The 72,089-nt window shown below is 37.5% G+C and overlaps 2 protein-coding genes across 2 annotated transcripts; one reads left to right on the top strand and one right to left on the bottom strand.

Moving 5' to 3' along the window:
- Positions 1-1,643: 1,643 nt before the first annotated feature.
- Positions 1,644-14,038, bottom strand: RBM11 (RNA binding motif protein 11). Its single transcript, XM_008152283.3, has 5 exons — positions 13,861-14,038; positions 9,863-10,025; positions 7,491-7,563; positions 3,998-4,094; positions 1,644-2,075 (listed from the first exon to the last, which is right to left on the bottom strand). Exons 1-5 carry the CDS (start codon positions 13,954-13,956, stop codon positions 1,788-1,790), a joined length of 717 nt encoding a protein of 238 aa, XP_008150505.2. The 5' UTR covers positions 13,957-14,038; the 3' UTR covers positions 1,644-1,787.
- Positions 14,039-29,684: 15,646 nt separating this feature from the next.
- On the top strand, positions 29,685-70,623 carry LIPI (lipase I). The gene is made up of 9 exons (XM_054712338.1): positions 29,685-30,011; positions 32,095-32,203; positions 34,423-34,524; positions 39,114-39,203; positions 40,312-40,479; positions 42,191-42,292; positions 58,714-58,825; positions 61,766-61,942; positions 70,374-70,623. Exons 1-9 carry the CDS (start codon positions 29,700-29,702, stop codon positions 70,459-70,461), a joined length of 1,260 nt encoding a protein of 419 aa, XP_054568313.1. The 5' UTR covers positions 29,685-29,699; the 3' UTR covers positions 70,462-70,623.
- The last annotated feature ends 1,466 nt before the right edge of the window (positions 70,624-72,089 follow it).

Here is a 72,089-nt window from a genome sequence, read left to right as displayed (position 1 = left end):
TCATTTGTGGAATATAATGAACAACATAAACCGAAGAACAAAAACAGATCCAGAGACAGAGAAGCATCTATCAGACCCAGAGGGAAGGTAGGGGAGGGTGGGGGTAAGGGAGCGAGATCAACCAAAGGACTTGTATGCATGCATATAAGCCTAACCCATGGACACAGACACCACGGGGGTGAGGGCATGAGTGTGGGGGAGAAGGGGAGAGGACAATGGGGGAATAAGGACACAATAAAAAAAAAATAAAAGAGGTAAATTTGCTTTCTGGTTGTTTATTATTGGCTGACTTGCTGAAGTTGCTATTGAGTTAATTCCTGCCTGAAAGAAGATGCAAGAATTCCTTGCAGTTCCAATCCTGTAACAGTATTTAAAGATAATTTTCTTACAAATATGCTACTCTTATTTGTTAAGATACATTTCTCCTGTAGATATTCCCTATAATGCCAATCATACTGAAATAATTTAGGGCTAAGGTGTTTTTTGTTTTTATTTCCTATTTACATAGAAATATATTTTCCCTTTGGCATAATTCTAAATTACAAAAAATGTGAACTTAAAAAGAAAAGAAAAGGTTTTTTCTTTTTTTAGTGTGGTTAGGAACATGAAAGTATACAGGTCAAACCTACAATAAGCAGAATTTTGTTTTTCATGTGGATCAGATGGAAATAGACTAATATTCAGATTTAAAACAAGCCGAATATAAGGCATTGTATACTTATAACTAAAAGTTAAGTTCAGTTACTCACTTTGCTAAAAACATCTTTATTATTTTAAATAATAAAAATCTATAAAGTGCTATTCAACATGAAAAAGAACTATCCAAGCATGGCTTTTCCTACTGAATTGGGTGGGGACCTCCCAATGATTCTTTCAATTAGCTTTAATAAATAAATATTTTCATTGTTTAAGTTTATGGTGAGCAAAAAAGTGAACAAAAATGTCCAAATAAACCATTAATTTTACATATTAAAAAACAAGCCAGAAATAGGAAACTTGATTTGAAAATAAATATTAAATAACATACATTAATGGGATAGTCTATTTATTGTTATTAATATTTACTTGTTAAATATACCCTCTCAAATCCAGTTGGTAAAAGAAGTTGATGATAAATTCAGACATAGCCAACTAATTTTCATGAAATATAGTGAGATGAGGCAGATGTTCGGATTTATATACAGCTGTATAAAAAGGGAATGATGCTAAAAATAGCTCCATAATAATAATTTTTCCTTAGGTATCACCATCATATATCCTCATTTTAGGAAATACAGTAAACCTATAGGAGCATAAGGCTGAGAAATACCATATTGACAAATAAAAAAATGATATTAGCAAAGGAAACTAAAGCTTGCTTATTCCATTTTTGTTAGGAACAACAACATGTAACTCTTAAATATTTGTACTAGTTTCACTCAGAAAATCTACCATTCCATATAAGCAACACTCTAGGAAAGCTTGGTGCCTTATCCATAAGTGGCTTTTGATTGACAGTTTATGAAATTTCATTATCACTATTAAAATATATCACTCAAAAGTATATTTCTTGTTGACAATGTGTCAACAATACCATTACCAAAGCAAGAAGTGGTATATTATTTTTAAGTTTTTATAATTTAAAACAAAATTTCAATAGCAAATCAGATGCCATATTATTATATATTTCCAAGAACATAAGAAAGCCATAACATTTGTCACTTGGTAAAATACAGCCTTTTTTTTTTTTCTTTCTTTCCTTTTAAAAGCATCAAGACCAGTGTAGATAAATTCATTTGAAGGTAATATTAATATCTTTTCTTCTTCTTACACTTTTGGAACTTTTTGCTGTATTCACTTTCTCTAATGTTTTCTGTGCTACTATCACTATCGCTAGTTTGTTTTTGCCTCTTTCGCTTATTAATTTGGTAAAGGTCAGGGTCATGTGGTTGTTGGTGAGTCCATTCATAAGAGCTGGGTCCAGCCTCTAGATTTGGAACATGGTTTAGTGAAGGAGGCACAGCTGTGTTCTTAGGAAGGGGTGCTGTCATCTCACAGTAAGGAAGCTGCAGCGCTGGATTACATGCATGCCACTGCTGTGGGAAAAAACAAACGTTCATTTATCAAAACATGACCAAAATGTCAAAAAAGTTTACAGTTTACATGCATTATACAAATAACTACCAGAAAATCAAACTGTGTATTAGTATAAGAAAGGCCATGATTTTGCAAAGTAGGGATGTGGCAGTTTCCTTAAATAATTAACAAAGGTTCAAGTAGTATACAGCTTACTACAATATAGCCTAGTGCTGACCTATAAAAATAAAATGCAAGCTACATATGTAGTTTTAAATCTTCAAGGAGGCACAATAAAATATTTAAAAAAAAAAACAGGTGCAATATATAATGAACTTTATTTATCTCAAAATATTCAAAATATTGTCATTTCAACATGTAACCAATAAAAAATTATGAGATATTCTACTTTCTTTTTTCATACTACATCTTCAAAATCTGGTATACATTTTATACTTACAGTATATCTCAATTCCAATGATAAATATTCATAGAAAATACTTGATCTAAATTTAGGTTACATAAAATGTACATTTGAGAAAGTAGATACACATATCAAAGTTCTTTCAACTAAAAGTTATCCAGTAACTGAATTAATAATATTATAAATTTTATACTGGTTACAGCATAAATTACATGGTGATACAGTTTTTTGGTCTCACATGTGGCTAATAGCCACCATATTGTATAGCAAGGTTGTCAATAGTTATGATATACACTTCTTTCTTTTTTTTGAAGTAATTTTTAACTCAAATTTCTAACTATTCAAAGTACATTAAAGATTAATAGAGATAACATGAGAGTAAGTGTATGTGTATGTTTTTCTCAGATCTACCAAAGATTAAAAATGCTGGGAAAAAGATATTGACAGTTTCATATGAGAACTGGTGTTTACTAGTAGCTCACTATAGCTAAGAAAAGTTTTTTCCAAAAGTTAAATGATCAATTTTCCTTTTTTACAAAAGTGAAAACAGCTGTTTTAAAATCTGAAGCTCACATGTATGCTGGATGTTTGTAAAAACCCCACCGTCAATCAGAATACCTGTGTTATAATCCCACATCTGTCACTAACAAGTACAATCTTGGGCTTGTTGATCAATATTCTTTGACCTCAATTTTATTATGTATAAAATGATGAGTTGGAAAAACAAACAATTTCCTAAGTTCCCCTTTAATAATAAAGATGATACTTAAGGTTTCTAAGCCAAAACCATATTTTTGAGAGTCTTTGGAAATAATGTATTTATTACATTGAGAATCTTGTCTCCAGTTAAAACAAATTATTTTTAAATTAATCCAAGTCCCAAAGCAATATATTTGTGATTAATGTTTACATTATGTAAAAACAATTCACTAAATAAAATAATTCAATTCTAAAAAATATCTTTTAAAACAGCCATTTAAGCCCTAGCCGGTTTGGCTCAGTGGACAGAGCGTCGGCATGCAGACCAAAGGATCCCGAGTTTGATTTTGATCAAGGGCACGTACCTTGGTTGCAGGGTCCTACCCAGCCTGGTTGGACTCATGCGGGAGGCAACCAATCTCTGTGTTTCTCTCACATGGATGTTTCTCTCTGTCTTTCCCTCTCTCCTCTACTTTCCCTAAAAATCAATGTAAAAATATCCTCAGGTGAGGATTAACAAACAAAACAAAACAAAAATGTCATTTAAATGACAACTCTACTCAAATTTTACTCGGACCATAGTGCATCATCACTCCCACCCACTCTTCAACGGACATGCTGGCTGTTTGCTGATGTAGGTACTATGTTCTGGACTCAAGATGACTGTATTAGAGCCCTCTGCCATTGGGGGAAAGTGTTCTGGGAAGCTGCTGACTTTGTCCCACGGTTAGATTTGAGCACTGTAAGCTCCAAATAGTTTTCATATTCTTCACAGTTTGCATCACATTATATATTGAACCAAAGGCATGTCAAACTTACCATCTTCTGAAAGAAAAAATATTCTTGAGGTAAAGCTGCATTATTAGTTGGAAAGAACTGCATGGGAAAGAAAGAACTGCCCATGGCTTCTTCATTTCTTTGGGAAGGCAAAAAAAAAAATAATAATAAAAAGTTAAAATTCCTACCCTCAAATGTTCTTTTTTCTTAAAAATAAAAACCACAGCTCTTAGTAATTAAAAAAGAGAGTTCCTCTAAGAGAATGTGGTTAAGAGTAATTAACTGTAAACATACATACACAAATAATCAGTTAATTAGGTACAGCAGTACCTTAAGTCATATTAATAGCTACATATTGAAATCTCAATATTTAGCCACATTTGGCTTTTTGACAGGAAAGTAGTAAGCAATGTTAATTTTATAAAGAAAAAGAACATTTAGATATGAAGACAGCAGAGCAAGTCATTAATAATTACCAAGGTTAAATTCAATATTTTACAGATATTGAAGTCGAAAAAAGGTAGATATTTTTCTCAATTTACTTTTGAATGTATATTTACTGTTTATATAAATATGCTCTTTCCTAAATGTACTGCTGATATTAACATGAACACATATTTGCTGATTTCTTCTACACATTCATATAGTGATAAAAATTGCTTGAGGAGGAACCAAGATGGCAGCAAAGTTAAACAACTAAACTGCCGCCGCGCACAACAATTTAAAAAATACAACTAAAAGACAAAGCGTCTACCACCCAGAACCACGGGAAAGCCGGCTGCATGGTAGATTTGCAACTAAGAAGGAAAAAGAAAGAACAAACGCGGAAGGGCTGAGGTCCGGAGGCGCGTGAATCGGGCTGGTGGTGGGCGACGGGACGCGTGGCTTTTTTTCCAACCCGAAGGGAGATAAGCTCCCGATCACTCTGAAATCCAGTTTCTGGGGACGCATGGGGGACCCAGACACCTACGGGGAGAAGCTGGACTCTCGGCCATCGTGTCGGAAAGTGAGAGTGACTTTCTTGCAGAGGTGCGCCCAGCAATCAGTGTTTACTGTGCTGGAGCACGGGACGCAGGGACTTGGAAATGGGAAAGGCAGAAAAGGCAGACTAGCAGCCATTGCTGTGTGCCACGCCCTAGCCTAGTGACACCCTGTGACCCTGCCCCGCCCTGAGACCCACCCCGCACATTCTACAAACCCGCCCAGGCTCCAAACAGCAGCTTTTGCATATAAATGGCCTGCCCTGTGGCAGCTTAACCAAATAAACTGCAGCTCCAGTCAGACTGCTCCAAAACCACTCAAGCAAAGAGGAGAAAACTGCAGTTTTTGCTGTAACTCCTGCTGAGTGGCCTCAGACAGTAGCTGACCTGCACCCCATTGGAGATCCAGAAACGAGGGCATCTAGTGGTCGGTGTGAGACGACACCAGATTTCAACCACTCGCATAAGGGACACATTCAAGAGGCAGACTCAGTGAGCGCCAAAGCCCTACTGCAACAAGTCCCGGCCCATAAATGTGTCTCCAGCACAGCAATTCTTCCTTTATAGACACAGCAGGTCCTCACAGCCAATTGGCCTGGAGGTCAATTCCTCCCAGTGACACCAACAACAATCTAGACTTAACTACAACAAGGCTGTACACACAGTCCAAAAAGGGGTGCACCAAGAGTGTCCACCTCAGGTAACTGGGAGGCTGACCCGTTGAACCAATAGGATACAATAGGACACAAAGCTACCCTACCAACTCAGGGAAGCAGCAAAAATGAAAATGAGGAGGCAAGGAAACAGATCCCAAACAAAAGAAATGGAGGAGAACAAATGACTGGACATAGAGTTCAATACCACGGTTATAAGGTTTTTCAAGAATTTCATGGAAAAAGCTGATAAATTTAATGAGACCCTCGAGGATATGAAAAAGGTCCAACTAGAAATGAAACATACACTGACTGAAATAAAAAATATACAGAGACCCAGCAGCAGACTAGAGGAACGCAAGAATCAAGTCAATGATTTGGAATACAAAGAGGCAAAGGACACAACTCCAGAGAAGCAAGAAGAGAAGAGAATTCAGAAAGCAGAAGATAGTGTAAGAAGCCTCTGGGACAACTTCAAGCATACCAGCATCCCAATTTTTGGGGTGCCAGAAGAGAGCAAGATGCTGAAAACCTATCTGAAGAAATAATGACCGAAAACTTCCCCCACCTGGTAAAAGAAATAGACTTACAAGTCCAGGAAGCGCACAGAACCCCAAACAAAAGAAATCCAAAGAGGACCACACCAAGACACATCATAATTAAAATGCCAAGGGCAAAAGACAAAGAGAGAATCTTACAAGCAGCAAGAGAAAAACAGTTAGTTACTTACAAGGGAACACCCATAAGATTATCAGCTGATTTCTCAACATAAACTATGCAGGCCAGACGGGAATGGCAATAAATATTCAAAGTGATGAATAGCAAGAACCTACAACCAAGACTACTCTACCCAGCAAAGTTATCATTCAGAATTGAAGGGCAGATAAAGAGCTTCACAGATAAGAAAAAGCTAAAGGAATTCATCACCACCAAACCAGTATTACATGAAATGCTGAAAGATATTATTTAAAAGGAGGAAAAAGAAGAAAAAAGTAAAGATAAAAATTATGAACAACAAATACATACCTATCAACAAGTGAATCTAAAAGTCAAGTGAATTAAAAATCTGAAGAACAGAATAAACTGGTGAACATAATAGAATCAGGGGCATAGAATGAGAGTGGATTGATAATTCTCAGGGGGAACGGGGTGTCTGTGTGGGGGCTACGGGAAGAGACTGGACAATATCATACACCTATGGATAAGGATAGCGAGGGGGGTAGGTAAGGGCAGAGGGAAGGGTGGGAACTGGGAGGAGGGGAGATATGGGGGGGGGGAAAGGAGAAACAATGGTAATAACCTGAACAATAAAGATTTATTTTAAAAAATTGCTAATTAAAAAACTGTGGTGTGTAAAGCTTCATTTAAAAGTGTACTATTTTCTTCTATGGACATGTTTAAAAAATTATAATGTTACAAAAACTGGCTAGATCTATTAGCTAGTCTTCATTAGTCCACTTGCTCCAGTGTGTTGTACAATTTTAATGTTAATACTACTAATCCTTGGGATAGAGAGTATACTTTGGGAAGAGTGCAATTAACACAGGCAAGTAGAGGCAGTCAGATGAATAGGTGTATATCCCAACTGTAAGTGTTGAGAATAGTTCCACCGAAGGCTAACTGATCCATCACAATGAGGCCTTGGATGCTTAGATGATTTAACAGCTATGAGAAGAACATAATAAGCTGTAAAGAATATACAGAAACAACTCTCTACCACATACTGCTAAAAACAATATGACTGAAGTTAAATGAAAATATTTTGTCACTTTTTATGGTTTCAGAAAAAATGAATTCCTTAATTTTATTGTATGCCTAAATGGTAAGGTTTACAATAATCCAAAACTTTTCCTGTCACAAGAACATATTTTCTTTACCTTCATGAAAAAATATTTTAATTACCTGTAGCTGTGTGAATTGATCTTAACACAGCTCTCAAAACTTTGATTAGCTGGTTCAGAAGAGCGAGAACTCCCTTTAAAAGAAATAGAATAACATGGTGATTACTTCATTGTATAATTTTTTTGAGTTCTAACATAAAAACATAAAAAACTCTCCAAACCAAAAAGGACATAGTATTAAGTAAAATTCTATACTCATATAAGATACATGAATATGTTATTGGTCTCTCAAGTAATATTTACAGATAGTTTATATTATTATAAATAACTAAATTATAATCAGGCTTTGTCCAAAGCAATGGCTCTACAATAAAATTATATTGAGATGGGACCATATAAGATACATGCTGTTTTGTACTATACACCTGTAAACTAAAAATAGCAACTCATCAGTGTTATTTGCCTCCCATGTATAAGGCATGAGTTCTTTAAACTTCACTGACAAAGCCAATGCAACCTTACATAGGATGCTAAGCAGCTGTGTAGGAAAGTGTCAGAACATAATGTTCTGGACCATTCCACCAGCTTTTATTAACTAAAAGCTGGTAGAATAGGACAGTGTTGAGAGCATGATGCAGCCAATTTTCTTTGCAAAGAAATTAACAGAATGAAATGCAAAGAGAAGCACTTTTCTTTTGCAACAAGTCATTGTTTTTTAATTCATATTTGTTTTTGTATAGGAAGAGAAATAAAAACACACAAAGGATCCTATATAATAAAGAGGTGATATTCAAATTGACTGTCACACCCTCACAAGATGGCTGCCTACACCAGGCCAGCAGGGGGGTTAGTGAGGGATGACCAAACGACTGAACAGCAGGCTGTGTGGAGTGACCAGGCCAGCAGGGGAGGGCAGTTGGGGGCAACCAGGCTGGCAAGGGAGGGCAGTAAGAGGTGACCAGGCCGGCAGGGGAGGGCAGTTAGGGGCAATCGGGCCCGCAGGGGAGCAGTTAGGCGTCCATCAGGCTGGCAGGGGAGTGGTTAGGAGGTGATCAGGCTGGCAGGCAGAAGCAGTTAGGGGCAATCAGGCAGGCAGGCGAGTGGTTGGGAGCCAGCAGCCCTGGATTGTGAGAAGGATGTCCCAGATTGGAGAGGGTGCAGGCTGGGTTGAGGGACACACTCCTCCCCACCTTGAACAAATTTCATGCACCAGGCCTCTAGTATATCAATAAGGCTGAAACATTTAGGGGAGAGAAGCAACATTAAGCATTGTAAGCATTACCTCAATCAGTCCCTTCAAACATAAAAGGCCTAGAGTATTAGTAGTGTCCTCAGGATATCTAATAAAAGATGATCAATTCTTGGCATGTGTATAGGAGAAGGCACTTGAGGCCATTCATGTCAGGAAGCTTTCTTCCATCACTATGAAGGGTCACTCTGGAGCTGGTTTTGGTCAGTTGCTCTTAAAGGGGCTTAGATCCAGGGCAATATACATAGCATGATTCCTTCCCTTAGGTCCAAGGAGAAGGACTGTTGCCTACCATATCTTCCAAATAGTAGGTATTTTATATCACATACTAGAGGCCGGGTGCACAAAATTCGTGCACTGGGGGGGGGGGTGTCCCTCAGCCCAGCCTGCTAACTGCTCCCCTGCCGGCCCGATTGACCCCAACTGCCCTCCCCTGCCAGCCTGGTTGCCCCCAACTGCTCTCCCCTGAAAGCCTGGTAGCCCCCAACTTCCCTCCCCTGCCGGCCTGGTCGCCCCCAATTGCCCTCCCCAACTGGCCTGATGGCCCCCAACTTCTCTCCCCTGCCGGCCTGGTCGCCCCCAACTGCCCTCCCCTACAAGCCTGGTCCCCCCGCAACTTCCCTCCCCTGCTGGCCTGGTTGCGCCCAACTGCACTCCCCTGCAGGCCTGGTCGGCCCCAACTGCCCTCCCCTGGTGGCCTGATCACCACTAACTGCCCTCCCCTGCAGGCCTGATCTCGCCCCCAACTGTCCTCCTCTGCCAGTCAATTTGGTTCTGAGCCTCCCGGACGTTGCGGATGTGACGGACCCAGAGTTTTTATATATTAAGATTAGCAATGACAAAAGGATGAGCAAATATTTTTGCTATATAAAAGCTAGAATTGTGTGTCTCCAGTTCATTTAAATTTGCTTAATTTATAATAGCCAATAGCAACTATCATAGATATTTGCTGGCTGATACTAAAATAGAACATTAAAATTTTTAATACAGAAGAGATACAATAGGGTTGGCAATGTAATTGGCAATACTAATTACTAGTAATTATATACTGTTAAGAATTAGACATGTGTTCTGAGAAAATTTAATAGAGACTATGGGAACACTTTTTTGATCTTTGCTCTATAGAAAACAAAATGCTTACACCTCTGAAATCACCAACAATAATAAAACTTAGATAGACCTACCAAATCGATACTGCACATTAATTGGTCTTCCATATAAACGAATTCCATTCAGCAAAGCTATGGCATAAGACACTGATTCTGGGTGTTTAAAGCAGACAAATCCGAAGGACTTCGGCTTTCCTTCTCTGTCTTTGCATATAGTCACTTTGGTTAATGGCCCAGCCTATAAAAAACTTAAAAATTATTTTCTCATAAATCTAAAGTGTTTTTTACAAATAACTCAAGTACATTTAACTTTAGATTTTAAAAATATCTGTTAGCAGGAACAGCTTTATGTAGTTCTGCTAATAATAGATTTTCCTAACAATTGATATTATACTTCATCACACTTTCTTGGTACTTTCTGGCTCATCAAGAAACATTCACGGTGTTAAGAATAGGAAATTCTAGGTAATGGGAAATTCTAGGTAATAGGTCCAAATTTTGAAAGGAATACTATATTACCCTTCAGTTAGGTTTAATAAAACAATTTAGAGAGCATTTACTATGTATCTCTATACATAGTAACAGTGTATAACTCAAAAATGAAATGACAAACCCAATGTTGGTTGAGTTATGACAAAAATAAAACTGGTAAAAATTTATCACAGCCTAATTTTTTTCTGTAAAAAGTTTTTTCATCAAGAAATGTTTTAATATATAGGTCCATTATTTATAATTAGTGAAAAATCAGAAAGGCTCTAAATACAACTGGAGAATATTATTCTGTGGTGTATTATTTAAAATAAAATATCATATATGGACATATTCAATATGTGATATTGAACCTGTAATTAGAAATATGGAGTAAAAAAGTGGAGTCAAATATTATAAAACAAATAATTTTGTTAATTATACTAGTAACTAAGAAAAAGTTTGCATCACCACAGTAATGATCAGAGGAGGCAAAAACATAAACAGCTAAGATTTGATAGTGAAGGGCTCAAACTTTTAAATTGTACCATAATTAAAACTGATTGCTTTTCTCTGTAGAGATGGATAACTATATTAAGAAACCGTTTTTAATCTGAAGAAGAATGTTAATTATCATCTTTCAAATTATGCTGTATTTTAGGATTCAGTCTTCTTTTCATTCTCTGCTTTCTCATGAACTAGCTCATCCTCCCTTCTGGCTTCAAGGATCACTTCATCAACAAATCTACTTTTTCCTACTCATTTTCTTCTTTTGTGCCTCTTTCTAAGAGACAGCCTCCTGGAGACTTCCGTGTGATTATACTTCAAACTCAACATTTTTGAAACTTAATTCATTATCTTTCACCTGGAAATCTATACTCCATTGCTTAGTTAAAAAACAAAGATATTAAACCTTACTTTCTCACTTCAAAGGATAACCAGAAATTTGAAAGACAACTAGTAAAAGGATAAATGCATAGTAATAAAACCAATTTTAATCAATACTTTTCTACCACTGGTATTCAATATATGAAATCATAAAGGGACAGAATATCTTAAATGCTTTGAATTTCATAAATTCAAAGTGATAGATCCTCCCTTCCCCCAACTGATGGACGGAGTATGACGTAAACTCCACCTGCAGCCGGACATTCCTGAACACCTTATATGGACTGTACATTGAACCACCAATCAGCACCTGTCAAATACCCTAAGCCCCCGATTCCTAAGTCCCTAGGTGCCTAATCATGTGCCTTACATGAAAACACCAATCAGCGTGTGCTGAGTGCCCTAAGCCCCGGCCCCTCCTTTCCTCCCCTCAAAAGGTGCTTACACCCCAGCATGCCCTCTCTATCTTTTCCCTCTGGAAGGCGGCCGGCAGGGTGATCTCCAATAAAGCCTGTGTCCTGGTATCCCATGGTCTCCGGCCCTCTGTTTCATCTTTCACAAAGATATGTCAAAGCACGTTTAAAGATAAAATTCAACAAGAGATGTGCTTGTAGCAACAATCACATGAGCTTAGTCTTTTTATCAAAATAAAATACATAAATAGTGTTGTAGTTGTCAAGATTTGCTAGGTTGGCTGGGTTGAAGCCTTTCTAAAAGATACCTCACTTTTAGCAACTTCTCCTAGAACAGTGATTTTCAATCTTTTTCTTCTCATGACACACATAAACTAGTTACTAAAATTGTGCACACACCAAAAAATGTTATATTTTTTACCAATCTGATAAAAAAATTGTTCTAATTTTGATTCATTCACACCAGATGGTTGTTGTGTTGGCTGTTGTCATTTTTTTATTTGACAGTCTAAGGGGAAAGAAGTCACTCCCCTGACTAGTCAGGCACTGCATGTTTTAAAATTCTTGTGGCAGAGGTGGAAAACCGCTGTTCTAGAATAGAAAGGACGCAGGTAAAATAAAAACATATGCTTGGTTGCCTTATCGTGAGAAGAGATGAATATTTTGTTTGGGTAGACATCATAAAAAATGAGACTACAGATCCAGTCCTTACTGAGTAGAAATGACATATGTGCATGGGGGCCTTCATGCCTTATTCCCCTCACCCCCACCATGTTTTTAGAGAACATGAATGATTAAGTTTCCTGTCCTCTTCTCTCCCCTCCCCCTTCTCTCCCCTCCCCCCTCCCCTCCCCTCCCCCTCCCTCCCTTTCCTCTCCCTTATGTTTTTTAGAGCGACAAGTTTTAATGATATTTGACCTTATGTTTTTTAGAGTGACAAGTTTTAATGATATTTGAGGGGGTGGGGGTGGGGGATAACTAAAGGAAAAAGACAAGTTTTAGAGCAGATTTTAAAAAGCAAGGTTTAAAAGATGGCAAGTTATTGGAAGGATAAGCTTAAAAGCCTTATACTTAATATTTTTCAAATATTAAAAAGTTTTATGTCCAGGACAGAAAACTGTATTCCTGGAAGGGATTGTCTCTATCAAATTGTATCTACTATAGTATAATTAACAGACGGGAACTTTAGTTCAGAGACAAAGGGCCTTTCAAAAACTAAATAAAGAGCCCTTTTCATGGCTGCTACTCACACTTACTCAGGGAAATTTAGGTTTTGCTATTGTCTCCATGGGAACCTGTCCTTATTCTGATGGGGGAACTCACTCTTTCCCGGTTTCTCTTGATGTTAGTGTGAGCAGTACCGTTAGCAGGTGGCAGCAGCACACAGGAAGTGCCAGGCTCAGTTCTGCTTTACCTGGATTCCGTTATTTAACCTTCACACACCCTATTGGAGATACTGCTGCGCCCACGCACCATTTCCGGAAATCGAGGCACGGATACTCAGTCACAGTGCTGACATCAGAACTCACACTTACAAACAAACAAACAAACAAACAAACAGCTTCGCTATACTCTGTATCCCGCTCTTCTGTAGATTATCCTAAATCATGGCAATCACTTTTGTTTTCCCTTTTTGAAAGACCGAAGTCTACCTCTTACATGGTATGCTTGGTGCCTTACTCCGTGTTTGCCATGTGATTTGGATCATTAAAGGATGAATGAATGGTGGAATGAGACCGGGTGTGGAACAGGAACAGGTGTTTCCAGGAGACAGACGCTGAGTCCCGGAGGCCACAGGCCTGGACCATTTCCAGGTCTTCTCGGTGTGAGAGAACCGGAACCGAGCCGGGAATTAATCGGTCACAGTCAGGATTCAGCTGAGCAGATCACCCCAAACCTCACTTATCGGACACCCTCCGCCTTAAAGGGCCTGCGGACACAGCGGCGGACGGGGAGACATTTACAAATCTCCCTTCGCGGGATGGAAGGCAGGAGGATGCTTATTTCACCACCTGAAGGCAGTGACGCGGCGGCTCTGTTTTCCTCTGAGCACCGCGCGGCCGGCAGCCCCCGCGAAGCCCTCACTCCGGGCGGGGCCCAGTCACTGCCCGGGGGCGGGGGGGGGGGCGCACCCAGGGTCACTCGCTCCCCGGCCGCCCCCCGGGAGGCGCGCGCAGCCCCGGCCAAGATCGGGGCGGGGAGGGGGCCGGGCTCCCGAAGGTCCAGGTACGCCCCGCCCCTGCGGCTGCGCTTCCGGCTTCGCGCGCCCCGCCCCCGCCGCCGCCCCTTCCCCACCGCCGGTACCTGAAGGAACAGCTCGTAAAGGATTTCTTCCCGCACTCGGGCCTCTAAGTTCCCCACGAACACCGTCCTGTCGGCCTCCTCCCGGGCGGGGAACATCCCTCCGGTCCTGGCGGAGGACTAAGGAGGCGATGCGACACGCCGCCCACTTCGGCCGCTTTACTGCGCCGCCGGGCAGGGGGTGGGGGCACGGCTAGAGCGCCGCGCGGGGGCGGGGCCAGGCTGCGAAGCCACGCCCACTCTGCCCCGAGGGACCGGCCACAGCGCCGGCGCCCGCCCGGATTGGCTGGAACTGGGGGGGGGGGGGGGGGGGGGGCAGAATAAGTAAGGTTAGTGTGAAAGGGGCTTTGCCTTGTTGCTTGTGGAGTACCTGCAATATTTCTGGGCGCAACCTTATTCACTGATTCCGGATTTATCCAACCAGCATTTTATATAAAGTTTCTATAGAGATTACCTTATACTGTCAGGCTAATGGGGGAAAATCAGTTTCCAAAGAGTAAATGAATCATTAGGATTTTAAAATTGTGTTCTTTATAAAATTATTTTTTGAAAGAATGAATGCGTGCATGCATGCATGGATGTGGCTACAACAGAATACTAAAACTAAAGCTTATTCACCTAGATAGCATTAATTAGAAAAGTCTGAAAATGGCTGCAGAGGTTTTAGGTGGACATTAGAAGGCATTTGAACTTGAGAAAACAGCCTATACCAAGGAATACTAGAAAGTGTGTATAGCAAGCAAGTTTTGTGACTGAAGCCAGAATTCTTGAGGATGGCTGCTGGGCACTGTAACAGGATACAAAATTTGTACCTCGTATTAGGACTGTACTTCGTATATTGTGTCCCAGTTTAAAGAATTGATTCCTTTGGGACAGCATGGATGGGCCTGGAGAATATCATGCTAAGTGAAATAAGCCAATCTGAAAAAGAATTATCATATGATTTCACTTATTTGTGAAATCTAATGAACAAAATGAGTTGATCAATAAAATAAGACCCGAAGCATGAAGGTATGAAACGGACTGACATACCTTGATGTGGGGTTGGGGAAACGAGAAGAGATAAATCAAAGAACTTATATGCATAGCCCATGGACACCCGCAATAGGGTGGTGAAGACCTGGGGGGTGGGGAGGGGGGGTAAGGGCTGGGAGGGCAGGACATCTGTAATACTATCAACAATAAAAAATATACATACAAAACACAAATAGGAATATTTTAAGATATCCAACTCATTTGTCAGGTAGATAATCAAGAAGAATAAGTTAAGCCTTGGAAAATTATTCCATTCTATTTATTAAGTACCTACTTCATGTAAGCAGTGAGGTATGGTACATGGACTATAGAACACATCTTCAGCATGCTTCCCTTAAATCTTTTGCCAGGATTATTTGATATCAGTAGTGCATAAAGAAGTAGTCTCCAAACAGTTTTATATAGTAACTAGAGGCCCTGTGCATGGATTCGTGCACTGATGGGGTCCCTCAGCCTGGCCTGTGGGGATTGGGTGGAAACTGGCTTTCTGACATCCCCCGAGGGGTTCCAGATTGCAAGAAGGTGCAGGCCAGGCCGAGGGACCAGGCCTCCGACATCCCCCTATGGGTCTGGGGTGCGGGTGAAGCAGATTCGGGGCCAACAGTGCCCCAGCAGCAACCTAACCCACGGCCAATTCTGTGAGGAATTGGGCTCCCTCCTCTACTGGTTGGAGTGTCTGCCCCCTGGTGGTCATTGTGCGTCATAACTACCAGGCAAATGATCGGAACAGTCAGATGATCACTTCCGCTTTTATATATATAGATTTTGCAAATGTATATTTTATAAGCTGATAAGATACTAGTACTATACTATGTATGTTTTAAAAAGTAATATGAATGTATGTTTTTAATGAATGAAATAAATATAAATGAGGAAATAAAGAATTGATTCCTACTTGAATAGGCTTTTTAAAAGTCTTAAAAATAATCAAGATAATTTAAAGAAAGGAGGAAGAAAACTTAGAATCTCAGTACTTTGATAAAGCAATTATCTGTTAACTTAACTTCCTTTCTGAAGATACCATATGTCCACGTAGAAACCTGAAATCATTGTGTTAGTATCATTTAAGTAACCGGGATACCATTTGGCCTTTAGGTAGGCATGGAGAGAATTCACTTTGATTTGACGAGGCATGCTTTTGCTTGGTTGGTAGACCAAAACAATAAAAACTAGTAATAATCTCTTCAAATGAAAAGGGACACATCTTTGGAACCCTGATTTCTAATTGAACTCCGACATTACTTAATTTTATGATTTTAGATAAGTAAGTTTACTTTTTGGAATTCAAGTTCTATTTCTTAAGTTGAATGGACTAATATAATTACTTCATTTAATAGGTATTTTCTAAGAGCTTGTTTTGTGCCAGGCACTGCCTTTAATCCTTGGGAAATACAAGTAAGTATAAAGATCTGCCTTCCTGAACTTACCGCATAATGGGAGAGACAGACTTAAATACAAAATAGTGTGCCTGCAACTTTACTAATCACCTTCAATTGATATATCATAATATAAATCCTGTCTGCATTTGTTCTTTCTTTCCTCTGTCATCAACATTGTTATAATAAGGTAGAAAGGGGTGAAGGAAATTAGCATGTTGTAAGTGCATAATAAATATATGTTGATCAAATGAATACATACTTGCAAGTTTCTATTATGACTACACCTATTGATTTTTAAAAATTCATTTACCTTATAAATCTTATCCAAACCAACATATTTCCTTATTAACTCTCTTCAGGCACTGCTTATCTGGAAGATGTATCTTCAGGTTTTATTGTAATCTGAAAAATAATGTGCAAGATTCATATTACCCTGTCACATCAAAAGCACAAAGCAAAAGGATAATTTATGTTAAATAGTAAAGACGTATCTTTTAATTTGAGTATACTCTGGTTAAGAAAAATCTCTCTGAACATGTATGACAATTATATATTTTTTCTTCCCAAATTTTGAAATGATGTTGTCTATTTATATCTTGGTTAGGAAAGTGCAGTTGCTACAGCTCAATAATATGAAAGGACCTAGGTTATTTGGTGGTCTTCAGTCAAATGTTAATGGACACAGACAACAAAGTGGTTAGAGCCAGAGGGAGGGGTGGGTGAGGCCTGGCTGGAGAGGAACAAAGTGGGGTCGGGGGATAGGGAACGTCTGTAATAATGTCAACAGTACAAAAATGTTAATGGTGACACCCTTTTAAAAATGAAGTCTCACAAAATAATGATGAGGCTTCATCAGCAGTTATATTTTTCTTGATTTTTAAATGAATAACCCATCCTGTTTGTGAATCCAATGAAACACCTCCCCAGACTGCAGACTGGTTTACATTGATCAATGATATAATTTAAACACTTCTTTTCTTAAAGTATCTTTGGAAATTTATAGACTTAAATTTCAAAAAAACAAGTTTAATTTTGAACTTGTAATGCATGTATTTAGAACAATTCTTTATTTTCCTTGCCTACTGAAATCCATTGCTGGAAGGAAAATAAGAGAAAAATTAAGTAAATGTATGAAAATAAAAACTGTAATAATTTTAAAATGTGTTTGCTATACTGAAAACAAAAAAAAAATATTTTACATTTTCAAATTATAGATCTAGAGAGACAGGCTAGCATTTTAACTTTTAAAATAGCCACTGAGTTTGGGTTACATAATGACAAGCATGAAAAAGCCATATTTTATACTTGACAGTTTTATGGATATGAATTTCATTATTGATTTTATGGTGTATAAAGACAACTTAGTTTATAATCAAAATTAACATAAAACCACAACTTTTTCTGAGTCTTTCCATTTCTAGCATTTGTTAACATCACATTTGCTCTAGGTTTTCAACAGATATGTCCTTCCTAACCACTTCTGAAATCCTGAGGTTAAGAGGAATAAAGAAAGATATAATTAGGTTTTTCTTTCCCTTAAATCCAACTTGTATAGTTGAATGTTTGTGACTTATTACAAAGTCTTTGACTTAAAAGTCTTTCTCACAACCACAAGCTAATTGGGTAGAAACAATCTACCTCACCTTTTCAACAAACAGGGTGGAGCAAAGGTCAGGGATCTTTTACATTAAAACCTACTAGACTGTAACAGTCTTACCAAAGAGAAACCTCACTGACTATCACAATTTCTTTTTTGGTGAATCTAAGTGCTGCTTTTATCAGATTCCAAATGAAAGTGTACATAATTCTCTGTTTGATGTGCTGGGCAAGATCTGGTAAGAACTTGATAATTTGTATTATCTTTAAAAATTGTGTATAAAATAATCAGTATGGTCTGTATTGTGGGATATAGACTGTGGACATGATATGAAAAATATACTATGATTATGGATACAAATGATATCAAACAGATTACTATGAAGAACATTTGTGTATAAATATATATATATATATATATATATATATATATATATACACACACACACACATATATATGTATAATGTGTGTCTTGGTAAAATATATATTTTGTTTTTCCTTTCCAGGTAATAGTAACTAGAAAACCTTTTACAAAAAGACATAAATAGAGAACAAATAGAAATGTTCAAGAGAAATTAGAATAATTAAATTTTTACATAGGTATATTGTCAATTGCAAAGCAAACAAAGTAAATATACTACAATTTTCCTTTTTTAAAAAAATGTATCCTATTATGCTAAAGTAAAACCAAAACTGATCTGTGGTAATAAAACAAAACTTTCTTCTCCTGGTATACTAGTTTATGGCAATAGAGTTTACTATTTTTAATAATATCACTTATTACTTCATGGCAATAAAGTTAGAACTACTTGTTCCACTTTATGATAATAAGAAAAGTAACAAATTTAAAATTCATGATGAATAGTTTTTTGTTGGGATTTTACAAAAGCAGATTTTCTTTTTTCTTTGTTTGATTTCTTTAAAATTCTTTACTTCATACTTGAATCTCCTTAAAAATATAACCTAAAAGTTCAAGTTATTTTTTGTTTCTCTTCCATTAGATATTTCAGCTAATTATAAATTTTGGAAATGGTTGCTTTTTATATTCTGTGGGGGAGGAGGAAACTTTCCTCTACCCTCAAAGTTCTTTCAGCTGATTTGCTAATGACATAGGCATGAGACAGATAAACAAGAGAACAAGCCAAATGTAATACATGCATATGCATGGGAACCTTCCTTGCACACATGAGAGATTCAAAGACCAAAAGGGAAAGCCGTATATATGACATTCTAAGCTAAGGATGAGGTAAGGCACCTTGGGCTTCAGAGGGAGGGAAGCCATTTACAGGTGGATAAGAGCTGCTGTTTAGCAATTGGAAGATAGATTTAAAAAAAAAAAAAAAGGATATCTCTAGATAATCTCTTATTATGGACAAGGCCCCTAATTAGAATTTCTCTAGATAGTTAAGGGGAGGGGGCAGAAGTTTCCATTAAGCCTATAGCATCTTGGTTGTGTTTAACTCAAGTAATCTGAATACCACAGAATCACATCTGAATCACTGGTCTACACTTCCAAAATTCAAATACAGGACTTAAGTGGTACTCATATAGAGTTTATCATTTATATTTTACTCATTTGGAAGTTTCTTGATAGTATTTCATGTTTCTGTAATGTATAATAGTAGCACCTGTACTTGAAAGTCAGAGAAATATGAAGTTTAGGCTCCTAAGCTTTGTGTCATATCAAGATTTATATCATTTTAATATCACAGTTTGTACACCAAATTTACATGGTTGACTTTCTGAGATTATTATTATTTTTGTTACTGGCTAAGCAGTTGCCTATATTTTCAATTGGAAAAGTTCAGATATAATCACTAATGTCCAGCACACTGTCCACACATTGGAACTCTAAGACTATTGACTAAAATAGAATAGTAGACCTTTCAGTTATTAACAGTAAATAGAAAATAAGGAAATTAAAGATTTCAGTGATTCTCAAAATCATTCTTAACCGATGGAAACTCTTATGCTTCCTCGCATTTTCTTTTTCTTTTTATTGTTGACACTATTACAGATGTCCACCATTTTCCCCCCTTCAACCTGCCTTCATCACACTGCTGTCTGTGTCTTGGGCATTGCACTACACATATATGTTCTTTGGCAAATTCTGTCATCTTCTTTTATCCAGTCTGCCTTTAAAAAAAAGAAAAAATATTTTAAAAAACAGATTAGTCAAATGTTTTTTTTTTAATTTTATTTATTTAATAGAGTAAAAGGGGAGTGAAGTGGTAGCTGAACAAACTATATATAAATATGTATGAATATACATCCAAATTGTATGCATATGTATATATATTCTTAGTTTAGTTTCTGATTCATACACATTTTAGGCCTTGAGAGCCATTCAGTCTCTTGCATCTATTCAACTCTGCCATCATAGTATGAAAACAATCATAGACAATTTGTAAAGAAATGAGTGTGGCTGGGTTCTAAAAAAAAAAATTTATGGATGCTGAAATTTGAATTTATTATAATTTTTACATGCTATAAAATATTTTAATTTTTTTAATTATCTGAAAATGTAAACACCATTCTTAGCTTGCCATCCAGATTTGGCCCACAGGTCTAGTTAGCCAACTCTTGGGTTTCAGTAAGCTGGAAGAGATGTTAAAAATAGATTAATTCATTCTCATTTCACTGTTGAAGAAAGTGAAATTCAGAAAAATAGAGTCATTTTTCTAAGATGGTAGAACTTACAATATGTGATATTGGACATCTAGAATCTTATGTAAAATGCAGATTCTCATCTATTAGTGGGAGGTGGAACCCAAGATTTTAGAATTCTAATACAAGGTATTGGAACCACACTTTTAGTGGTGGTAAGAGTTTAGAAATTTGTAGAACCTTACTTCCTAGGCTGTTTGTAGGTCAATGATCTTTTTAAAACTTGTGGAATTCTGAGCCCATTGTCTCAACAAATTCTTTATTGTTTTTCTCTAAAATGTATAAAAATATTTTTGATGTGACTAGTTATTTATTTCAGTTGATTTACTTAAATCAGATGCCACAAACAACATTAATTCATTAATTTTAAAAATTCACTGATTTACTGTACCAAACTTCTTGAAAATTTGGAAAATGTGAAAGAACATGGGATTGAAGTACTGGTGGCTTGTTATCCCAAGCCAAATTATTTAACCCCTCTGAACCTCAGTTTTCTTACTTGTAAATGGAAGTAAAATTATAGTACTCTTTTTCTGTCTTGTGAAGCTCCAACGAGATAACATAAATGTGTGATTTGGTCAATTATAAAGCAGTATAAATTAGGTTAGAATAACCCACTATATTTTCTTCCATGTCCACATTCTCAGTTATTCTCTCAATATTCAGGTGTAAGGCTTCATCACTGTGGCCTGTGGACCACCTGGATCAGGATCTCCTGGATTATGCAATTAAAAATGCAGATGTAGCTATCAAACTAGAAACTCTGGGGATGGCCCCAGGAAGCTACATTTTCAATGGCTTTCCCAGTCATTTTACACTCATTTTTAAACCCATATTTAGGAATTCCTGCTCTAAAGACTTATTTTAGTTTGCTTGCATAGTCAGCTTCATTTTCAACAGCTTTCCGAACATTTTGCCCAGCTGAATTAGTTACTGATTGAATATCTTGATTTCTTACGACATATTAAATGTTATATATATTCTAAATGCATTTTGATTGCTTCAGAACTAGAAAAAGATATTTTTACATCATCTAATTTTGTGTGCTGCCACTAGCTTTCAGAGATTTTAAAGTTCTACCTACAGTTTTGCACCTTAACAGGCTTTATGGCCATAGAAACCTCTGCCTTTGTGTCATCATTCAGTCAATTGCTTGTACCTGGAATTCTGCTGGCCCCAAAAGGTTTTCATTTTTACTACACATGAATAAACAACTAAACTAGTCAACTTCTGATAGTCTCATTTATGTTGTTCAACTGTTTACCTAATGACATGTGCCATACCTATGTCCATGCTTTTCAGATCACACCCAGAAATGTCCCCTTGCTTCTAATTGTGTGACCTTGGACAGGTTGTTTAACCTCATAAAACTTCACTTGCTTCATATATTAAATGAGGGAAAGGATAGCAAACATAAAGCAGTGCAGTGCCTAACATAGAATGATTGCTAATGATCATATACCATTATTATTGTTGATTGATTGTTACTGCTGTTAGCAAATACATTTTGTTTTCAGAAATGAGGCCAGAGAAGGAAAGAGGTTTTCATGTGGCTTTTGAGATGAGTGTGGGGTTTGAGAGGCCTACTGAGGAAGAAGAGTTAAATCTTTCCAGAATGTGTTAGGATTGGGAGCTTTTTAGAGCTGAATTTTGAGGCCTCTCTGTTATTGATTTGGTCAACGCTGAAAGTTGCAAAACAGGCTAACACGTCTCTGAAGGTTACCAACTCTAAGATTTGGTTTGAAATCGAAGAAAGTTAGAATAACACGAGTTATTTGAAGAAACCAAGGCTCAGAGATGAGAAGAAAAAGAGAAATTGTTAAGTCATAAGAGATGTTTGAGAGAAGCTAGAGACTCTTGAGTCAGAGCTACCTGTGTCCAGCACACTGTCCACACCTTGGAACTCTGCCCATTTGATCTCCTCGTCCTCTTAACAGTCCTTCTTACTATAATGGAAAAATATCTCAGGGACACAGCTGAACAACCTAGAATGATTGTTCCTAACATCACCATATGTCTTTTATATTCTTAACAGTTTACTGCCAAAACCTCAGAAGACTTTTAGAATTCTCTCAGTGTATCTCTGTGTTGAAATATTGCTGGAGTTGTTGTGGCAGAATGCACGGGAGAACCATCAGCCAGCACTGTGAGGGAGGAAAGTTTAACCTCTATTTCACAGATCTGCTAGTCCAGGAATTTCAGATCCAAAGCCTGAGCTGAACTAGTGGGGAGGCTCTGACCTACTAGTATATATCTCCTCCTGTGGCGGGCCCTGAGGGTCCCCGCAGCTCCGCCCACGTCAGTCCGAGTGGGGAAGTAAGACTGCAGTTTTAACCAGATACTGAACTAGGTTGCAAGCTCCCCATCCCAATTTTCCTTTTCAGAGTCATTATCTTCCTACATACTTGGCAATGAAATACAATATTTGGTCCCTCTTATTGAGTTTCTAATCACAGTACAGTTACTCAGTCTAATTCCCAGACTCTCAATTTTTTTAGTTTTCAAACAGTATTTTTAAAAAATCAATACTTTTCTTTTTGTTTTAGATGTTTTTATTTTTTTGCTAATAATATTATGTTTGTTACTATCATTTTTAATTACCTGAAGTCTATGTAAACAATTTTTGTCATTATAAAACTAAAAAACAAATAATTTAGATCTAGAACATTCAGAAAATATTAACATACAGAAAACGAAAATAGAGAAAAACATAAAACATCTTCATTAATATCACCATCATTACAAATAACAATAAAGTAATTGTTTTATTTCCTACCAGTCCCATTACAATAAATATGTGTGTATGTGTACCAATGTGTATCTGTGTATACAGTACCCTATATAATAAAAGGGTAATATGCAAATTGACCAAATGGCGGCACGACCTGTCGCTATGATGCTCACTTTCCACCAGGGGGCAGATGCTCAATGCAGGAGCTGCCCCCTGGAGCTCAGTGCGCTCCCACAGGGGGAGTGCCGCTCAGCCAGAAGCCTGGCTGAAGGCTGGTGAGCCCAGTGGTGGTTGCGGGAGCCTCTCCCGTCTCAAATACAGCGCTAAGGATGTCCAACTGACGGCTTAGGCCCGCTCCCCATCCCCCAGGGCTCCCAGACTGCGAAAGGGCACAGGCCGGGCTGAGGGGAACCTCCCCACACCCCCACCCCCCGCAGTGTGCAAATGTCATGTACCAAGCCTCTAGTACTGTATAAATATCATACACTATTGATAAAATTATAACTATGTATATATGGACTATTAATTGCTGCATATAGTCCCTATCTATAGATACACCATAATTTATTTTTCTAGTTTCTCATTGCCATATATTTAGTTGATTTCTAAATGTGCACTATTAAAAATTTTGTGATACATGGTGTTGATGGTCATTGTATATAATGGTAAAATGACATGGTAATGTTGTTTAATTAATCTTTATTTGACTTTTAAGAAGGTTAGGTACCTTTTAATTAGTTTATGAGCAATATTTTATTTTGTAAAATTATGTCGTTCACTTTGTGTTCATTTGGGATATTTGTTTTCATTCAAAGTATCCTATCTAATAAAGAGGGAATATGCTAATTGACCCTCACACCATTGCAAAGATGGCTGCGTCCACAGCCAATAAGGCAGGAATATGCTAATTGACTGCCCTGCCCTCAAAGATGGCAGCACCCACAGCCAATAAGGAGGGAATATGCTAATCAACTGCCCTACCCTCAAAGATGGCAGCACCCACAGCCAATAAGGAGGGAATATGCTAATTGACTGCCCCCCTCAAAGATGGCAGTACCCACAGACAATGAGGAGGGAATATGCTAATTGACTGTCACACCCTCAAAGATGGCGGTGCCCACAGCCACAAGATGGTGGTGTCCAGTCCCCTCAGCCCCGCCAGGGTGGCAGGCATGTGGTAAGGCCGCTCCCATCCCTAGGCGGGCCCGGCCACTCCACGCGCCTGCCTCCAGAGTCCCTCAGTCCCCTCAGCCCCTCAGCTGCCCAGGGCTGGCCCGAGGCACAGGCAAGCCTCAGATGGCGGCTGCCCAGCCTCCCAGGGCTGCCCGAGGCTCAGGTAACCAGGGCCAGCCAAGGCTTGCGCTGCCAACAGTGGCAGCAGCAGAGGTGTGATGGGGCGTCTCCTTCCCCTGATCACCAGGTCACCACCCACCCCTGAGGGCTCCTAGACTGTGAGAGGGGGCAGGCCGGGCTGAGGAACCACCCCCCTCCAGTGCATGAATTGTCATGCACCGGGCCTCTAGTCTTATACATAAATATATTAATTCCTTTCCTACCTTTTATTGAAAATATTTCAGAGGGAAGGTTGGTGGGAAGAGATTCACCAAAGAACTTGTATGCATGTATACATAACACATGGACACTGATAATACTGTGGTGAAAGTGTGGGGCACGGGGCAGGTGTGGGATAAAAAGGGGATGAAAAGGGTACATCTGTAATACTTTCAACAACAAAGACTTAAAAAAAGTTTAACAAGCATCTTGATGTGTTTCCCCTGCTAACCTCACTTTGAAAACTACTGTGGCAGCATATCCATCACAGAACATTTTAACCTGCAAAAAAGTACACTGGGAGAAAAGAAAAAAAAAATTATTTCCCCAGTTTATTTATTTTTTGTCATTTGGCTAATGTATAGTGTTTATTACATAAACTTTAAATTTATGTGCTGTGAATTCTATCAGTCTCATGCTTTATAATTTCCCCCTTTATTTTTTGGGCTAAAACATTCTTTAATATGAGATCATGTCCATATTAAATCTATGCTTTTTCTAATTCATATAATTTTACTTTTACGTGAAAATTTAAATATAACAATAATAAATTAATTATCCTAGCCATTGTTGATTTAAAAATTCATTACATTTTACTACTTTGAATTGCCAACGTTATCATGAATAATATGTGTATTGCTGGGTGTTCCCATTCTGTTTCATTAATTTATATAATATTAATATAATATTAATCATGTCCTTTAATGATTTTTAAAATATCATTCATTTTTTTCTCGGGCATTTCCCCCTTTTGCAGCCATCTCGAGACATTATTTTAGAATTGACTTGCACATATAAATTAATTTTACTAGAATTGAATTTGTGTTATTAATGCTTCTATTCTGGATCATGATATATCTCCATGCTTATTCAAATATTTTATGTTTCTGTGTAAAGTTTTCAGCTTTATAGTTTTCTTTTATGGATACTGTATATTTACCTTTTCCCTCTGGACTTTTCTTCTTTTCTCTTGTCTTCTTCTTTTCCTCTTCCTCCTCTTCATCTTTCTTATCCTTTTCCTCTTCATCCATTCTCTCCTCCTCCTCCTCCCCTTCCTTCTCCTGCTCCATTTCCTCCTCCTCCTCCCCGTCCTTCTCCTCCTTCCCTTCCTCTCCTCCTCCTACCCTTCCTCCTTCTTCTCCTCCTCCTCCTCCTCCCCCAAGTTCTTCTTGTTCTCCTCCTTTTATCAAAGGGCCAATTTAACTTGCAAATCACCAGGAACCTGGTTCAAATTAGCTTAGGCAAAAAAGGAATTTGTTATCTCACATAAAAGTTTTTCATTAAATACCACTGGATCCAAATATTGAAAAAAAAAAAAGATTGCCATCCACAATTTCAGGATGGGTTTCTTTATAGCTTGAAATCTAGAAAGAAGGTCACTAGTTCACTCTATCTCCCAGTATCTATGTCAGCTTCCCAAAAAGGATCCAGAATGGCCCTGTTTGGTTTTACATCCTCCTGTGGTTCAGTGCTGGGTCTAGCCTGGTTGGATATTTAGATTGACTTGGGATGGAGGAAGAGCATGCATTTATGGTTAATTGAAAAAAAAATCACTTTGCATGGTGGGTAAGTTTTCAAGAAGAAAAGCTGAAGAGCTAAGAACAATATATATTTATAGTAATAAAAATATACATTTGTGGTTTTGAATTTTTTAATTCTTTGAATTATAATTTTTATACTGGCTATTGCTAACATAGGCCAAAAACTATTGATTTTTACATATTTACATGTTTAAATATGTAAAATAAACCCGGTGCATGAAATTCATGCACAGGAGCGGGGCTCAGCCAAGCCTGCACCCTTTCACCATCTGGGAGCCCTCAGGGGATGTCCGACTACATTTTTAAAAAATCACCCTGTACTTAATTTTCTTACTAACAGTTGTTTGAGATACAATGTTTAAGGAGTAAGACCTGCAATGCAATACAATTTCTCTGGGATGGCAGCTCCAACTCAATTGTAAAGTGGCTTTGTTTATATTATTTTTTTTAGTCCTATATTTATTAGAGTTAATCTAGCTTGTAAAAATGATTTGTTAAGCTTTGTATTTTTTTATTTTACAAAAATATTAGACTTTTTGCTATGCTTCAAGTTTTTAAACTTAACTTTATTAAACTTAATTTTATACACCATAAAGTGTATTATTTAAATGTACACTTTGATGAGTTTGTAAAAATATGTTCACCATATTTTATATGTTATATAGCAATCATATCAATCAAGACATAAAATATTACTGCAAGTGGAGCAAGCCACGCTACCTATGACGGGGAAAAAACACACAAATGGAATGGATTCAGGAAAAGATGTTAAATTGGAGTCATTGTTTGAAATTTAGTGTATTAACATACTTTCCTTTCACTTTATTTTGAGTAGAATATACTCACATCTCTATTGAAAATATCCTGTGTGATTCCTTGCTTTTAATATTCATAAATAGTCTTTATAAAGCTACATAACTGTTTATATATCATTTTTTCTACTGTAATTTTATCTTTTTTATGCTTTCTACTTTTTATATTTCCTTTATCATTTTCTTCTTGTCTTTGCTATACTTTTATATTTTTTAGTGTGTAGAAAGTTGTGTGGACAGTTTTATATAGTATGTAGTTAACATTTAATATTCATTAATATTGCACACTGGCATGCAATTATTTTCTTAAATATTGTAACTACTATTCTCTCCCTTCTCCATATTTCTCGCCCCACTCCACCCAGGAGAACACTGATGATTTTTAATTTGAATTATCATTGTCTGTCCCATATCTATGTTTTCTTTTATAATTTTAATTTTTCTTACCTTTTTTCTTACTTTAAAGTGAGCTTTCCATGTGTGTTTTAATATTACTAATGTGAATTTCTATTCTGCAATTGTAGTTTTACTTTTTCTTAATAGGAGTTTCTCATTATTCCATGTTTCATCTTAATCTATGGTATTTTTACCCCAATAAATTTTATATTAATGGCCTCCTGTTCCTTTTTTTGATACATTATTGTCCTTGCAGTCTAATAAGTGTATTATAGTTTTCTGCAATTACTTCTACAGCTGGTATTGGATAATAGATCTCTTTGTTGATTGTTTTAGGTGATTTATTTTCCTTATATTCTAGCAGGGATTTTATTAGTTTATTCCTCATTACTCATTCCAAGGCCAAGTAAAATCTAACTTGGCTTGGAATGGACCAGCAGTTTGGATGTATCAATTGCATTTGGTCTTCTTACAGTTCCAAATGGTGGGAATATGGATGGACACAATTCCTTATACAATTTGTACAGTCTAGTAAGAACTGATACTGTGGTTTGATTTATCCCTTTTCTTAATTTCCTCATTCCCTAGTACTTAGAATAAATGAAGTATCAGAAATTTTCCAAGTATCTTGTCCAAGTATCTCTTCACTATTAACTTGGGAGTTAAATGTAGGTCTTGTTTTCCTTCATTGCCTTTCTCCTATATCTTCTTCTAAATAATTGTGATAATAGTACATATATACTTTCCAAACTGGAATGATTTTAATGAATAAATAATAACATTATTATGGTTTATCATATAATATTTATATATTAAAATATATTTATACTTATCAAATATATATGTATATATATATGACTTAATCAAATTATTATTTGGGCATTTATATAACTTCTATTTCTCCAGTATAGAAATTATATTTGTTAATTTTTTAATGTGTGTGGGAATTCTTTTCTTGGGACAATCTTATAAGTGATATTACTGTGATAAAGTATATTAACACTTCTGTGAATTTCTTATATATTAAGAAACAGTTTTTTCACATTTTCTTACCAAGTTAAACTTTCAGAAGTAGTACAAGCATATAATCTTATTTAAAATTGGTATTATATACTTATTTTGAAAAATAATTACAATTCTGAAAAACTATGAAAAAGAAAATATAAAACAGCCATTGTTTCACAGCCCAGCAATGGCTACTACTATTGATTTGGCTTAGTCATTTATTTTCTGCCCTGTTTTCTTCTAGGTTGGATAGATTGATAGGTGGGTAAGTAGGTAGGAAGGTAGATAGATAAGATGAACATATGCATGAGAAGACTATAAGAAGATATTTAAAGTGTCTTAAATTTTGATGTGCTTATGCATAATCCTGTGATTAATGTCTTTACATTTAATATAATTGTTTATTTTATTAATATAAATCCTAGAATGAAAATCAGGAAGAATAAATATTTTAAGATTATCTGTGTGATATACACACACATATAAAATGTCAAAAGGATGCTGTATTATACATCAGTATCCATGTAAATGAATATTTGTTACATTTACCCTCACAAATATTGAGTATTAAAATGATTTTTCTACTATTGCTTAATTTGATAGGAAGAAAATGATAACTTATTTTTTTATTTATATTTACTTGATCACTAGTCAAATAAAATATATATTTTCTAATGCTTATCCATATATAACTATTTTCTCCAGAATATCAGTTAAAGTTCATAATCAACTTACCTAATTTTATTGCTTTATTAATAATAATAATTTTACTCAAACTATTGCTATAAGGTACAGATAAAAATAATTCTTAATTTTTAACCAATCTTATTTATTTCTATATTTTTATAGTAAATTTTAAATGCTTCTAGTTCAAAAATTCTTTTTACATAATCAGCACATCAACATTGTAGTTACTCAGTAAATTGTGAAGTACTAATGAAATTACTGGTAAATTCCCCCTACCCTTCAAGTTCAATTTTGCTTTTTACAAGAGCAATGGGAATGGAATCAAATACTATCTCAGTACTCAACTTGAATGAATTTTTTTTTCCAGAGAATAAAAGACCATGCCTTAAATTTTCTGAGCTAACTATAAAGGATTCCTTCAGAGATTTGTTTAATCCCAAAATGGAGATGTTTTTGATAATGTATACAAGGAACAACCTAAATTGTGCTGAGCCACTCTTGGAGCAGGATAATTCACTTAATGTTAACTTCAACACAAGTAAGAAAACAGTCTGGCTTATTCATGGATACAGACCACTGGGCTCCATTCCATCCTGGCTTCAGAACTTTCTAAGGATTTTGTTGAATCAACATGATGTAAATATAGTTGTGGTGGACTGGAACCGGGGTGCCACAACTTTCATTTACAATAGAGCAGTGAAAAACACCAGAAAAGTTGCTGTGAGTTTGAGTGAGTGCATTCAGAAGCTATTGGTAAGTCTGGAATGGTATGTATTATATATGTTATACAATATACAGTGGGTTATGCAAGACTACCAAGTGTTAATAAAAGAATGCTTTTTTCATACTTTTAATGCTTAATGCTTTTTTCTCAAAATTCAGAATTACTGCTTGATATGCTAATGTATGCAGCCATCCTTTTTTGTTTATGTAAATGGATAATTTTATACCTAGATGTGACCTGTATTAATTTAAAAAATATGTTAAAGACTAAGTTATTGTGTTTTATCTTTTAAGATTTTAACTTTTTATCACTATACAGATTTCAAGATACAGTAATGATTTTATATAGACATAGGGAATAAACTATATAATCATTAGATACTTTAGTCTTTCTAATGTATGGCTAGTATGTTTATAATTTACTAGAGGCCCGGTGCACGAAATTTGTGCATGGGGGGGAGTGCGCGTCCCTCAGTCCAGCCTGCACCCTCTCCAATCTGGGACCCCTCGAGGGATGTCCGACTGCCCATTTAGGCCCGATTCCAGTAGGATCGGGCTGAAATGGGCAGTCGGACATCCCTCTCACAATCCAGGACTGCTGGCTCCCAACGTATCACCTGCCTGTCTTCCTGATTGCCCCTAACCGCTTCTGCCTGCCAGCCTTATCACACCCTAACCACTCCCCTGCCAGCCTGATTGATGCCTAACTGCTCCCTGCCAGCCTATTTGACCCTAACTACCATCCCCTGCAGGCCTGGTCACCCCTAACTGCCCTCCCCTGCAGGCCTGGTCCCCCCCAACTGCCTTTCCCTGCAGGCCTGGTCGCCCCCAACTTCCCTCCTCTGATGGCCTGGTCCCTCCCAACTGCCCTCCCCTGCTGGCCATCTTGTAGTGGCCATCTTGTGTCCACATGGGGGCAGCCATCTTGTGTGTTGGAGTGATGGTTAATTTGCATATTACTTTTTTATTAGATAGGATAGAGGCCTGGTGCAAGGGTGGGGGCCGGCTGGTTTGCCCTGAAGGGTGTCCCAGATCAGGGTTGGGGTTCCCTTGGGGTGTTGGGTGGCCTGAGCGAGGGGCCTGCAGGTGGTTTGCAGGCCAGCCATGCCCCCTGGCAACCCAAGCAGAGGACATGGTATCTGGGATTTATTTATCTTCTATAATTGAAACTTTATAGCCTTGAGCGGAGCCAAGCCTCCTGCTTGCTCAGTGGCCACAGCCATTTCTCTTAGGATTTATTTATCTTCTATAATTGAAACTTTGTAGCCTTAAGCGGAGGCCAAGGCAGGCCAGGGCAGGCGGAAAGCTTGTCTTCCTCCATTGCCAGGGTAACCCAAGCCTCCTCCTGTCTCCGTGGCTGCAGCTATCTTGGTTGGGTTAATTTGCATACTCGCTCCTGATTGGCTGGTGGGTGTGGCTTGTGGGTGTAGCGGAGGTACAGTCAATGTGCATATTGCTCTTTTATTAGATAGGATAGTTAATCAAGTGTAAATTGGTAAAAATTAGAGAAAAACAACTTGAAAAGTAGCTTATTTCTGCCAACCTTGGAGGAGGTCTTAGTTTCATTCATATTTGTCCAGCATTTAGGTCCAGGATTGGGGTGAGTGAAATAAATTCAGGACAGTTTTAGGTCATCTGTCTTTGCTAAGTCAATCCATATGGAGATCCATGTCTGTTCTAGATATAGGTGGTGGTGATGGGCTCTCGAGGGAAAGAAGGGTGATATTTGATTTGAGGGACATTCATGGCCTTTGAATTGTGTTATGCTTAACTTCCAAGTCTCTGCTCAAATTGAGCAAGCATGTCACATTCAAGTAGTTACCTGCAGTGGTTAGGAACTAGACTGGAGGGTTTCCAAGATCCAACCCATCCCATCATCTGTGTGACTTTGAGCAATTGCTTAACCTCTCTGCCTCATTTTCTTAGCTATACATTTGGAATAACAAAACTTTATATCAATATTTAACTTTTAAATAAAATTATAAAATCTTATTTTCTATCTTTCAGAAATGGATTAAACTAGAAAAAATAACAAATTTTAGAATACTGATGCAAAAGGTATAATTTGTGATTTTATGAAATGAAAATTGTAACACTTCACTTTCTATTGCAGAAGCATGGAGCATCTCTTGATAATTTTCATTTCATAGGTATGAGCTTAGGGGCTCATATTAGTGGATTTGTTGGAAAGATATTTCAAGGTCAACTAGGAAGAATAACAGGTACATTTTTTTATACAATTAATGTGTTTGCATACATTTAAGAATCAAAAGTTACCTTATTTAAACTTTAATAGCTATAATATTTAAGCCATAAAAATAATGCACAAATATTTATTTTTTCTATATTACTGTATATTCAAATGCTAGTCTTTATTTTAGTTAGATTTAAAAGTTTTATTTAGTTCTTAGCTGAGCATGTTACCCTTATAGAATTGAAAAGAATCTGATCAATTTCTGCAGCCCCATTTGAATTTTAAAAACATTATTTTAACAATACAGAGAAAAAGTTGGTCCATTAAGTATAAAGCTTTTTCATGTATTAATTAAAAATATAAACATGTACTATATTTAATTTCACAAAGTTTGATGTATTTCAATTCTTTTAAAAATTTTACTGAAACAATAGGAGAATTGGGAGTTGGTATTTAAATTTAAGGGATTCCAGATCCCAGTTATCCTCATATTTCTGTAACAAAGTACCTCATCCGGTGAGCTTGATAACCAAATAATGCTGACATGGATTTTCATGCTTCCCTTTAGGCATGCTGGTGAATTTTGTTGGAATTACAGATTTTCTTTATACTGGGAGACTTCCATTTATGGTAGGGATGAATTGGCCTAAGGCCACAGAGCATGGCTGCATAGGCTGAGCTCTGTACTTCTCTAGGATACGATGGAAAAGGTGCTCCCTTGAGTTCTTGAGTCCACAACCACACAGCACAGCCACCCATCATGGGAGAATCAGGGCCATGTGGTCTTCCTAGCTCTGAGGTGTAGCCTAATTAGTGAGAGAGCTTGAATTTGAATGCAGGGCTTCTTTTTCTCTGCTCGCCATCTTCTAGAAGCACGTACCAGTTTTCTGGGGACAGTGACAGAAGTGGCCTCACTAGGCAGGGCAATATGCTTCCACTCCGTTAGTGTGGAGTTGTTACTGGAAGGTGGTATCCAGATTCTTTCCCTGCCTGTGATGCCATCCAGCCAGTAAGGCCCCATTTCTCAGCAACAAGTGGTCTAGGGCAGTGGTCGGCAAATAAACAAGAATAATAAGAGGGCCTGAGATAATCAACATTATATTTTACTTTTTAAAATCTCTTTTTAAGATGATGTGTTTTCCATTGTGTATATGTTATCAAGGCATTGACTTTTATCTCCTCCCTCCTTTTTTTTACACTATCCAGAAGATCATGAGCCTAGACTTTTTATTTAGAATTTCAAATATATCAGAAATATATTCATATTTCATGGAACTTCTAATATATTTTTCTTATGTGTGTGGTAAACTTTTGTGAGAAGTGAATGATAAATAAATGTTTATTTAAATATAAAACAGTAATAAATGTATTTAATCTCACAACCCAAATTACATCTGATGCCTAACAATTATTTTAGACCTACAGATAGATCCAGGATGAACTAGTAATGCACAGGACTGGGATGGTACTGATTTCCTCCCCCCCGCCCTCAGAATTAGTAGTAGTTATATATTATTAAAGTTCTACCATTTTTTCTAATTACTTCTTAAATAAAATTGCTAAAAAAACTACAATATTTTGTTGAGGCATCTCTTGTGTGACTTATTAATACTGTATTGTGGATAAACTCTGAAAATTGGTAAAAAGTATCCTATATAATAAAACCCTAATATGCAAATTGACCAAATGGTGGAATGACCAGTCACTATGACAAGCACTGACCACCAGGGGGCAAACGCTCAAGGCAGGAGCTGCCCCCTGAGGTCAGTGTGCTTTTCCTGTGGGAGTGCCGCTCAGCCAGAGACTGGGCTTATGAATGGTGAGCGCAGCGATGGTGGTGGGAGCCTCTCCAACCTCCGCTGTAGGGGTGTGGTAAGGAGTGAGGACTCTCAGACTGTGAGATCCCCAGACTGAGAGAGCGATGTCTGACTGCCGGCTTAGGCCCAATCCCCCTCGGCAGGTGGACATCCTCCGAGGGGTCCTGGACTGCGAGAGGGCAAAGGCTGGGCTGAAGGTCACCCCCCCCCCCAGTGCATGAATTTCATGCACCGGGCCTCTAGTTATTAACATAGTAAAGATACTTGCTATTCATCCAATTTTATTTATCTTTAAATTAGTTTTTAGACAGATTTAAGCTAAAACTATACAGGTTTATATTTATGATGTAATAATAATACAAGCATATGATCTATGAACATTATAGTAGAATTTGAATAATAGATTGATAGTTTCTTTGTTGAATTTCAGGACTTGACCCTGCTGGACCAAAATTCTCTGGAAAACCATCAAATGGCAGATTACATTACACTGATGCAAAGTTTGTGGATGTCATCCATTCTGATACTGATGGTAACAATGCTGGATTTATTGATTAATTATTTGAAAATGAAAAAAGGGTTGTAAACACTTGGATAGGAGAACCTAAGAAGAGAAAGAGTAGGAGGTAAAGTGATGATACATCTGTAACTATGTAGTGACTGTATTTCCCACAAGCAGTATTTTTTGGAATTAGTGAAATTCTGTGGTGTCAAATGGCACTCTTTGCCTTCAGTGTTCCTCCTTCAGGTTTCAAAAACTGTCATGTCATCTAAAAAAAATTAAAAATTATAAAAAATATTTCATCTTGACTATTCTATTGACAGTTTTATTGATTTGATCACAATTTCCCCCATGCTTAATGTATTTAAGTTACCATTCTCTCCACTCATTTTCTAGTTCTATCAACTAGAACTGACCACAGAAATTCAGGCACAGGTAAGGAATACCTTTTCCTACTGGTAGGGAAATAATTTCTTTAATCTTCCTGAAAATCTCTAATAGACTATTGATAGTTTGGGCCAGAATACATTGGACAGACACTTTCAAGGAATAATTTAGATGAACCTGATACTTTGACACTCATTATAATAATACTAGTGGCCTGGTGCATGGATTCGTGCACATTGAAAGGCAATTAATTAGAAGAAATATTTTAATATCGCTATTGCCATATCTCCGTAATAGAAGTGTCAGAGATGAAAGAAAATTAGTAAAATGTATATGAAAATAATATATAAATTGATTAATAAATAAATAATAACAACATGATATAACAACATTTAAAATAGGGTTGAATGTGTCCCAGATGGAGAGATGAAATCTAATACTGCATTTGTGTGACTCAGTTCCTTACATTTTGTCTAGTATTATTGTCGATTATACTATTGTCTCTGAGTCTTAATGCAATATCCGTTCCTCAGCCTTTTTCACCATGTGGAAAAAGAATAGGACACGTCATTGCATCTGATGTGGGAATCAGGATACTGATTTGTTTCATTTTAGTGGCATTTGGATTATTGTGGCAATAGTTGATCTTTAGACATATTCTGTCAATGATGCCGCTTTCTTTAGGCTTCATAATGTCAACAAAAACAACCAAATTTACGATCGACAATGACAGATCAAAACACATCTGTATAATTGGCGCCAGCAAGAGCTTTATATGCATCGTGCATGTGCAAGTCAGCTTAGCCTTTTATATATATAGAATAAACTTGCTTGATTAGACCTGCTTTCTGATTTAGCTAAACTTTTTCCAGCCCAGTGAAGCACCACAACTTCTCTTTCAGGTAATTGTCAGAAACACAGCAGTAAATATCAACACAATATTGTAGATCACTCAGGGAGAACAAAGGGTAAAATATTTAACTGCAGCAGTGTTTGACTATATTCTTCGCAGTGAGAAAACTTGAAGTCATTTTCAAGGTCCGCCATTTCTTACTTCTTTTCAATCGGGACAAGTTTCTAAACTTTCCAAATCTCTGTTTTTTGGCTAATGAAAAGAAAATAGGATTCCACCGAGTCTCCTATCTACCTACTCCAGGACTTCTGTGAGGATCAAATGAGATCAGGCATGTGAAAATGCTTCACAAACATTTGGTTAAACTATAAAATGTTTGCGCTTGGCTATAAAGCAAGTCATATTCCTGGGCTGAAGAAATTCCAAGGAGGCTAGTCGCTAGGGAAGCCAGGCTTTGCTACATGATGTCATTACCTGGCGCCCACAGGGACCATTTCCGGGCTGGGCTGGGCTGGGCTGTGGGCCACATTTTGCACCATGGGGTTTTAGAAATGTTGGATGCAATTTGGTGGGGTGTTGCTCCAGGGTGGTGGCAGGGCCTGCGTCCCACTTGGGGGAAGCCAAGTGTTGGTTTGTTGGTGCCAGGTCCATGGTGCCGTTTATTTTTAAATAGCCAGTGCGCGTCATGGCAGCTCCTGCATTGAGCGTCTGCCCCCCTGGAGGTCAGTGTGCATCATAGCTACCAGTTGGAGGGAAGAAGGGACACTTAGCCTTTTATATATACAGATTTATTGAACATTTTCTATACATCAGGCAATGCTTTAGGTGTATGTGAATTAATTATGGAATTCTTCTAGGTCCCTATGAGATTTGTAAACATTATCATTCACATTTTACCAATGGGGAAGCTAGGGTCAAGGTCACGAGGCCAGCGAGTGGCGGAGGCAGAATTTAAAAAGAAACCTTTTGATTACAGAGTCTACACTTCGCTAGTATGTTGCTCTGATTAAGGTGTGTTGTGGTTGTGGGCATAGGGAGGATATGGTGTTAAGATAGAGACAGGAGGAAGTGACACTGGACTGCTCAGACTTCCCTGTTTCCTCAAATTTCTTTCTCTTTGGTCCAGGTAATTTATTTGCTCCCATATTCCTCTGAATTTACCTTGTGGCTATGCCTTTGTGAGGACTATAAATGCCATATATGCCATAGATAACAATTTCTCAACTTCTATGTCCATATGCCAATTAACTGAAACTATAGTGGGAGCAATTCTGCTCCTTCTTTGGAATCTAAATTCAGCTACAGTGCCCAAAGTTTCATAGTTTGAATACAGTAGCCCCAACATCTCAAGTCACCTTTATCTCTAACTCTGTATATCAGCTTAACATTCCTACACACAACAAACACACTTGTTTCCCAATTACTCTTAAGTTCTTTGTTTGAACTCTTCTTCCTGAAATCCCAATATCTATTCTGCCTATGGCCTTTTGAATCAGTTCTATATACTTTTTTATTATTTTTGTTTGCATATTTTACTTTTCCTAATAAACTCTTTTGGATTGGCATATACAGTCATCACTTGGTATCCATGGGGTATTGGTTCCAGGACCCCCTCAGATACCCAAATTCGCAGCTCTGTTGAAGTCCCGTATGTAAAATGGCACAGTATACGGTATGCATATAAGCTACACACATCATCCCACATACTTGAAATCATCTCTCCCTTACTAATACCTAACATATTGTAAATGTTATGTAAATAACTGTGATACTGTATTTTTTAGGGAATAATGACAAGAAAAAAAGTCTGGACTGTTCAATAGAGATGCAACCATAATAGGCCTAACTACATAGCACATGTCAGAAATAATGTAACTTTTTTTGGGAATATTTTTGATCTGTGGTTGATTGAATCTATGGTTGTGGAACCCATGGATATGGTGGGCCAACTACACTCAACATCTCTTGATCAAAAGCTCGTCATATCTAAGTTGCCACTAGATGCCACAGAGTTGATATCTTTGGTAATCTTTTTATGACAGTCACATATAGGAACAGAGATTTTTGACACTGCATGTTCACCTGTCAATGTGGTTTGATATCAGAAATGCAGGGTGGGGGAAAATTAGGTTTACAGTTGTGAGTACATGAAACACAGAGTTTATTCTTGTAGCATTATTTGTTAAAATTTTTTATTATTTTCCATATGAAAAACTATAAACCTACTTTTGCCCCTCCCTGTACACTAATAGTCTAAGGAAGCCAGGCACAAAATCATACATGAAGTATGAGTCAACTTATGTATTTTTTTTAAAAGGGCCAAATCTAAATTGTAGTGATTTGTGAGGCATGTTGAGATGATAAAGAATAGCAAAATGAAGGATTTTATTAATAGAAAATTTTTTTTTTTTAGAGGAAAGAGAGAAACTGTGATTGGTTAAGATACGCTAGGGGCTTCTAAGTCACTATTTTTTTATCAGTATTTTATATATATAATTTTTTTCTTTATTGATTAAGGTATTACATATGTGTCCTTATCCCATCATTGCCCTCCTCACCCCCTGCTCCCCACACACACACTCATGCCCTTAGCCCCTGGTGTCTGTGTCCATTGGTTAGGCTTATATGCATGCATACAAGTCCTTTGGTTGATCTCTCCCCTTGACCCCCACCCTCTCCTACCTTCCCTCTGAGGTATTGATGGTCTGATCAATGCTTTTCTGTCTCTGGATCTGTTTTTGTTCATCACTTTATGGTGTTCATTATAGTCCATAAATGAGTGAGATCATGTGATATTTATCTTTCTCTGACTGGCTTATTTCGCTTAGCATAATGCTTTCCAGTTCCATCCATGCTGTTGCAAATGGTAAGAATTCCTTCTTTTCACCACAGCCTAGTATTCCATTGTGTAGATGTACCACAGTTTTCTAATCCACTCATCTGCTGATGGGCACCTAGGTTGTTTCCAAATCTTAGCTATGGTAAATTGTGTTGCTATGAACATAGGGGTGCATATGTCCTTTCTGATTGGTGTTTCTAGTTTCTTGGGATATATTCCTAGGAGTGGGATTACTGGGTGAAATGGGAGTTCCATTTTTAGTTTTTTGAGGAAATGCCATACTGTTCTCCACAGTGGCTGCACAAGTCTGCATTCCCACCAGCAGTGCATGAGGGTTCCTTGTTCTCCGCATCCTCGCCAGCACTTGTAGTTTGAGGAATTAGTGACAAAAACTCATCTTCTTAAAAATTGCATTTATTTTATTTTCAATTCAAATTTTTAAAAGTCTCTTTCAATAGATTTATAGGAGAATTTATTTTATACAAGTGTTGTTGATCTGATTATATGCATTTTGTGAGTCTTGTGTGCTTTTCTTCTCAGGTTTAGGCATTAAAGAACCCTTGGGACATATAGATTTTTATCCAAATGGAGGAAAAAAGCAGCCTGGCTGTCCTAAATCAATATTTGCAGGTATACCAATAGTATTTTCACATGAATTACATGTGATTCAAAATGTTGAAAGAAAATCAGTATATTTTTTCTCCTCTTAAACTGTGGGACAAAATTTTGATCACTATTGCCCATGAATCAGGAGTTATTGGTGAAAAATGGTTAAGTTTTATCCTTCTTAGTTTGTAAAGGTCATGGATGAGAACTAGCACATTATATTTTTAGCAGTTTTAGTTCTTAATTTTAACACTAGGAAAAGTTTTAAGTCATTGAAGGAGCACAGGTAGCCAAGTATCATATAACACAAGTCTGGCCTCACATTTTAATCTTTACTGTCACCATAATATTGTATAAGCACAGATTTATAAACTCTTGAACTTTATTGTTTTGTACATAAATAGCTGAGCAACTGCTCCAGGTGTGGGCTTGGGCTAACTTCAGAGCCTTAGAGAGGAATGCTCTGAGTTGTACAGTGGTCAAGTAACACATTGCCAAATGCCACTGCAGCCACAGAAGTTTGGTCAAGGGGATAAGGATGTGAGAAGTTAGCAAAGGAAAATAGACATGATAAAGTTTTTTAAAAAGTCCTCACCTGAGAATATATTTTTCCAGAGAGAGGAAGTGAAAAAGAGAGAGAGAGAGAGAGAGAGAGAGATGAGAGAGAAACATTGATCGGTTGCCTCCCATATGTGAGCAGGGATTGAACCAGCAATCTTTTGGTTACAGGACAATGCTCCAACCAATTCAGCCAGGGTAAAGCTTTAATATTTCATAGTCATATTTGACATTGAGTAGAAATGTTAAGGGTGTGGGGTTAGAAAAGAGAGATGTATATACTAGTTATTAAGTATGATAGCACCATGTTTGAGCTTGTTAAATTATTGAAATTAAAAAAAAATGCTCTTAATGATTAGAAAAATTTCTTATAAATATGATATAAAGGGAATATTAAACTTAAGTTTTATTTTGTATGACTTATTTAGTTGCTCACAATAACACTGCATTGTAGTCAACACTTTAATATTCATAAAACAGTATTGAGTAGAACTTAATTTTTAATTTTTCTCCAATTTTCTTGAACATAGTTTAATGCATCTACAATTCTTTTGCTTGATTTTTAACACATAAGGAATGAAATTTATTAAATGTGACCACCAGAGAGCAGTCCACTTGTTCATGGCAGCTTTGGAAACAAACTGCAATTTTATTTCATTTCCTTGTCATTCATACAAAGATTACAAGACTGGTTCATGTGTGGATTGTGACAACTTTAAGAAGAAATCATGTCCTAGGCTAGGTAAGAGAGATTATTATAATTAGTATAATTCTTTGTGGGAAATGTATAGCATAATTGTATTAGTATTTTGCTGCTGCAAGTTTTCATATTTATTTGTATGCCAACATTTTATGGAAAAATTATCTGTGTAGTAACCAGAAAAAAATAGTTCACTTTTTACTAAATATTTTTAATATGTGTAGTGAGGGGAACTTGATAAACTGCCTTTCTATTCTTGATATAGTGGAAAAATTTGGTGGTTTCATGATGACCCATGTTCTTTATATTCAAAAGGACTCATTATCTATTTGTCATCCATCTATATTTCCGCTAAAGAAAGAGACTGGTGAATTCTTAGTGGCACTGAGGTGTTTTTGTTTTGTTGTTGTTTGTTTGTTTGTTTGTTTTAGTGTTAGGAGCAAGTGAAGAGGTATGAATCATAATCATTGTTAACTTTTCATTTGCTATTAGCAAGTAGACATGACTCATACATGGTTCACACCTTCTGAAGTGATAAAGCTTGGTAAGAGCATTTAAGTGTTGCCACTTCTGAGAACTAAAGCCTGCCAGTGGGAAATTTAGTGAAAAAAAGATTCCACATAAAAATAGAATGTTAGAGCTGGAAAGGATCTCCAAGGCTGTTTGTTCAGAAATTCTAAAGAGAATAGCAGACCCCAAGCGTGTCATGAGCATGTAAACATCGCATCAGTGTCATGACAAGATCTGACAAGATCTGCTGGATGTTTCCAAAGCCAAGGGGCTCAACTGAATGGGCAGCGATTACAAAGGCTGAACTGAACAGCTTCCTGCAATTTTCTTCAGCAAGAGGTTTACACTGAGGTGCAGAGAATGCTATGGAGGGGTAGGAAATAAACAAGCTTTGCCAGTTTTATTTTCTCGTAGTCAGTTCACAAGACATTTTGTAGAATTCGTTTCCTTCATACCTTATGTTGGGGGTTGCTTTTCTGGTCCCAATGCTTTTCCATATAAATAAGAAACCTCCTGTGAACATATGGATTGCTTCAGGGCACAAGTGAGAACTAGCATTAAACCTCTGAATTCCCAGTTAAGTATCCTTGCTACTCTATTCAGATATCAAATTTAGAGGTAGCAATGTGGAAACAGACAAATACATGAAGTGGGAAGCATTTTAATATGTACATATTTGTATAATACATATTCCTTATAATGTATGTATCTAAAATATATATCACTTACATAATAGATAGTGCATATCAATGCTACCTATACTATATTATATTGTACATAATGTATACATAGGCATACCATATTTATATGAATGTATATATAGAATTATTGGGGGCAGTACTCATAGAGCTAAATTTAATGTTAAAGTTTTATCTAATTGATTTATTCTGATGACTTTACTAAAAAGAGTTACAGGTACAATTCTGAACTTGTAATACAATAATGAAAATGTGCACAAATGGACTATAGACATACAGAGTACATTAAGTTCTGATAAGATTTCCAGGGAGTGGATTTATTTGTAAATCTTCAATTTAATACACTTTATTGTAATTTTAAAAATGTGAAGTTATTTGAAAAGTTTTAAGTTATAAAAATCCATGAATAATAATAGCAATAATATAATAATATAATAATAATAATAATAATATGCATTGATGCTTTAGTTTCTTTAGGAAATTGAAGTTTTTACATGCTATTTGATGGAAGTCCAATTTCTAATGTTCTCTTTCTCAAATATCAGGTTATCAAGCTGAGCTATGGAAAGATGTTTTAGAAGAAAGAATGAAAACATCTCTTAGGACGACTGTGTTTTTGGATACTACTGGCATAAATCCATTCTGTAGTAAGTAAAAAAAAATTTAATATAATTTTATTGATTTCAGAGAGGAAGGGAGAGGAAAGAGGGAGATAGAAACATCAATGATGTGAGAGAATCATCAATCAGCTGCCTCCTGCATGCCCCCCACTGGGGGTCAAGCCCACAACCTGGGCATGTGCCCTTGTCCAGAATCAAGCTGGGACCCTTCAGTCCATAGGCTGATGCTCTATCCACTGAGCCAAACCAGCTAGGTCAGTAAGTCATTTTTAACAAATAAAAAATGATTTGTGTTATATACTATTTTATTTTATTTTTTTTTTAAATATATTTTATTGATTTTTTACAGAGAGGAAGAGAGAGGGATAGAGAGTTAGAAACATCGATGAGAGAGAAACATCGATCAGCTGCCTCCTGCACTCCCCCTACTGGGGATGTGCCCGCAACCAAGGTACATGCCCCCGACCGGAATCGAACCCGGGACCCTTGAGTCCGCAGGCCGACGCTCTATCCACTGAGCCAAACCGGTTTCGGCTATACTATTTTATATATTATCCAAAATATTCTTTCTACCCACTCAATTTTCATCATGCACTTTCAAGAAACTTTAAAAGTTGTTAGAGTCAGTTCTACACATTTAAGTAAACAATTGATTTTTTAGCTAACATGAACATATGCTTTGGGTAATATTTTCCTAAAGAAACAATCAAGGTTCTTATTTTTTCCTGCAAAATTTGCGTGATTATCCTTCCCATTTTTAGAGTTATGTCAGCATATAACAGGTTACAAGTATAAGACATTTATCTACACTATTCCACACTTTTGGGAACCAAAATTAAATAATATAAATGAAAAAAAATGCAAGTAAATAATAATTTTCCCAACATATTTAGAATTAGACAAGAGGAAAATTTGAAGAACAAGAGAGAATCTTTTAGAAATGTATTACATAATGAATTTATGGGGTGATAGATAAGAAAGCAAAATTATTCTGTTTAGAGATAAAAAGCTTGAAGTGGTTTATAAATAAAATTTTCTAGTCACAATCATTGACTTTGGTTATTGAGGGATAAATATTTAAAATATATTCTCATATTTAAGAATATGTTTAGGTCAGTTGTTGTAAATGTGTTGTAGTCACAGTTGCTATTCATTATAAGATATTATAATTCTTTAAATGTTAGTGATGTCTTCTATCACCCAGAATTGGACCTCTGCATTTTTTAACTTAAATTTTTATCAAGTTAAATTTAGATTTACATACAGATATAAGAAATAATACAGAGAGACCCTGTGTATACTTTATCCAGTTTTCCTCAATGGTAAAATTTCATAACACTGTAAAATATAATATCACCGCCAAGATACTGACATTGATACAATCCATATATCTTATTTGTATTTCCCCAAAGAATATGCATGTATGTGTGTATGTGTGTGTGTGTGTGTGTTTAGCTCTGCACAATTCAATCACACATATAGGGTTATGTATTTACAACCACACTGAAGATATGAAACAGTTTTATCACAAGTATTCCTTGGGTGGCACTTTTATAACCACATACACCAACTTCCTTCCAACCTGCTGTTCCTAACCCCTATTATCCATTAATAAATTCCTAAAATTATATTTTGAAAATGTCACAAAAGGGAATAATTCAGTATGTGACCTTCTAATTGGCCATTTTCCCCCCACTCAGCATAATTCTCTGGAGGTTCATCCATGTTTTAATATGTATGAATAATTCATTTGTTTTTTTTATTGCTGACTAGTATTCCATGGCATGCATGTACTGTAGTTTGTTTAATTGTTCATCTGTTGAAGAACATTAGGCTTCAGCTATTATTAATATAGCTGCTGTAAATATTTCTGTATAAGTTTTTGTGTGAATTTAAATTTTTATTTATCCTGTACTAGAGGCCCCTTGCTCAGCCCTCACAGCCCCGGCTTCATCCGGAAGCTTCGTCCAGACAGTTATCCTGCTGTTCATTCTTAATTAGCATATTAGCTCTTTATTGTATAGGATAATAAAAAGGGAATATGCAAATTGACCCTCACACTCTCACAAGATGGCTGCCTACAACCAGGCCAGCAGGGGGGTTAGTGAGGGGCAACCAAATGACTGAACAAGCAGGCTGCGTGGGGCGACCAGGCCGGCAAGGGAGTTAGTGAGAGATGACCAAACGACTGAACATACTGCATGGGGTGACCAGGTCGGCAGGGGGGTTAGTGAGGAACAACCAAATGACTGAACAGCAGGCTGCATGGGGAAACCAGGCTGGTGGGGGGCCATTAGGGGCAATCAGGCCGGCATGCAGAAGCAGTGAGGGGTGATCAGGCCAGCAGGGGCGGCAGTTAGGGGTGACCAGGCAAGCAGGCAGGTGAGCGATTAGGAGCCAGCAGTCCAGGATTGTGAGAGGGATGTTCAACTGCTGGTTTAGGCCTGATCTCCGGAATTGGGCCTAAACCAGCAGTAGGACATCCCCCGAGGGGTCTCGGATTGGAGAGGGTGCAGGCTTGGCTGGGGGGACCCCCCCCCCATGCACAAATTTTATGCACCGGGCCTCTAGTCTATTATAAAAGTCCAGGAATGCAATTTCTGGCTGGGGTCAGAAGCTAATTGCAGATTTAACTTTATAAGAAATTGACAGTGTTTCTCGGAGTGGCAGTACCATTTTACATTCCTCTCAGCAAGTGATTCAATTCCTCTGAGTTCTTACTAGTGTTTGGTGTTACCAGTATTTTAAAAATTGTATTCATTCTGATAAGCAAATGGTGGTACCTTTAGTGCAGTTTTCAATTTTTGTTGCCCTGACAATTGAATATCTTTCCTACATATTCTTTTTAAGTGTTTGTGTTTCTTCCCCATTTTCCAATTGGATTTTTTAAACTGTTGAGTTTTCAGGGCTCTTAATATATTTTTGATAATATCCTTTGTTGAATAATCGGTTTGCAAATATTTTCTCCCTGTCTGTAACTTGACTGTCTTTTTATCTTTTCCACAAAGGCTTTTGCAAAGTCAAAAGTATTTACTGTTGATGAGGTCTTATTTATCATTTTTTTTCCATTAATGGAACATGCTTTTGATGTCAAACTCAGCCCTAGGTCCTGAAGATTTTCTTCTAAAGTTTTATGTGTTATATCTAAGTCTGTAATCCATTTTAGTTTAAATTTCGTATAATATTTGAGATTCAGGTTGAAGTTCACTTTTTTTTTTTTTGTCGTCTATGAATGCGCCTTTTTATCAGGCACCATTTGTCGAAAAGGCTATCCTTACTTTATTGAAATGCTTTTGCACATTTGCTAGTATAAAGAATAAATTAAGCATATTTGCTTAGGTTTATGTCTATTGGGTCAATATTATATTCTCTATTCTGTTGCATTGATTTACATGTCTAGACCTCACTGTATTAATTACTAGAGCTATGTAGTAAGCCTTATTATCAGGTAGAATTATTATTTCTTCTTTATTTGTTTTGTCCTGATTATTTAAAAAATTCTAAGGTATGTGCCTTTCAATATACATTTTGTGTACAAAAATGTGACTGGAATTTTGGTAGGGATTACATTAAACCTATAGATCAATTTGGAGAAAATTGACATCTTCATTATGAATCTTTGATTCATGAACATGTGATATCTCTCCATTTGCTATTAATCTTTGATTTATTTCATTAGCATTTTGTAATTTTTAGCATACAGATTCTGTGTATCTTTTGTTACATATATTCCTAAATATTTCATTTTTTGAGTGATGGTAAATGATATTTAAAATCTTGATATCTTCATGTTCATCATTAAAATAAAGAAACGGGAATGAATCTTTTTAAAAAACCTTTATTATTGATAGTATTAAATATATCCCCTTTATACCACCTTTGACCTCCTCTAGTCTGCTCCTGTCCCCTCCCCCCATCCTAGGCCTTCACCACCCAATTGTCTGTGTACATGGGTTATACATATATGCATACAAGTTCTTTAGTTGATCTCTTCCTACCCACCCATCCTTACCTCTGAGATCCAACAGTCTGTCCCATTCTTCTATGTCTCTGGATCTATTTTGTTCATCAGTTTGTTTTATTTATTAGATTCCACATAAGAGTGAGATCATGTGATACTTGTCTTTCTCTGACTGGCTTATTTAGCTTAGTATAATACTCCCCAGGTCTATCCATGCTGTTGCAAATGGTAAGAGTTTTTTTTTCACAGCTACATAGTATTCCATTGGGCAAACGTACAAAGCTTTTTTATCCAGTCATCTGCTGATGGGCACTTGGGATGTTTACAAATCTTAGCTATTGTAAATTGTGCTGCTATTAACATAGGGATGCATATATTCTTTCTGATTGGTGTTTTGGGTTTCTAAGTATATATTCCTAGAAGTGGGATTACTGGATCAAATGGGAGTTCCATATTTAATTTTTTGAGGAAACTCCATACTGTTTTCCATAGTGGCTGCACCAGTCTGCATTCCCACCAGCAGTGTACTAGGGTTCCCTTTTCTCCACTCCTCTCCAGCACTTGTCATTTGTTTTTTTGTTTTGTTTTGTTTTTCAGTCTATAGTGAGTTTCTTTCTGGGCCAACAGTTTTTTTTGAGCCCCGATTTCTATGTCCAACAGTTGTTTATGTGTACATAACAGCAATGATATTTCAGTTCTGGATGGTGGACAAATGGTGGTAATGCAGGTCCGACCCTCTCTGGTTTGGTCCTGGGCAATCTGCAGTGACGCACATCTGCTGACTGCTAGTATGGCAAGGCATGGTCAGCGTCTTCCATCTCTGGACTGTTTCTCTTCTAACTTCATGGCTGGAGCACTCCTGTCAATGCCTCTCTGTTGCAGGAATCCACATGGTCTCAGAGTTGTTTTCTGAAAATATACAAACATATTCTCGACCAAAAGTTAATAAAGGAATATTTTCTATAAATTTGACTTGCGATCTTTTTTCATTTTTTTGCCCAAACGATTTTCCTTTGGCTTGTTTTGACACCATGTATGTTTTACCTGGGTGTCTTGCTGTTAGCATTACAAATGAAAGTTAATTTTCTAAAGTAAAATTTTTCTAGATGTAATTTATTTACAAGATATTTTTCCTTACATGATATTCTTCTACTATCCCCCCTTTTTTTGATTTAAATATTGGGAGGCTTTTGGAAATTTTATGCTGTAATCTTGATAGCTTTTAAATTTTACTTTTTTGCACTAAAATGTGACTGCTTTAGGTTCATTATATGTTATGCAATTTTACCATGAGATGAACTACCAATAAAAATTTTAGTTAACACTTTAGGAACAGCTTTTTTGTCCAGTACAATTGATTTTTCTAGAGTATTTGCTTATTTTGATTGGCCAATTTAAATTAGTCTGAAAACTTGACCACTATTTTACTGTCAAATTTAATACTTTAACAACCATCTTGTTTTACCCTGTAATTATTAGTGGAGAGGATTATTTGCCTTCTTGAGTAGGCCCTGAGCATTCCTGGTGCTAGGCTGGATTTAGATATCCTAGACCTCAGTTCCCCGGATCATGAGTGCAAGACATCTCCATCAAGTCTTGTTGCAGTGAGAGGGCATCTGCTGTCGGCCAAGTCTCTGTTACCTGGGTCCCTATTTGAGCTGGGCATGTGAAGCTGAGCAGCCATGGGGACAGGAGATCTCCTTCAGCAGGGGTCATTTGTTGATTTGTTGAGGATAGCCATTCTGACAGGTGTGAGATGGTACCGCATTGTTTTATTGTTTATTATATCCTTCCTCCTACATTTTTTGGAATAGTTTTAATTATTTTTTTCTCTTCAGGCAGGATCTTAGATTGTTGGTTTGAGATATTTCTTCATTTCTATTCCAATGAATTTTTCTCTGATCACTGCGATAGCTGTATTGCACATGTTCTGAGAGATTGTATTTTTATTTTCACTTAGTTCTATATATTTCTTTTTGACACTTCTTTGGCTATGGTTTTTAAAAATAAGCATGTTGTTTAATTTCACATGTTTAGAGATTTTCCTGTTATCTGTTTTTAATTTCTTATATGGTGTCATTATGGTTAGAGAATGAACTGTACAATTTCAATTTTTTAAAATCAGTGTGTTATTTTTTTTTAGCCTAGAATATGCTCTATTTGGGTGAATGCTTCATAGGCACCTAAAATAAATGTGTTCTGCATTTGTTGGGTGGAATGGTCTATATATGTCAACTAGAGGCCTGGTGCATGAAATTCGTGCACTGGGGGAGGGTGTCCCTCAGCCCAACCTGCACCCTTTCCAATCTGGGACCCCTTGGGGGATGTCCGACTGCCTGTTTAGGCCCGATCCCACAGGCAGTCAGACATCCCTTTCACAGTCCGGGACTGCTGGCTCCCAACTGCTCGCCTGCCTGCCTGATTGCCCCTAACTGCTTCTGCCTGACAGCCTGATCACTCCCTAACTACTCCCCTGCCAGCCTGATCGATGCCTAACTGCTCCCCTGCCAGCCAGATCATCCCTAACTGCTCTTCCCTGACAGCCTGGTCACCCCCAAATGCCCTCCCCTGCATATTCCCTCTTTATTAGATAGGATTTTTTCTTTAACATATTGGACAGCCCTAACTGGTTTGGCTCAGTGGATGGAGTGTCAGCCTGCAGACGCAAAGGTCCCAAGTTTGATTCCGGTCAAGGGCATGTACCTTGGTGGGGGCATATACTGCAGGAGGCAGCTGATCGATGTTTCTCTCTCATAGATGTTTCTAGCTCTCTATCCCTTTCCTTCCTCTCTGTAAAAAATCAATAAAATGTATTTTAAAAAAACATATTGGACAGTGTACCTGCAGTGGTCTTGACAAACAAGTAAAAATGTAAACCCAAACTAAAAGTGTCATAAAATAAACTCATTAAACAGGAATTTCATGAGACTTGGAAAGGTGATATCATGTGGTTGTTTCTTCCTTTTTCCTTCTCTTTCTTTTTCTTGATGCTTCATCTTTTGTCCTTTCTTTCTTTTCTCCTTGTATTCCTTTTCTGTCCTCTCTTTCTCTAAACTTTCCCTTTGGTAGAATCATCAGTACTCGAATAGCTCCCTGGGGGTGTGGGTGCCTCCAAGCCCGACACCTGGGGCTGCCGCTGGGAGGGGATGGGGGCGCCTCCCAGCTGGACACCCCCGGGGCTGCCCGGCTCTCAGCGGCAGCCCTCCCTGGGACTGGGAGACTCTAGCGGGGCTGAGAGGACTGGGTGCCGCCATCTTGTGGCTATGGGTGCTGCCATTTTGTTGCGGAGTGATGGTTAATTTGCATATTACTCTTTTATTAGATAGGATAAGATTTTGTTGGTTGATCTCAAACATTATCAACTCAAAAATCTCATCTAATCTCATCAGATAAAATATTCCAAATCTTATAATTTAATTCTAAATGTAAATCAGATTTGGGTGAGACTCTAGATAGACTCTTATTTTTGGGCACAATTTGTCTCCACTTGTGAGCCTATGAAACTGAAGAATTAAGTTACTTGCTCCCAAAATAGAGTGGTGAGTCAGGCAAAGGAGACTAGTTAAAGACATTCCTGTTCAAAGAGAAAAAAATAAAAGGAAAATGGAGTCAATGGTCTTAAGCAATTTTACAGTTCAGTGAGACAAATTTCATTTGGTTTCAAGGCCCAGGAATAGTCCCCTCTGGTTAATTAACCCTGGGTTCTGCCCTTCGGTTTCACAAGTCCATATTCTAGGCTCTCAGAATTATCCTTCTTTATTTTTTTACTTTATATGAGTGGTGGTATATACTTCCATCTGAATAGTTCTATTAGCCTACTAGAGGCCCGGTGCACAGATTCGTGTACCGGTGGGGTCCCTCGGCCTGGCCTGCACCCTCTTGCAATCCAGGACCCCTCGAGGGATGTCAGACAGCTGGTTTTGGCCTGATCCCCACAGGCCAGGCCGAGGGACCCCACTAATGCACGTGCACCAGGCCTCTAGTATGCATATAAGATCTTTGGACGAAGCTCCAACCAACGGAGCCACCCGGCCAGAACAGTTATTCTTGGCTTTTCTTTTCTTTAAAAGACCTTTTTAATTTAATTTTATTTTTTACTCTTTTTATTAAAACTTTATTGTTGAAAGGTTTACATAGGTCCCCTTTCCCTGCATTAACTTTTTCCAGCCTACTCCCTGCCCCAGACCCTCACCACCCCACTGTCTGTGTCCAGGGGTGATGCATATATGTACACAGGCCATTGGTTGACCTTTTCCCACCACCCACCCTCCCCCACCTTCCCTCTGAGGTGCGTCTGTGTCTCTGGGTCTCTTTTTGTTCATCAGTGTGTTTGGCTCATTAGGTGTTAAAAGTGCCCTGGTTGTAATCACTTGGGTTTTCTAAAGATGCAGTCATATCACATACAAATCATTTTTCTTTTTCCAAATGTTCTTGTGGACACATTGGGAATATAGACACCAGAAATAGAAGTCTGTGAATAAGTTGGGAATAGGATGCTTTTTCTTTTGTGACGTTGTGTACATGATCCTGTACTCCCGCTGTGTTGAGAACACTGAGTACTCTGGCTGCAGGGAGGCTCTCATTGGCAACTCATCCACATAGAGCCATAGCCTCCCTCTCCATCAGCCGCAGCTCCCAGGACAGACGCATGCACCCTCAGCAGAGGTGGGGGCACTTGGCCACCTCCCGCAGGCTTGTCCCCTGACGTCACCCGGTGGGGCCCACCTTCTGCATATCACCCTCTTGTTCCTACTCCCAGGCCTTTCCATGCACTTCCTCTCACCCAGTCCCCTCCCTCCTCCTGTCATGTCTGGAGCCCCAGGTGCTGTCCCTGCGAGGTGACACTCCCTACCGGGCTGTTTCATCTTATTCTTCCATGGCGTCCAGTGTTTCTTCTGCCTCGTTAACTTGGTTTGAATCTGAACGGAAATGGCTCCATCTTCTATTTCATTTGTGTCCTTTCCACCCCTAAGTTAATGCCGTGTCCTTAGTATGTGGCTATGAGATGTCTCTGTGACTGAGCTGGGAAACCTTTCATGTTTCTCTTTCCTTTTCTTTCATCTCAGGATAACTGAGCTCTGTGGTTTATGTGGGACCAAAGGCTCTGGGAATACAATGCTGAGCCCTCAGAACTCATTTTATTCTTTATTGTATTATTTAATTCCTGGGGTTGAATTAAACACATGAAAACAGAAGAAAATGTGCCCTTAGATATACAATCTGAGTTATTACCCGGGATTTCTGCGGGAGCTGACACTGAGTTATGAGACCCATGTGTTTATTGGTCAGTTTCCTCACCTATGGAACGAAGGTTGAACCTGCCCCTCGGATCCTTTGGAGGTTGGATATGATGCATCCAGAGGGATTAACTGGCGGCTGGGAGAGTAAGATCGGAAGTCAACAGACACTTGTTTCCTTTACCTGGACAGAGTTAGAAAAACACAACTCTTTATCCTAACACCTGGAAGGGCTATGCCTGAAGGAGGAGGTGCAGGGAACCAGGGCTTCCCCCTTGCTCCTGCCCTGCCTTCCCTCCCTCCTTCCCTGCACTGGCCCAGCTGCCTGGCTCGGCCCCTCCCCCATGGTGGAACCACTCAACTCAGGCTCTGGCCCCGCCCATCCCACAGGGAGGAGCTTGAGCAGTTTCTTGCAGACAGGGAAGCAGCATTGGCGTAGGGAGGTGGCAGTTTTTCCAGAGGAGGGTGTTTGCGCTTTAAAGCTGATGCTCTCCGTCCACCTCCCAGCAGGGAAGGCTGAGGGTCACTGTAGTCTCCCTTCCAGAGCCTCTCACAGCAGTGAGTCCGTATCCGGGGGAGGGGGGGGGCTGTGCAGTGGAGGAGCCACGATCCTTTCAGAAGAAACTGAGGATGGATTGGAGCCTGCCAGCTCGGGGGAGGGACCAGGAGGTCTGCCGTGGGCCCACTCACCAGTCCCCAGTCCCGATCCACTGCCACCAGCCTGGTTCCCCTTGGTTCCCCGTTGGCCACCCAGTGATGGGAGCCTTCGGGCTGGGGGAAGGGACAGAGAGGTGCTCAGTGCCACCTCATGGCAACTGGTTGTTTGGTTGTTTCGGTCGTTAGGGACTCTCTCTCTCTCTCTCTCTCTCTCTCTATATATATATATATATATATGCATATATATATATAATCTAATAATAGACAAATATGCAAATTGACCATACCTCTGACACACCCACAAGCCACGCCCACAAGCCACGCCCACCATCCAATCAGAGTGAGTACGCAAATTAACCCAAACCAAGATGGCTACAGCCACAGAGAGCAAGGTTTCCTAGGTAACAGAGGAAGCCAAGCTTTCCGCCTGCCATTGCCAGGCCTAAGCCTCCACTCAAGCTACAAAGTTTCAATCATAGAAGGTAAACAAATTCAAACAAATGGCGGCAGAATGGAGCTTGAGAGAGCAGGCCAGGGTTGCCGCCGGCAACAGGGGAAGCAAAGCTTTCCACACACCCTGGCCGGGCTCACCTGCTTAAGGCAACAAAGTTTCAATTATAACCCCAACAGAAATGGCTGCAGGCCTCGGAGAGAGCCCCAGGCTTGGCTTGGCTCCGCTCCAGGCTACAAAGTTTCAGTTGTAGAAGGAAAATAAATTCCAGATACCAGGGCCTCTGTTTGGGTTACCAGGGGGCATGGCCGGCCTGCAAACCACCACAGGCCCCTCGCTCAGGCCGCCCCACACCCCAAGGGAAACCCCACCTGATCTGGGACACCCTTCAGGGCAAACCAGCTGGCCCCCACCCCTGTACCAGGCCTCTATCCTATCTAATAAAAGAGTAATATGCAGATTGATCATCACTGCAACACACAATATAGCTGCCCCCATGTGGTCAAAGATCCTGCCCCCATGTGGACACAAGATCGCCACCACAAGATGGCCAGCAGGAGAGGGCAGTTGAGAGGCACCCGGCCTGCAAGGGAGGGCAGTTGAGAGGGACCAGGCCTGCAAGGAAGGGCAGTTGGAGGTGATCAACTCTGCAGGAGAGGGCAGTTAGGAGTGACCAGGCCGGCAGAGGAGGGAAGTTGGGGGCAAACAGGCTGGCAGGGGAGCTGTTAGGCATTAATCAGGCTGGCAGCGGAGTGGTTAGGGGGTGATCAGGCTGGCAGGCAGAAGCGGTTAGGGCCAATCAGGAAGGCAGGCAGGCAAGCAGTTGGGAGCCAGCAGTCCTGGATTGTGAGAGGGATGTCCGACTGCCCGTTTAGGCCCGATCCCACCACTGGGATCGGGCCTAAACGGGCAGTCGGACATCCCTCTAGGGGTCTCATATTGGAGAGGGTACAGGCTGGGCTGAGGGAGAACCCCCCTCCGTGCACGAATTTTGTGCACCGGGCCTCTAGTATATATATATATATATATATATATATATATATATATATATATATATATATAGTTATGTAGATCAGAAGTCTGAAACAAGTGTTATTGTGTAAAATCAAGATGTCAGCAGGACTGAGTTCCTTTCTGGAGGCTCAAGTGGGAGAATCTATTTCCTTGACTTTTTGAGCTTAGAGGCTGTCTGCATTCCTTGGTTTGTGGCCTCATCTTCTAAAATATTGGATTGATTCCTCACATTGTTTCACTTTAACTCTTCTGCATCACATCTATTTTTTAGATTCTCTTATTTTGTCTTCCTCTTCTGCTTTTAAGGTCTTGTGATTGCAATTCTTGCGATTACATTGGACCCACTTGGATAGTTTAGGGTAATCTTTTCTATTTTAATGCCAGCTGTTTAACAACATAAATTACATTTGCTATCTTCATTATCCTTTGGCACTTAAGGTAACATATTGAAAAGTTCCAGAGATTAGGCCGAAACCAGTTTGGCTCAGTGGATAGAGCGACGGCCTGCGGACTGAAGGGTCCCAGGTTCGATTCCGGTCAAGGGCATGTACCTTGGTTGCGGGCACATTCCCAGTGAGGAGTGTGCAAGAGGCAGCTGATCGATGTTTCTCTCTCATCGATGTTTCTATCTCTCTTCCTCTCTGTAAAAAATCAATAAAATATATTAAAAAAAAAGAAGAAAAGTTCCAGAGATTAGGACATGACATATTTGGGGAGGTTTACCACAATTAGAATATGCATATGTGATTTTTTAAATCTACTGTTCTCAATGTTTTACCACTTTAGTGAAATGTGGGAACCTCACTTCTATTTAGGCACCTTTACATTCTCCACTTTTAAATGTCATTGTCTTAGTATTTGGTTGTATGACAATTTTTGTTGTAATCATCAATTTATAAAATCAGATTTATAAATTCATGATAAAAGAGATAATTTATTGTATGTACCCATATATCTTATCTTTCCATTGTTCCCTCTTTGTTTCTTATGTTCCAAGAATATTTATTTTATCAATTAATTTATGTTTAAAGAAATTCACTCTTTTAATAATTAAGAATGGGTTTGGTAATGAGAAATTCCTTTAGTTTTTCTTTGAGATTGTCTTTAGTTCTTCTTTGTTCTCAAAGGATAGTTTGGCTGGATATAAGATATTCTTTCTTTTAGTACTTGAAAAATGTTGTGCCACTTCCTTTTGGCCTCTGTGGTTTCAGGTAAGGAATCTTTTGTGACTCAAATTGGTGTTCTCCTATAGTGTTTCTCTTTGGCTGCTTTCAAGATTATATTCTTTATTTGTAATTTTGTAGACTTTAATTATGATATATCTTGGTGAGGATTTCTTTAGGTTTATCCAGTTTTACTCAACTTCTTGAATCTGTGTGGTGTTTTTTTTTTCTTTACCAAATTTAGAAAGTTTTCAGATATTATTTCTTTGAATATTCTTTCAGTTCCATTCTCTTTTCCATCCTCTTACACTCTGCTAACACACATATTACATCTTTGTTATGGTTCCACAGGTCCCTGAGACTCTGTTCATTTTTTTTCTTAGTCTGTTTTTTCTCTGTTATACAGAATGAGTGGCAGATTTACCTGTTTTCAAGTTCACTGATTTCTATCCTGTTCATCTCCACTCTACTATTGAGCATATCCAATGACTTTTTTATGTTGTTATATTTTTTATTTATGTAATTTCTACTTCATTTTCTTTTATAGCTTCTATTTACTTGCTGAGAATTTTTCTATTCCTTTATTGTTTAAAAGACTGTGACTTTGAAGTATTTTTATGATGGCTTCCTTAAAATTCTTGTCAGATAATCCTGGCATCTGAGTCATCTCAGTGCTAGCAATAGTTGATTGTCTTTTCTCACCAAAGATGTGATTTTCTTTGTTCTAAGTATAATGGATAATTTTCAATCACATCCTGGACATTTTGTCTATTATGTTAGGATTTTGAGTTATATTTAAATCTCTCTTTTAGCAGGCAGTCACATTGTTTAAGTTTTTGCTTATGTATTCTGATGATGTAATTCTTTAGATTATGAAGTTTCAGGATTGTTATATCTCCCTGGCAACTTGCTTCTTTTTTTGCTTTACATATAAGAATGCATCTTGCCTCAAAAACTATTTATTGGATTCTATCACAGGAATTTGCCTCATAGAGCTTTTGAATTGTGTGTCTTCTTTTCTATCTTCTACATTATATTCTGTATTATTTTATTTTACTTCTTACCTAACAATATTTATTGTGAATATTATTACTATATCAAATGCTCACTTATATTTAATAATTTTATTTTTTTACATTTTATCTTACCCTGTTTCCCCCACTTTTTTCTTCTGGGTCTAACTTCTATCTTGCTGAAATAGATACTTAATGACTTTTCACTATAGTCCCTCTCAGTTTTTGTTTTGTGTTTTCTTGAAATCATCTTATCTTTCTCTTATTCTGCAATATAAAATTAGTTCAGGATATAATTCTACATCAAGAATTATTTTTGCTCAGCACTTTGAAGATATTGATTTTATTTTTTCATATAAATTTATTTTTTTTAATTTATTGTCAATGCAATTGTTCTATACAGAAATCTGTGGTTTTCTTTTGGTTACATTTATCTATCTATTAATCTAAACATGATTTATTATAATTTTGTAGTCTTAATGATCAGTCCCAGTCTCTATCTAAAGGAAACAAAAATATTTGTTCTATCAAAATAAAAATCTATGTCTTCTTCTATTACAGAAAATTCTTAACACTCAGCTCTTCTTCAAAATCTCTCCCATCAGAAAAAGTTGGATTTTTCCACCCAGAATTTATGTTCCATAATCCTGGCGCATTTTTAATACAAATTGGGGAGAGGGGCCTCATCAGGTGGTGAATGTAAATTTAAATTCCATATTATGTGGTGTTTTATTTAGTTTCAGATAATTGTGTCTTTTTTTTACTTAACCTAAGACCCTAATAAATAAAATACTGTGCAGGGATTTTTATTTTAGCCTTATTACTTGTAGAAAATAAGCCTCTGTGGTCTATCTTCAGTGTAGTTAGCTTTCAGTGGGAATATACTAGCAGCATGCTTCCCAGCCAGTGACTGAACCACAAGGCTTACACAAATAAAGTCCCAGGGCAAACTGTAGGAAGAACAGGGAATCGTGTATGTGACCAACAGCACCTATTCCAGGAAGACCTTCCCAGCCCAGGGAGGTGGGGGCAGCTAGAAAGATCCTCAGCCTCCTTTTTGAATAACCCAATAGGGAACAATAAGACCGAGGTGACATTCAGGGAAGAATGCTAACCCCATAGTACTCAACAGATGAGGAGCCGGGGAGAGACTCTTGTGCACGAGGGATAAGCTGCTTGTGGCAACTGCTCAAAAGGGTATGCCTGCTCAACCGGACACCCGGTCTTGCAAGACCGCCATTAAAAGTTTTGTTTTCTCTGCCTTTGTGTCTCCAAGTCTGAGTCCTTATTTGAATTCAGACAGGTGAGCATGTTTTTCATGTAACTTAACATCACATCTTCTGTTCCAGCATGGAAGTTGACACTTCAGCCTCTGTTTTCATGCTACACCCAGTTCTTAAGTGCCTCCTAATAGTCCCCTTCTTCATCTGAACTTTGTTGTAATTTAATTTATGGATTGTATATCCAAAATGTCTATGCGCTTTAGCAGAAAGGAGGCCTATTCTGTAATACCTCCATATGTTATGCTGCCACAATTCACGTGAGCAAGTCTGAACACCTGTCTTTTTTGGGTGAGGTGAACCAACATATTTTGTCTAAAGCTGGGCAGTCACTTCAAAGTAAGAAGCATTCCTATATATATCTTGTGTTAGAAATGGATGAGGTCCAATTATAAATCCATTACCTTATTTGAGGTAGTACTAAGTATAAGACCAGAAGTTACATGTATTTCTCACAAGAAAATTTCATGCATTCCATGTCCTGTTTATATATTAAATTATACTTACTTATAGAGCCTTGGTTCTTCAACACCATTAGGGCATGGTGTTCAGTACTTGGGGAAACTCACAGAGGATCAGAACTTTCTGTTTAGCCCAGTCAATATAGACTACTAGCGGCCCGGTGCATGAAAATTCATGCACTGGAGGAGGGGGGGGGGGTCCCTCAGCCCGGCTCAGGGACAGGAGGCAACCCGGCAATCAGGGGAAGGTGATGCCCCATCACACCTCTTCTGCTTCCACTGCCAGCAGTGCAACCCTCGGGCGACGCTGGGCGGCTGGGCAGCCGACTCCCGAGGCTTGCCTGCACCTCGGATGTTGGCTGGGCAGCTGACATCCGAGGCTTGCCTGTGCCTTGGGCCATCCCTGGGCAGCTGGGGCACTGGCACTGAGGGGACTGGGGGACTCCAGAGGCAGGCGAGTGGAGTGGCCAGACCCGCCTGGGGGTGGGCCCAGCTGTGCCACGTGCCTTCCAACCCAGCAGGGCTGAGGGGACTGGGCGCTGCCATCTTGTGTCTGTGGGTGCTGCCATCTTTGAGGGCATGGCAGTCAATTAGCATATTCCCTCCTTATTGGCTGTAGGTGCCGCCATCTTTGTGAAGGCATGACAGTCAATTAGCATATTCCCTCTTTATTAGATAGGATAGTGGTAAGTTCAGAATCCTTGCCTCTGAAAGATATACTGTATCAATTTTTAATAGGAGCATTTTGAATAAGAACTATGAGCTTAATCTACCTATGATTATTTAATTTCATAGTCAATCCTAAACAACCAGTGAATTTGGGAATTATATTTGTCAAGCAAGCTCAGCTAGGACTATTAATTTGATAACTAGGGAACGTTATATTTACTTTATAGGTAATATATTTTTAAAAATAGTTTAATTAACCTAAATTCTGAAAACTTTTGGTTTGCAAAAGAGTTAGTATTCACTAATTATTTGTTCACCTCTTCACCATACCCATGATGTCTGGCAGGCTTTGTCATTTCTCATTTTCAAGACTAGTTAAAAATTGATAAGAAGTAAAATATATTATCCATATACCAAATAAATGCCTCTTGAGATTATTTACATATATAATATGTGCTTATATATATACATGTGTATCTGTGTATGTGCCAAAACATTTTATTTTAAAAATGTGAACTGTATTTTGTATTTTTGTTTTGTAGCTTATTATTTTGTTCTCAGTGTAATTGTTTTGGATAACACTATGAAGGATGGCTATATTACATTTAAATTATTAAACCAGCTTGGAAGGGTTGAAGAACCAAGGCTCTATAAGTAAGTATAATTTAATATTATTTTTATTCATAAATTAAATGTTTGGTTGTTTTTGAGGATCCAATTTGGAAGATAATCCAAATAGTGTGGATTTTCTATGCAGGGTGCTTTCAAAGGCATGGAGATAGGAATGTTCCTAATTTCAATAATAGCACACAGACTACAGTCGTAGAGCAGTTGTTTCACACTTGTTCAGAAGGCAAATAAATTATAAGTCTTGATTACTTTTACAAACATCATGTTCTGTGCAGAACACCATGAAATATTAATGTGTTTTATTCAAATACTTGAATTTATGAATTTTAAAATAAAGGAATATAAAATATGGAACACTTACCCATGGTAAATCTGTCCATCTAAACCTGGCCAATTAATTTATGTTTTTATTAATAATTCTTTGCTAATAAATTTAGTCATGCTTTGGTATTTAAACTGTTTTAGATGCCGAGGAAGTAAGAGACTGCTACATGACCTTTTATTTCTCTTTTGAAAATTAAAATAGGAATATTTTCTTGCTGTAAAAAGCATGTCTTATTATATAGTAGCAAATTAGAATAATCTATAATTATATCATCTAGGGATATTTAGATTTACCATTTGGTTTATAGCCAATTTCTACACCTTTCCTTCTTTATCTCCTCCTTTTCCTCCTATATCTTCTTCTTGTACATACCCTTGTGCACACACATATTACTTTTTATTTAGCAAAATTATGATCTTATTGCAAATGTGTTCTGCATCCTGATTTTTATATAAGCATTATTGTTTGATAATCACACACATTAGATATGTTCAGCCAGTGTGGCTCATGGTTGAGCATCAACCCATGAACCAGGAAGTCATGGTTGGATTTCTGGTCAGGGCATATGCCTGGGTTGTGGTCTACATCTCCAGTAGGGGGCATGCAGGAGGAAGTTGATCGATGATTCGTTCTTGTCATTGATGTCTCTATCTCTCTCTTCCTCTCTTTGAAATCAATAAAAACATTTTAAAAAATCACATACATTAAATAAAATACCAAATATGTTATTATGCCAATATAGGATTTTAAACAGGGGATTTTAATAACAGATATTCAGGTTAGAATAATACCCCAAATGGATGAGTAATGGGGCAATTAGAGTGGAACAAGATCAGAGAGGTGACTAGTGTAATAATTGATATGATGGGGGCATAAACCCAGTAAGTGGAAATGGGTTTTTAGAATTTAAATAGATCTATTTTTATGATTAAACACGTGAAAATGAAGGAAATAAACCAATCTAGAGTGACCTCAAGTTTTAATCTTTATGACTATTTAAATTATGGTGCCATTCACTGAGCTAGGAGATGTATGGAAAGGAACCAATTTAATCAGTCAATAAAAATTCTTGAGAGCTTCTGTAGGACAGGAACTGCACTAAAATTGGGGCTGAAATTTGGGGCAAATTATATATTTTTTTACATAACTTGTCTAGTACAACAGATAGACTTTACAAATATATAATACAAATAAAATGCTGTTCATTATTTTTCTATTCAAACAATTTTAATGAATATCCACATTGATGTAGGCACTGTGCTAAATGCTGAGGATGCTGTGATAAGGAAAATAGATATGGTCTTACCCTCATTAAGCGTACAGCCTAATGAAGGATATAAATATAATGAAATAATTATTAAAATATGTAAATATAATCTATCCATTCAAAATGTCTTGAGGAACATTATAATGTGTAAGGAAACATAAAATTGGGGATGAGGATTATTTAGTGGGGCCACTAAAAGTTTCTTTAAGGATGTTTTACATTTATTGGTTGAGAATGAAATGATGAACTAGAGTTAGTCTGCTTTGCTGTATTCCAGGCAGAGACTGATACAAAGATCGTGAAGCAGGAAGGATCATAGGCCATTTCAGGGGCTGAAGGAAGTGCATTATATCTGCAAATGGAAGCAGGGAGAGAGGTAGAGAGCACCTAGGTTTTGTAGGTACTAGATTTGTAGGACATGTTTCAGGATTTATATTTTAGTCACTGGGAAAATGAAAATCATTGATGTGTTTTAACTGAGGCAATCTGGTTGGGTCAGGACTGGATTTTTATTTTGGATAAACAGTTTGACTACAGTGGATTGAAAGCAGGCAAGACAGGGTACTGTTGCAAGAATATGGGCAAGAAACAGTCCTGAGATAGAGGGTTTGCAGTGGAGGTGGAGAAATGAGGATGAATTCAAAACAGATTCAAGAGTTTTCACAGGTAAAGTCAGTAGGAATTTATGATAGATTCGATGGAGGGATTGAAAGAAAGGATAATATCAAAAGTGAACCCTAGTTGTCTGGTTTGGGCAATAGGCAGTGGTGCAATTTAAAATGGTGAGGAAATTTGTAAATTTAATGATTTTTTTTTTTTTTTTTTAATGAGAGGTAGATGGTGTTGGGGAAGGTGTACTTTAGATTAATGTTCTGGGTACATAATAAATGCTCAGGAAATTGTACTTATAAAATACTAAATTTATTTTTCTTTTAAATATCAGGCTTTTAGAATTATTCCTTTAATTCATATTTTTTTTATAAAGTAGCAGAGAACAACAAAAGATTATTATTTGAATACCCACTCCATGATAGCTGTTCAGGGGTCTACAAAAAGAAGCAGAAGATGACTTTTCTAATTTTAGACAAATCAACAATCTAAACATCTAGTCAGAAAGATAAAATTTCCCAATTTACCCCCAAAAAGTATTTTCAAATATGGTATATTGGGATGTAAATGTTATTATTATTTATTATTTTGTTTTAAATTACTGTATAAATTATTTTAATAAATACTTTAACAAACACATTGTTTGGCCCTTTCCTAAAAAATTGGCCTCTTTCTATCCTGCATTGTTAATATTATATTGATTTTAGAGTGAAGTTATATTTCAAATTACTAATATGCTGAGTATATAAAATTTTCTGTTTAGGAAGAACAAATCATTTTATAAACTTCAAGAAGTCAAGATTCTTGCTCAGTTTTTAAATGATGTTGTAAATATTTCAAGCATTGGTTTGGTATACTATCAGAGCTCCAACCAGCAATGTTCCACATGCCAATATAATATCCAGCGTCTCATGTTAAAATCACTTACATATCCAGAAAGGTAAGAAAATTAAAATGTTACTTAAATATGTCATTTAAATATTTAAATGTTATTTAAATATTTTAAACTTGAAAATATTGGTTTGCTAAAAAATGGTTTAAGAATTCATGTACTCAAATATTGGCTTATTGTGTATTTCAAGATGTATCTAAAAGGTGTAAAATGCATTACGTTTTGTTTTTTGTTTGGATGAGATTCATTGGAATTGCATTACCCAAGTGGGGGAAAACACACACAATTACTTCATAAGACATAACAAAAATGAAAAAAGTAAGACAAATGTCTGCCTTAGAAGTTTATCAGTAATTTCTTATATATGTATATATATTTAGAGTGGTTTAGAGTTCTTAAATACAATTCTTTAGATGAGGTCCAATGACTGAAAACTCTATAATGACACATATGGTTACGGAAGATATACTAGTAAATGATCATGATTTTCAATGATCTTTTCTTTTGTCTAACTTTATAACTCTTTATTTGAGAAGAGAAAAATGTCAATTTTCATCTTCTGTATCTAAGATTCTACAGTTCGCTGGAGATTCAACCCCAAGAATATGCTGACAGGAGTGAGCCTCTAGCATGTGCACAATAACAGCATGAGGAGAATCTGACTTTACACTCTAATTTTACAGTCACCTGTCTTGGCTTGTCAGTAATACACACATATCTTCATTCCAAAAATTATGACACCATCGTTACTGTGTGGGTACCATTTTTCAAAGACAAGAGACTCTATCAGTATTTTCTAAGACCACTTAATATGTTCTTTTTGGTTTCATGTCCTCACAACCAAAGAGGTCTTCCCAATATCCTTGTCCACATGGTATGGATGCACATGTTCGCCATGGCAGAATCCGTATTTCCACAAAACACTCATGTGAAGCATTCAGAACTACTGAGAGATCTTTAATGATTTGATCAACTGCCAATATGAATATATGAATTGTTCTAATGCTGTGCATCAACCAAGATAGGTTTTTTGGATTGCTAGAAATCTTTCTTCTTTAGCTGATTGCAGCATGTCAACTTTATTTCTCTGTATGTTTCTGTGTTGATATATTTGATTTCCTAAATGCCTTTCTATGAATGTTGAACTTAGTAAGTAAGAATTTTTGAATAATCCTATATAATAAAGAGGTAATATGCAAATTGACCATCAAACTCTTGTACAAGATGGCCGCCCCCATGTGGTCACAAGATGGCCACCACAAGATGGCCACCACAAGATGGCATGCAGGGGAGGGCAGTGGGGAGGACCAGGCCTGCAGGGGAGGGCAGTTAGGGACCAGGCCTGCAGGGGAGGGCAGTTGGGGGCAACCAGGCTGGCAGGGGAAGGCAGTTGATGACCAGGCCTGCAGGGGAGGGCAGTTGGGGGCACCAGGCTGGCAGGGGAAGGCAGTTAGTGGTGACTAGGCCAGCAGTGGAGGGCAGTTGGGGTGACCGGGCCAGCAGGGGAGGAAAGTTGAGGGTGATTGCACCGGCAGGGGAGGGCAGTTGGGGGCAATCGGGCTGGCAGGGGAATAGTTAGGTGTCGATCAGGCTGGCAGGCAGAAGCAGTTAGGGGCAATCAGGCAGGCAGGCAGGTGAGTGGTTGGGAGCCAGCAGTCCCAGGTTGTGAGAGGGATGTCCAACTGCCCGTTTAGGCCCGATCCCTAGGGACATCTCCAGAGGGGTCCCAGATTGGAAAGGGTGCAGGTCAGGCTGAGGGGACTTCTCCCCCGCAAATTTCGTGCACCAGCCCTCTAGTATGTAAATAGTTTCTCTTCCTTATGATTTTTCTAATATTTTATTTTCTGTAGCTTACTTTATTGTAAGAATACAGTATATAAAGCATATAACGTACAAAATAGGTGTTAATTGACTGTTCACATTATCTATTAGTAAGGTTTCTGGTCAACAGTATGCTATTAGTAGTTAAATTTTAGGAGGGTCAAAAGTTAAACACAGCCCAGCCGGTATGGCTCAGTGATTGAGCATTGAGCCATGTGCCCAGAGAGTGCCGGTTCCATTCCTGGTTGCAGGCTTGATCCCTGGTGGGGGTGTGCAGTAGGCAGCTGGTCAATGTTTCCCCCTCTCTTCCTCTTCTTTCCTCTCTCTCTAAAAATCAACAACATTTTTTTTAAGTTAAACAGATTTTTGACTGCTCAGGGTACCTGTGCTCCTAACCCCTGCATTGTTCAAGAGCAACTGTATTTTTATAATCCCCAAAAGCTAGGTTTAAAGAAGCCAGGGTTGTTGCACCATCATATTTTCCTATTCTCTCCATTAATACTTCTGTGAACATAAGAAATGTGAGTATGCCTAATATATGGTGACGGAAAATGGTTTGACTTTGGGTGGTGTGCACACAGTGCAATATACTGATCTTTTATCATAAAAATGCACACTTTAAATCTATTGAAATGCCCCTATAAACGATGTCATCTCAACAAATTTAATAATTAAAAAAATCCATAAATAAAAAGAAAGGTGAGTATGAACAGTAAAGTTAGAGACTATAGTTGTATTCTCTGTTTCTGGCATTTAGATGTACATGATGCATATTGTCCATGAATAAAGTCTTCTTCCTATATATCATAAATGGAAAGAGAAACAAAAGAGATAATTCCATAGTGTAGAAGAAGCATATAATGTAAATCTTGGCCAGACACCAGACATTTAGCTAGAATCTCTGCACATAATACAGCACAGAAGCTTTATAAGAAAGACATTTAGTTGTATACATGTGGACAGTAAAAGGATCCAAAGGCAATCCACCCCTGTGTATCTAGGCAAATGCTAGAACTGGGTACTCTTGTTTAAATCTTTGTAGAATTGTGCAGCTCATTCATTGCAGTAGCTTCAAGGGTCACTGCTCATATAGATAACAACTGACCATAATGTCCCTGAAGCTTTGCAACGTTGTAGATCTGGTTATAAGCAATTTTCTCTTTCTAACTGTTAGTCAACTGCTGCCATCTTTTGTGGCATATTCAACTTAGTTTTTCCTTTATTGTTGGATACTTTATTTTTTCTCAATGTTTGCTTGTCAGAAACACTGGCTATATAAACTTCCCTTGTTTTATATTCATAGAAGAAATGTCAAGGTGGGAGAACCTTTTCAAATCTTCCCCCTCACTTCATGATGCTCTCTCTTTGATACAGAAAGTTGTTGAGCTTACAGACAGCCATTGCTTTCTCTGAGCACTTTTCTTTTTTAAATGACTTACTATAAGGGGAAAGGAAAGGCAGACAGATGTGACCACTGTTATATCTGACTCATTATCTTCTTAATTATGGGTTATGTAGAGACATTATATACAACTCATTCATTAGGGTGAAGTCATAGGTATATGCCACAGAGAAAAAGATAGCATGCATTGTAATTTTAACGTAAATAGACTATGAATATTTACTAAATTTACAAAATGTAAGTACAATTATTTTCTACTCAGGGGGGAAAAAAAAACAACGAAAATACATTGTAGTGTTTAGCAAAACTCTTACTATTCCCTGCTGGCTGGAGATACTAACAGATGCTTAGACAAAATGTATGCTTTAAGTTTAATTACCTAGATAATTGTCATAACCATTTAGTTGCTTTTCCTATTTAGATCTGTCCAAACAGATAATGTGCAATTAATGAGGATTAGCACTGCCAAATTATTGGGAACGTGAGTAATAAAAATGCAATGCCTTACGGTACAGATTAAACTGCTAAGCACTCAACCAGTAATTATCTCTCTGCGAAAGACTGTGGCAGAGACTGCAGCGTAATTCTCTTCCAGGTTTTTCCAGTGGAGCAGCGCCGTCGAATGTAGGGACTGAGAAGGATATTCACAGTGGGGGGACCTGGTTTGACTTCCTAAGAAAAGCTGGACTAAAGCTACCTTTAGAAACTTAACAGTAAAATGTACTCTTAGGCATAGAGTTCCATGAGTTTGATAAATTCATAGTCATATAACCACCACCACCAAGATCCAGAGCATTTCCATCTCTCACAGAAACTGCCTTGTTCTTTTTTTTATTTTTTATTTTTATTTTCAACCTCATTCCCCACTCTTACTCCCTGGCAATCACTGTACCTGGTTTTGACTTTTTCAAGACATTATATAAATGGAATCAGATAGTTGTAGCCTTTTAAGTATGGCTTCTTTCACTTAGCTTCATACATTTAAAATGTACCCATATTGTTTCTGATATCAATGGAAATTTTGGGTGAATAGTACTTTATGTATGGATATGCCAGAGTTCATTTATCCATTTACCATTCACCATGGTTTGTTCACAGTTTTTGATATTTGCCTCTGAATAAAGCCAACGTAAATATTTGCATGCAGATTTTTATGTGAAAAATAAGTTTTTATTTCGGCTGAATTAATATATATCAATGAGATTGCTGGGTCATATTGTAAGTATATGTTTGACTTTATAAGAAACTGCCAGACTGTTTTTTTAAGTGACTGTACATTTTGCATTCCAACTGACACATATCAGAATTCCACTGTTCTGCACCCAAAACTATACCTTTGCCAGGTTTATTATTTGTTTTGTTTCTGTTTTCACTATTCTAATAGGTATTGAGATATCTCTTTGTGTTTTTAATTTGCATTTCTGTAATGTCAAATTATGTTGATGACCTTTGACACTTTATTAAGGGTATTTACATCTTTTAACTTAATATGATTGTTAAAGTGGTTGGTTTCAATTTATCATCTTGCTATTTTGTTTTAGTTTTTTCCTATCTGTTCTTTGTTTCCATTTTTCTCATTGTCTGCCTTCTTTTGTGTACATTGAGTAGCCTTATGCTTCCATTTTCTCTTTTGTAAGTTTATTATCTATAACTCTTTAAAAATTATTTTAGAGGTTTATCATAGTCTACCTTCAAGTAAATTTTACCACTTAACATGTAACATAAAAACTGTATAGTAATGTAATTCCACTTCTTCTATTCTAGCTTTTGTTTTGTTGTTGGCATACATTTTACTTGTACATATGCTAAAAATTCCAAAATGCAATGTATCATATTTTTAAAGAGTAAAACTATTACAAATAATATAAATAATTAGGAAAACTCATATATTTATCCACTTAGTTATCTTTTCTGGTGTACTTCTAAACCTTATGTGGATGTATACTTTCATGTGGTATAAATTATATTTTGACTAAAGGATTTCCTTTAAGTTTTTTTGTAGTATGGGTCTGCTGGTTGTTAATTTTTTTTTTCCAGTCTTTTGTCTGAAAAAGTTTTTTGATGCCTTCTTTTAAAAAATAATTTACCTGGTTATATAATTCTAGTTTGACAATTTTTTTTTTTTACTTTGACTTTAAAGATGTTGCTGTGCTGTCTGCTACCATGCATTTATTCTAATGAGAAATTTGTTACTATCCTTCCTTTGTTCCCATGAAGAAAATATGCTTTTTTTCCTCTCTGGCTAGTTTTAAGATTTTCTCATCACTAATATTAAAGAGTTTGATATGTGACATGTAATTTTATTCATACCTCTTGCATTTTGAGTTTTTGACCTCTTGGGTGTATGATCTTATAGATTTCATCAAGTTTTATTAAAATTTGTAACTATTTTTTGAAATATATTTTTCTGTGTCCTTTCTTTCTCTCTCCCTTTGGTGACTATTTAAAGTTTATTAGGCTGCTTGAAATTATCCCACAGCTCACTGATAATCTGTTAATTTTTAAATTTGATTCCTCTTTTACTTCATTTTGAATATATTTTGTTGCTATATCTTTAAGACCACTATTCTTTTCTTCTAGAATGTCTAATCAGATATGAATCTCATCCAGGGTACTTTTCATATCAGAGATTGTAGTTTTCACCTCTAGAAGTTGGATTTGGGTTGATTTTTTAAATCTTTTATGTCTCTACTTAACTATTTGAATGCATGGAATACAGTTATAATAATTCTTTTAATGTCCTTGCCTGCTGTTTCTTATATTTGTGCTAGTTCTGGGTTAGTTTCAATTGATTGACCATCATGTGGGTCTATTTTCTTGCTTCTTTGCATTCTTGGTAATTCTAATATTATAAATATGTGAATAGCAGAATCACCTAATGATAAATTAATCACCTCTGTAATTTATCTATTAGTAAATTTAATGACATACTTGTCCTACTATGGCAAGTTAAAAAATGAGGTGTAGCCCTGGCTGGGTGGCTCAGTTGGTTGGAGTATCATCAGTACAAGAAAAGGTTGCAGGTTTGATTCCCAGTCAAGGCACCTACCTAGGTTGCAGGTTTGAAGCCCAATCAGGGCACGTACTGGAAGTAACTGATTACTGTTTCTATATCACATTGATGTTTCTCTCTGTCTCTGTCTCTCTGTATCTTTCTCTCTTAAAACCATTAAAAAAACATTTCGTCACATGTGAATTTAAAAAAAAAAATGAGGTGGAGGGAGATCCAAAATACTGAAGGCACATTCAGTGAATAAAGGATGTAGCAGGATAAATAATTGATATAAGTATAGATAACTTTGGCTGGGGGAGTGGTAAAGTCATTCCTCTACTTAATTCTTAATAATGGAGAAAGGATGAATCTGATTTTTCAATTATATTCTGATCTCTAATCTATAATAATAAAAGCGTAATTTCTAATTAGACCAGACGTCTTTCCGGACAACCTTCCAGATGAAGCCAGGGCTGCAAGAGAAGCCCGGTTCCCAGGTGCCTGCTGGCAGCTGGAGTGAAGCCTGGGTCCTGGGTGCAAGAGGGAAGCCGGTGCCAGCAGCTGGGGGGAAGAAAGGCCTACTCTTGCATAAATTGTTTGTGCAATGGGCCTCTAGTAATGTAATAAATATATTTTTTTGCTAAATCTAAAAAACCTTATGAGATTAAAAGTACAGTCATTTTACACTTACTGCTATATTATTCTATATAATAAAAGGCTAATATGCAAATCGAGCAAATGGTGGAATGACTGGTTGCTATGACACACACTGACTACCAGGGCGAAGACGCTCAATGCAGGAGCTGCCCCCTAGTGGTCAGGGCGCTCCCACAAGGGGGAGCACCACTCAGCCAGAAGCCGGGCTCATGGCTGGCAAGCGCAGCGGTGGTGGCGGGAGCTTCTCCTGCCTCCGCAGCAGCACTAGGGATGTCCAACTAACAGCTTAGGCCCACAGGGAGTGGGCCTAAACTGTCAGTCGGACATCCCTGTAGGCCTAAGCCATCAGTCGGACATCCCTGAGGGCTCCTGAACTGTGAGAGGGCACAGGCCAGGGTGAGGAACCCCCCCCCCCACGAGTGCATGAATTGCACGCACCGGGCCTCTAGTCTATAATAATAAAAGCAAAATATGCAAATCGACCAAATGGCAGAACAGCAGAATGACCTTCCGGACAACCTTACGGATGACCTTTTGGATGAAGCCAGGGCTGCAGCTGTGGGATCGAGGCTGCTGCCCTGGCTGCGAAGGCCTACTCTTGCACGAATTTTGTGCATCGGGCCTCTAGTTAACAATAAAGTTTAAACATACCTTTATTATTTTAAATGTAAAATACTGTAGTATTGTATATCAGCTTTTATAATTAGATATGAATATCTATATTTTATGATTTTCAAATATATTAGCAGAAATAAAAAATAGGTTTATTTAAAAATTGAATAATTTAACCTCTCTGTTGAATATTTTAAAACTTTATTCAATGATGTCTTAACTAAGCTAGAAGAAGACAGGGAGCAATGCGTCTCTTGAACTAGATAAGTGCAAATGATCACCAGCACCTATGAATTTGAATTACCCTTTTTTCCTTGACTACATTCTATTGCTGATACAGAAAATTTCTATTTATTGCTACCATTTTTTTCTTTAGCTACTTTTCTGAACCTTTGCCAATCTTGTCTTATTCTAGTTAATTACTTTTTGAAGGTTTTCAAGATATTAGCAAGAAGATAACTAGACAAGATGCCTGATTTACTTGACTTCTCAAAAATCTTCAAATACCATCTACACAATCTCTCCAAGATATAGAATAGTTTACACATTATTATTTCCACTTGAGTAGGTGGCAAAGAGAATTGATTAAATCATTTTTTTTAACATTTGTCTATGCTATTCAACCTAACTCTTCCATAGTGACTATCAATGATACAAGAGGTGGCCTGACTACTGAGATGAGTTCAGGTTTCAGTTATTCAGTTATTTGAGTATCCAATAATATCTACCATACATTGTAAATATTCCAATGAAGCAGCAAAGAGAGAAGTAGAAACACACAGAATCTCCCCTACCCAACCCCCCGCATTGTGTCTACTTCATCCCAGTATAGCCCAATAAGAGAGTGGAAATAATGATGTAGGTGTGTTCCAACTCTCAGCATTTGGAGAACTAGTTAGTTATAGGCATAACATAATCTAATATTTATGAGAAAAAAAGAAGCTTTGTTGTTTTACCAAGAGTTTTTTTTTTCTTTCTCTTTTTCTCTCTCACAGACCCCCACTCTGCAAGTATGATATTGTACTTAAAGAAAATGAGGAGGTATTTCTCAATCCATGTACCTGTATACCAGAGGAAATATAGCATGCCTTCTTACATCAATTGTAACAACTTGTTTGTGAAGTAAAGAAGTTGTAAATGGGAACAGTGTAATCAGTATTTCTTTTAGAATGTACTGTTCAACCTGGGATTCAGATATTTCTACTTCTTAAAAATTTTTAAGAATCAAAAATATGCAAAAATTAATAAAATGCATAAGGCAAATCATTCTGAATATATTCTAAAAGCTGTTTATTTCTGTTTACCTCAATCAACTGTTTATCATCTAATGTTTCCCTTAATTACTTATCCTATATAATAAAAGCCTAATATGCTAAGTGTCTGGTTGTCCAGTCATCCATTCAACCAATCAAAGTGTAATATACTAATGATATGCTAAGGCCACTCAAACTGCTCACTATGATGTGCACTAACCACCAGGGGGCAGACAGTCGATTGGTCAACCAGTTGCTATGATGTGCACTGGCCACCAGGGGGCAGATGCTCCAACTAGTAGGTTTGCTTGCTGGTGGGGTCTGGCCGGCCCCATCCCCGATTGGTCCCCCCGACCAGACCCCACTGATGCATGAATTTGTGCACCGGGCCTCTAGTTAATAGATATGTCTTTAGAAAGAAGAGGAGCATTGCTTCAATACACAGTCTAAACATTCTCCACTTCTCAGACTGCAGTGGTAAAATAAATGAATATTTTTAAATCATAAATTTGTCACTTGGAAAAGTCACTTGGATTAATGCGAATCTTATAAACATAAATACACCTTCTGTTTAGTGGTCTATTTAGCATTTTTATGATGCTTTGTACATAAAGATTTTGTTTCTATGGAGCATAATAATCTACGGGTCCATAATATTTAAGGCCAAATCTTAGGTCTACTACTAATGATGGTATTATCATCGGTAATTAAATTTACCTCACCATGTTTCAGTTACCTAAGAATTTTTGTGAAGATTGATTCAATACTTTGACTAGTATCTGCTTATAATGATTATAAAAATAATGATAGCTAACACATAAATTAATATATTCCTATTCATTTAATTGTTACAAAAACCCTATGTGATTGGCCTTGTTATCTCCACTGATGAAGAAACTGAGGCACAGAAATGTTAACTAACTTACCCAGGATCATAAACAAAACCAGAATTGCAAGCTAAAAAGTGTGGCTCATGTATCCATATTTTTAACCGCTATAGTATGTGTTTCTCCACAGTTTAATACATGTTAGTAGCTATATTTACAAGTATTACTTTCAGAGTAAATAACATAAATGTCCTTGGCATTGTCCTTTTTACCTGTCCAGTCCAGGAATTCCTGGCCTCAGATCTCTCACTTATGTGTGAATGCTCCCAAGATTTCCTTTTATGTAAGTTTTAAACCAATCTATCAACTTAGTCTCTAAGCTTCTGAATTCCTCCTTTATTAGGGGGAATTGCGGGGGCTGCCTTAACAAAATACCACAGACAGAGTGGCCCAAACAACATATATTTTCTCAAGTTCTGTAGGCTAGAAGTCTAAGATAGGTATCAGCAGGTTTGGTTTTCTCTAAGGCCTCTTTCCTAGCCACCTTCTTTTTTTCTTTTTATAATTTGTTTTTATTGATTTTTAGAGAGAGGAAAAGAGAGAGAGAGAGATAGAAGTATTGATGAGAGAG

Source organism: Eptesicus fuscus, chromosome 3, assembly GCF_027574615.1.
Source record: "Eptesicus fuscus isolate TK198812 chromosome 3, DD_ASM_mEF_20220401, whole genome shotgun sequence".
Classification (NCBI taxonomy): domain Eukaryota; kingdom Metazoa; phylum Chordata; class Mammalia; order Chiroptera; family Vespertilionidae; genus Eptesicus; species Eptesicus fuscus.
Note: the sequence above shows the minus strand (reverse complement) of the source record. Positions and strands in the feature narration are given on the sequence as shown.

Coding starts and splice junctions, on each gene's coding strand:
- LIPI (XM_054712338.1), top strand. CDS start 29,700: ATGGAGATGTTTTTGATAATGTATACAAGGAACAACCTAAATTGTGCT. Junction 34,525..39,113: donor CATCCATTCTGATACTGATG/GTAACAATGCTG, acceptor TTTTCTTCTCAG/GTTTAGGCATTAAAGAACCC. Junction 61,943..70,373: donor TCACTTACATATCCAGAAAG/GTAAGAAAATTA, acceptor TCTCTCTCACAG/ACCCCCACTCTGCAAGTATG.
- RBM11 (XM_008152283.3), bottom strand. CDS start 13,956: ATGTTCCCCGCCCGGGAGGAGGCCGACAGGACGGTGTTCGTGGGGAAC. Junction 4,095..7,490: donor ATCAATTCACACAGCTACAG/GTAATTAAAATA, acceptor GCCTTCCCAAAG/AAATGAAGAAGCCATGGGCA. Junction 2,076..3,997: donor ATTTTTTCTTTCAGAAGATG/GTAAGTTTGACA, acceptor TTTTTCCCACAG/CAGTGGCATGCATGTAATCC.